The sequence below is a fragment of the Cnephaeus nilssonii genome (assembly GCF_951640355.1).
Source record: "Cnephaeus nilssonii genome assembly, chromosome: 18".
Taxonomy (NCBI): domain Eukaryota; kingdom Metazoa; phylum Chordata; class Mammalia; order Chiroptera; family Vespertilionidae; genus Cnephaeus; species Cnephaeus nilssonii.
Window position 1 is genome coordinate 17230530 of NC_137089.1, and position 72089 is coordinate 17302618.

Here is a 72089-nt window from a genome sequence, read left to right on the forward strand (position 1 = left end):
TGCTCATCTCTCTTGGCTGCTGGCAAGTCTAGCTATGTTTGGATGTTGATTTCAACTTTTTTTTTTCTAAGGGATGAAGGTGCCTCATCAAAGGCAAGTCTGGTCATTGGCCCTTCTTGAGTTGTGTTTGTAGTAAACATATCATTCAAACTGGGACATGTTTGAGTAAAAGAGGTGCTATTAATAATTATGCTGGTATAAAGTAAGTCTCTTGTGGGAAAACTAGGATGAAAGTTCACCCAAGCTGAAGGAAATAGAGGTGGTGTCATCCAGTGAATGTATAGTTCGCGTGACTGACAAGAGGAGAATGAGCTCTGTCATAATGAGGCAGGATAGTAAGAAGCTAGGGAAAGTCCTGGGCAAGTGGAATGGGGAAACTGAGACAAGAAAACTAAAACATGGTCAAACAGTTTGAACAACTTACAGCCAGCTAGTGAATTGTAAGACTTTGGTTATCTCCCTAACCAAGGACACTTGAGAGTAAATGATTTATACCTCTCCTCCCTAACCAGAGAATACATAACTTAAAATATCCTGGTAGGAAAATGGAGAACAGAAACCAAATTAAGGCCATTTTTGCCAGCCAAACCCAAGGACAGATGAAGTTGGGGGAACAAATAACAAAAACTCCGTTAAAGTCTGACAAAACCAAGTTTAAAAGTAAAACAGTAAAGCAGACCAAAGAATAATCCCAAATTCCCCTGTAAGCTCATTTTGATGCATCAACATATTAAAAATGCACTGGGAAAGCTAATGAATATTCTACTGAAAACTTCCCCCAACATTCTTGCCTACAGAAAAAAAGATGAAAACCCTCAGGACAAAGTATCTTGTGTGCACTCACTCTAGACAGAGCACACCCATTCCTCTTCCTAGACATAAACTTTTTAATTCCACCTAAACTGTTCAGAGTCCCCCAAGAGACTTGCAACAAGGGGAGCAGCAGGCAGTGACAGCTCATCCTGGGCTCACCCCCTAATCCTGTTTTCAAGGCCCCCTTTTCTCTGTCTTCCCAAGTGAGCTAAAAGCAGCCCCACCTTAGATGTATTTAAATACCAGTAGACAGTTTGAAAGACGGTGAGCTAGGTACAGAAAGGTGGAAAGCCCTGGGTGCCTAGCAACGGACAATTGTAGGGTAGAAGCTCATCTCCAGGGTGACCATCACTGGGGCTTCCCAGTCAGCTAACAGAAGCCCTGCCCTGCTCATTTCCTATAATGACTCCAGGGAGCCAAAGCAGACCACTGCCTAGGTTCTCCCCTGTTGCTTCTTGTACCCTAAGTTCTTCCTTTGTTTCACTGGCCCCTGCTTTAATAAACATACCCTCAAAATCACCTGGACTGGGGTTGTGAAATCTCCTCTACATGAAGTCAAGAACCCATGCGCTACAAGCTGGCCTGAGGCAGACCCACTCAGGGCTGGTCCCTGTCTGCTAACAATAGAATGAACTGTGTAGATGAGGAATCAATGCTATACACATGCAAAGACCTTATAAATCACAGGCCACCAACACTAACACAGGAGGAAACATTAGATCACTGTTTAGTTTAGGATTTGTTCATTTTTGGTTCACAGATAGTTTTTGAAATACAATGAAGGCAAACAGTAAAACTCTCCATGAGGATACACATATATGTCAAATCTTGCATGTAATTCCACAGAACTCTCAGTTTCCACGAGGCCACCTATGAAAATATGAACCCTAGATTTATCAGTCCTATAAACAGTATATTTTTATTATTTTTATTAAAGGTGTTAAAATAAGTTAAGGAGCATATAACTTGTAGGATCTATTTAAAATACCAGTGGACATGATCAAAAACCACCTCATAGTGATAACTAGAACAGTGAGCTGAGGTTTGTTCCCCAGGGTCATGTCTCTGGACACCAAAGAATGAGCTCCTCAGACCAGAAGATTCAGGCAAAAGTGTGGAAAATTTATTACAAGCAGATTCAGACTTCCCCGAGGGGAGGGGGCCCAAATAATGAGTTACCAGTGAAGCTAGTTAGTCTAGGGATAAATGCCAGTGTATATGTGCTACAGGTCTGCTCTATTTCTACCTGTGTCGCCACATGATTGATTCCCTGATTGTTCTTGCCGAGCAACACACCTGAACTTTCTCCGTTCCTTTGTGTAAGTACACCTTGTTGTTGCAGGCCCTCCCTTGGCTTCACATGCCTTCCACTTTGTGTCCAAAACTTCTTATTTCAGCATGACTGGTTCCTGTGGTTAGGCTTGCTCAAAGGGCCATGTCTGCCCCTGCCGATGTCCCACCTGCCTTAGTTTTCCAGTGGACCCCTGCCCTGTCTGCCTGTGTCAAGCTAACTCCTCTCAGTAGACAGTTTGAAAGACTGTGAGCTAGGTACAGAATGGGGGAAAGCCCCAGGTGCCTAGCAACGGATAATTTTAGGGTAGAACCTCATCTCCAGGGAGACCGCTCCTTCCCTAGCAAATTGCTGGTCATATGGTTTGTACCCCTGACCTTTTCCTCCCTAGATATAACATCTAGGCCTCAGTTGTATTTCAGTTTCAGGCCCAGAAAAACAGCAAAACCAGTCAAGCAAAGGCTCAGTTGACCTCAGGACCAGCTGCATTAACTAATGATCCCCTGCCCTAGTGCCAACCAATCAGTGGAGACCCAGAACCTTAAAGGACATATTTGGGAAGCTGGTGAATTGGGGTCCTCCTCTGGCATCACCCCTAAAATATCCACCCCTGAAATCCTTAGGACTAAGAACCTAGCACTCTTCCCTTCCTGGGAGCACGCTCACACCTGACAGTCACCTTTACCTTCCTCACTTCTAAGCTCCAAGGTCCCTTCCTTTACTTCTATAACTTGTTTCCTAAGGCCATTTCCTCTATGATTGCTTCCTCTACTTCTGTGATTTTCCAAATAAATGGTCTCTTATAGTTTGAGTCTTGGCTCTGAATTCTTTCCTAGCCAGAACTCAAGTACTGAGGCTGGTGAACCCAGGTCTGGTCTGAACCCACCTGTCTGACAGCTAGTGTGGACTTTCCCCCACTGCCAACAAATATAATTGATGAGTGATCTCCTCAGGTTCACTTCTGAGTGAATACACATAACTAGCCGATTTTTGTATCAATTGGGGGACCATTAAAACAATTTATTCAGAATTTAGCATTCCTGATCTCAAGAAGATCACTACATTAGAGATGTTAATTTATGACAATAATAATAACTTGGGTAATATATTTTTTAATCCAGATAGGTTTTGATTTTGTAATAATAAAAAGCTTGTTTAATAAACTACATACTTAACAAAAAATAATTAAGGCTAGAAGTTAAAAGAACATTGAGGGAGAGTCCTTTTTTAATGCACTCTAAATAAATTAATTTCATATACTAAAAAAACAATTCAAGAAAATTATTTCATCAACCTCTTTTATTACTAACAAATTCAAATAAATCAGGCAAACGTTGGCATAAATGCCAGGTGCTGGTCTGGGAATCTTTGGGGGCACCTGGCTGCTGGTTAGGCCCTTGATGGGCATTGGTGTCATGGGTGGTACTATAGCGGTAAGTGGCCCTGTGGTCCTTGATGGTGATTTGGACACACAGGGCCTATCCCCGGTGGCACTGGGCCTGACTCCTTGTGCGCTTGCAGTGAAGCACGTGGGCTTCTCCAGGCCGGGTGTCAGCAGGTACTTGCCCACCACGCTGAGCTCACTGTCCTCTTCCCAGGAGCAGCCTTGCCTCTCATGTTGCCAGCTCTCCACTGCTGGTCCAGTTTGGTTCCCTGCTTGCCAGCTCCCTACCGCAGTCGTGGTGGGTTGGTTTCTGCACTGCCATGTCCCCATAAAGGTTTGTGTTGGCTCACTGGGTGCCAGGTCTCTGAACTGGCTGTCTCCCTTGGGGCCAAAAACCTGCCTCCTGTCAGGGTTGGTTCTCAGGACAGGCTGGCATGGAATGTTGTCTCTGCTTCTTTGTGCTCTCCATACTCACACAATCACTCTCCACACAACAGTCTTCACAAAAACAAATCACACTCCACTCCCACCAAAGCTCGCTCTCCACTCTTCCACCAAAGCTCACCCTCTGCTCCCACACACGCTTGTCCTACAATCACAGAAATCGCTCCCCATTCACACACAACACCCCTTATACACTCAAACAAAGGGCTCTCCACTCTTCCTCCAATGCTGTCTATTAGCTTTCATCCCAGTGAGTGCATGAGTATTGGGATGGGGGCCAGGCTGTATCAGTTGTTTCCCTTCAACAATGAAGTGCTGACACCACTGATGTTGCTCCTGTGGTGGCCTCTGGAGTCGAAAGCAGATTCTGTTGGCCTGAAGCTCCCTGATCCCCTGGGACTTCCCTACCAGGTCCTGGCCTGTGGTGCCTCCCACAGGGCTTTAAGTAGGCACGTCTGAGGGAAGATCAGCATCAGGCTCCACCCAAGCCACCTCCGGGCCTTGTGGCCTCATCTTCTCCGCAGGCCTTTCTCTCTCTCAATGTCTTTGGCAACCTTGGCTCTTGAGGCTGCCTCCTCCTGAGCTTTCCTGAGTGGCTCCTGGATGATGTGGGTTTCTTGGGAGTTTTTCTTCTTTTCGATGGATTCTCTGCTAAATGCCTCCAAATGCCCCTCATGTTCTTCTCCATTACCTGGATTTGACATAATGAAGGTAGTATTGCATAGTGAGATCCTAACCTTCGTCTAAGTCTAGCATTTCACCAAATCGTGGTCCTGAGTTGGTCCCAGTATTTACATATGCCCTTCTATAGAGTGTAGTAGGGTAGATGTGGTTTGCCACCTTGCTTTTGGGGTCAGGATGGATGGGAAACTCTGACCTGAGCAGCGTGTGGCGGCGTCAGTTATTGCCCCTCTTTCCTGGTCTTGAGTGGTTTGGATGTCAGCAACCACAGTGATCTTTTTCGTCTCGAGGTGTCCTTTATTGGATGCGCTGGCTTGAGGGCGGCTATGGAAGGCAGACATGATGTGGGGGAAATGACAGAGTCCATTCCTTCCTTGCCCAGTTCCCTGGGCACCACAAGCAAGAAGGAGCTGGTGACCGGCACCCAGCATTGGTGCTGCTGTGAGCTCTTGATAGAGAGCGTCCCTGATGACAACGGCTGTGGTTTGAGCTCAGTTGCACCCGTCTGATGGTCTTTGAAGAGCCAGGACGTGTCCGCGGAAACCTCAGCAGCACCTGGGTGCTGGCTAAGCCCTTGATGAGCACCTCACTCATGGGTGGTCCTCTGGTGGGAAGTGTCCCTGTGGTCCTTGATGGTGTTTTGGACACACAAGGCTTATCCCCGGTGGCACTGTGCCCGGCACCCTGGGAGTTTGCAGTGAAGCACGTGTTCTTCTGTAGCCCTGGTGTCAGCAGGCCCTTGACCACCACGCTGAGCTCACTGACCTCTGCCCAGGAGCCGTGTTGCCTCCAGCGTTGCCAACTCTCCACTCCAGTCCCAGGTAGGCTTCCTGCTTGCCAGCTTCCTACCGCAGTCGTGGTGTGTTGTTGTCCGCCCTGCCATGTCCCCATAGAGGTTTGGATTGGCTCCCTCAGTGCCAGGTGTCAGCTGTTTGACCTGGCTGTCTCCCTCAGTGCCAGGGACCTACCACCTGTCAGGGTTGGTTCTCAGGACAAGCTGGCACGGAAAGTTGCCTCTGCTTCTTTGTGCTCTCCACACTCACACAATCACTCTCCACACAGTAATCTACACAACAACTAATCACACTCCACTCACACCAACTCTTGTTCTGCACTCGCACCAACGCTTGCTCTCCACTCCCAACAATGCTTGTTCTCAAGTCAAAGAAATCGTTCCCCACTCAAACACAATATACCCTATTAACTCAAACAAAGGTTTCTCCAGTCTTCCAATAATGCTGTCTATTTGCGTTCACCCATTTAGTGCATGAGTGTTGGGATGGAGGCCGGGACTGTGTCAGTTGTTTCCCTTCAACAATGAAATGTTGACACCACTGCTGCTGCCACTATGATGGCCTCTGATGTCGAAATCTCATTCTGTTGGCCTGAAGCTCCCTGATCCCCTGAGAGTGCGCTTCCAATTCCTGGTGGGGCCTCCTGCTGTGGCTGTCAGTGGGCAGGTCTGAGGGAAGATCCCCATCTGGTGCCTCCCAAGCCAACTTCCAGTCCCGGGGCCTCCTCTTCTCCCTGGGTCTTTTCTCTTTCAAATGCTTTAGCACCCTGGGCTCCTGATGTTGCCTCTTCCTGACCTTCCCTGGGCGCCTCTTGGGTCATTTGGGTGTCTTGGTAGTAGTTATTTTCGATGGATTCTCCCCTCAATGCCTCCACGTGCGGCTCCATCTTCTCCTTCTCCAGGAGCTGGGTTTTCAGTAATGAAGCTGGTCATGTTCAATCGTAGCATCTCACCACACCTTGGTTCACAGTTGGTCCCAACCTTCCCTTTTGTTGTCTGTTTTGGGGCCAGTGTGGTTTGCAACCTTTGATTTGGTGTCAGTCTGGATGGGAAACTCTGTCCTGAGCAGCGTGTGGAGGCGTCAGGTATTGCCCCTCTTGCCTGGTCCTGAGTGGTTGGGATGTCAGCCACCTCTGTGATCTTTTCCGTCTCCAAGTGTTCTTTGTTGGCTGTTCTGTCTTTATGACTGCTAGGGAAGGCAGACGTGATGTGGGGGAAATGCCAGAGTTCATGACCTCCTTGCCAGATTCGCTGGGCACTCAAGCAAGTTTGCGCTGTTGACAAGCACCCAGCATTGGTTCTGCTGACAACTCTTTATGGAGAGCTTCTCTGATGGCACCAGCTGGGGTTTGAGCTTGGCTTCACTTGTATGGTGGTCTCTGAAGAGCGAGGTCGTGTCCGGGGAAGCCTCAGCAGCACCTGGCCGTTGGCTAGGCACTTGATGGGCACCGCCTTCATGGGTGGTACTCTGGTGGGAAGTGGCCCTGTTGTCCTTGATGTTGATTTGGACACACAGGGCCTATGCTCAGTGGCACTGTGCCCGGCTCCCTGGGAGTTTGCATTGAAGCGCGTGTTATTCTCTAGCCTAGGTGTCAGCAGGCCCTTGCCCACCACGCTGAGCTCACTGTCCTCCGCCCAGGAGCAGCCTTGCCTCTTGTGTTGCCAGCTCCTCACTCCTGGCCCAGGTTGGCTTCCTACTTGCCAGTTCCCTACTGCAGTCGGGGTGTTTTGGTGTCTGACCTGCCATATCCTCATAGAGGTTTGGGTTGGCTCACTCGGTGCCAGGTGTCAGCTGTCTGACCTGACACACTTCCTGAGTGCCAGGGACCTACCACCTGTCAGGTTGGTTCTCCGGACAAGCTGGCACGGAAAGTTGCCTCTGCTTCTTTGTGCTGTCCACACTCACACAATCACTCTTCACAGTAATCTCCACAACAGCTAATCACACTCCACTCACACCACCTCTCGTTCTGCACTCGCACCAACGCTCGCTGTCCACTCCCACCAATGCTTGTTCTCCAGTCACAGAAATCGTTCCCCACTCAAACACAATATACCCTGTTAACTCAAAAAAAGGGCTCTCCACTATTCCACCAATGCTATCTATTTGCTTTCACCCCAGTGAGTGCATGAGTATTGGGATGGGGGCCAGGCTGTATCAGTTGTTTCCCTTCAACAATGAAGTGCTGATACCACTGATGCTGCTCCTGTGGTGGCTTCTGGAGTCCCAAGCAGATTCTGTTGGCCTGAAGCTCCCTGATCCACTGGGACTTCCCTACCAGGTCCTGGCCTGCGGTGCCTCCCACAGCGCTTTCAGTAGGCACTTCTGAGGGAAGATCAGCATCAGGCGCCACCCAAGCCACCTCCGGGGCTTGTGGCCTCATCTTCTCCGCAGGCCTTTCTCTCTCTCAATGTCTTTGGCACACTTGGCTCTTGAGGCTGCCTCCTCCTGAGCTTTCCTGAGTGGCTCCTGGATCATGTGGGTTTCTAGGGTGTTTTTCTTCTTTTTGATGGATTCTCTGCTGAATGCCTCCAAATGCCCCTCATGTTCTTCTCCATTACCTGGGTTTGCCATAATGAAGGTAGTATTGCATAGTGAGATGCTAACCTTCGTCTAAGTCTAGCATTTCACCAAATCGTGGTCCTGAGTTGGTCCCAGTATTTCCACATGCCCTCCTGTAGAATGTAGTGGTGTAGGTGTGGTTTGCCACCTTGGTTTTGGGGTCAGAACGGATGGGGAGCTCTGACCTGAGTAGCTGTGGAAGGCGTTCAGTATTGCCCCTCTTGCCTGATCTAGAGTGGTTTGGATGTCTGAAACCACAGTGATCTTTTTCGTCTCCAGGTGTCCTTTGTTGGCTGCTCTGGCTTGAGGGCGGCTATGGAAGGCAGACATGATGTGGGCGAAATGCCAGAGTCCATTCCCTCCTTGCCCAGTTCCCTGGGCACCACAAGCAAGAAGGCGCTGGTGACAGGCACCCAGCATTGGCGCTGCTGACAGCTCTTGATCGAGAGCGTCCATGATGACAAGGGCTGTGGTTTGTGCTCAGTTGCACCCGTCTGATGGTCTTTGAAGAGCCAGGATGTGTCCGCGGAAACCTAAGCAGCACCTAGGTGCTGGCTAAGCCCTTGATTGCCACCTCACTCATGGGTGGTCCTCTTGTGGGAAGTGGCCCTGTGGTGCTTGATGGTGATTTGGATACACAAGACTTATCCCCGGTGGCACTGTGCCCGGCACCCTGAGAGTTTGCAGTGAAGCGCGTGTTCTTCTGTAACCCTGGTGTCAGCAGGCCCTTGCCCACCACGCTGAGCTCACTGTCCTCTGTCCAGGAGCCGTGTTGCCTCCAGCGTTGCCAACTCTCCACTCCAACCCAGGTAGGCTTCCTGCTTGCCAGCTTCCTACCGCAGTCGTGGTATGTTGCTGTCCGCCCTGCCATGTCCCCATAGAGGTTTGGATTGGCTCACTCGGTGCCAGGTGTCAGCTGTTTGACCTGGCTGTTTCCCTTAGTGCCAGGGACCTACAACCTGTCAGGGTTGGTTCTCAGGACAAGCTGGCACGGAAAGTTGCCTCTGCTTCTTTGTGCTGTCCACACTCACACAATCACTCTCCACACAGTAATCTACACAACAACAAATCACACTCCACTCACACCAACTCTCGTTCTGCACTCGCACCAAAGCTCGCTCTCCACTCCCATCAATGCTTGCTCTCTACTCCCACCAATGCTTGTTCTCCAGTCAAAGAAATCGTTCCCCACTCAAACACAATATACCCTGTTAACTCAAAAAAATGGTTCTCCAGTCTTCCACCAATGCTGTCTGTTTTCTTCCACCCCATTGAGTGCATGAGTGTTGGGATGGAGGCCGAGGCTGTATCAGTTGTTTCCCTTCAACAATGAAGTGCTGACACCACTGATGCTGCTCCTGTGGTGGCCTCTGATGTCGAAATCTCATTCTGTTTGCCTGAAGCTCCCTGGGACTGCGCTTCCAATTCCTGGTGGGGCCTCCTGCTGTGGCTGTCAGTGGGCAGGTCTGAGGGAAGATCCCCATCTGGTGCCTCCCAAGCCACCTTCCATTCCCGGGGCCTCCTCTTCTCCCTGGGTCTTTTCTCTTTCAAATGCTGTAGCACCCTGGGCTCCTGATGTTGCCTCTTCCTGACCTTCCCTGGGCGCCTCTTGGGTCATTTGGGTGTCTTGGTAGTAGTTATTTTCGATGGATTCTCCCCTCAATGCCTCCACGTGCGGCTCCATCTTCTCCTTCTCCAGGAGCTGGGTTTTCAGTAATGAAGCTGGTCATGTTCAATCGTAGCATCTCACCACACCTTGGTTCACAGTTGGTCCCAACCTACCCTTTTGTTGTCTGTTTTGGGGCCAGTGTGGTTTGCAACCTTTGATTTGGTGTCAGTCTGGATGGGAAACTCTGTCCTGAGCAGCGTGTGGAGGCATCAGGTATTGCCCCTCTTGCCTGGTCCTGAGTGGTTGGGATGTCAGCCACCTCTGTGATCTTTTCCGTCTCCAAGTGTTCTTTGTTGGCTGTTCTGTCTTTATGACTGCTAGGGAAGGCAGACGTGATGTGGGGGAAATGCCAGAGTTCATGACCTCCTTGCCAGATTCGCTGGGCACTCAAGCAAGATGGCGCTGGTGACAAGCACCCGGCATTGGTTCTGCCAACAACTCTTTATGGAGAGCGTCTCTGATGGCACCAGCTGGGGTTTGAGCTTGGCTTCACTTGTATGGTGGTCTCTGAAGAGCCAGGTCGTGTCCGGGGAAGGCTCAGCAACACCTGGCTGCTGGCTAGGCACTTGATGGGCACTGCCTTCATGGGTGGTACTCCGGTGGGAAGTGGCCCTATTGTCCTTGATGTTGATTTGGACACACAGGGCCTATGCCCAGTGGCACTGTGCCCCGCTCCCTGGGAGTTTGCATTGAAGCGCGTGTTATTCTCCAGCCTAGGTGTCAGCAGGCCCTTGCCCACCACACTGAGCTCACTGTCCTCCGCCCAGGAGCAGCCTTGCCTCTTGTGTTGCCAGCTCCTCACTCCTGGCCCAGGTTGGCTTCCTACTTGGCAGTTCCCTACTGCAGTCGGGGTGTTTTGGTGTCTGACCTGCCATATCCTCATAGAGGTTTGGGTTGGCTCACTCGGTGACAGGTGTCAGCTGTCTGACCTGGCTCACTTCCTGAGTGCAAGGGACCTACCACCTGTCAGGTTGGTTCTCAGGACAAGCTGGCATGGAAAGTTGCCTCTGCTTCTTTGTGCTGTCCACACTCACACAATCACTCTCCACACAGTAATCTCCACAACAGCAAATCACACTCCACTCACACCAACTCTTGTTCTGCACTCGCACCAACGCTCGCTGTCCACTCCCACCAATGCTTGTTCTCCAGTCACAGAAATCGTTCCCCACTCAAACACAATATACCCTGTTAACTCAAATAAAGGGCTCTCCACTCTTCCACCAATGCTATGTATTTGCTTTCACCCCAGTGAGTGCTTGAGTGTTGGGATGGGGGCCAGGCTGTATCAGTTGTTTCCCTTCAACAATGAAGTGCTGACACCACTGATGCTGCTCCTGTGGTGGCTTCTGGAGTCCCAAGCAGATTCTGTTGGCCTGAAGCTCCCTGATCCACTGGGACTTCCCTACCAGGTCCTGGCCTGCGGTGCCTCCCACAGCGCTTTCAGTAGGCACTTCTGAGGGAAGATCAGCATCAGGCGCCACCCAAGCCACCTCTGGGGCTTGTGGCCTCATCTTCTCCGCAGGCCTTTCTCTCTCTCAATGTCTTTGGCACTCTTGGCTCTTGAGGCTGCCTCCTCCTGAGCTTTCCTGAGTGGCTCCTGGATCATGTGGGTTTCTAGGGTGTTTTTCTTCTTTTTGATGGATTCTCTGATGAATGCCTCCAAATGCCCCTCATGTTCTTCTCCATTACCTGGGTTTGCCATAATGAAGGTAGTATTGCATAGTGAGATGCTAACCTTTGTCTAAGTCTAGCATTTCACCAAATCGTGGTCCTGAGATGGTCCCAGTATTTCCATATGCCCTCCTGTAGAGTGTAGTGGTGTAGGTGTGGTTTGCCACCTTGGTTTTGGGGTCATAATGGATGGGGAGCTCTGACCTGAGTAGCTGTGGAAGGCGTTCAGTATTGCCCCTCTTGCCTGATCTAGAGTGGTTTGGATGTCTGAAACCACAGTGATCTTTTTCGTCTCCAGGTGTCCTTTGTTGGCTGCTCTGGCTTGAGGGCGGCTATGGAAGGCAGACATGATGTGGGCGAAATGCCAGAGTCCATTCCCTCCTTGCCCAGTTCCCTGGGCACCACAAGCAAGAAGGCGCTGGTGACAGGCACCCAGCATTGGCGCTGCTGACAGCTCTTGATCGAGAGCGTCCATGATGACAAGGGCTGTGGTTTGTGCTCAGTTGCACCCGTCTGATGGTCTTTGAAGAGCCAGGATGTGTCCGCGGAAACCTAAGCAGCACCTAGGTGCTGGCTAAGCCCTTGATTGCCACCTCACTCATGGGTGGTCCTCTTGTGGGAAGTGGCCCTGTGGTGCTTGATGGTGATTTGGACACACAAGACTTATCCCCGGTGGCACTGTGCCCGGCACCTTGGGAGTTTGCAGTGAAGCGCGTGTTCTTCTGTAGCCCTGGTGTCAGCAGGCCCTTGCCCACCACGCTGAGCTCACTGTCCTCTGCCCAGGAGCCGTGTTGCCTCCAGCGTTGCCAACTCTCCACTCCTGTCCCAGGTAGGCTTCCTGCTTGCCAGCTTCCTACCGCAGTCGTGGTATGTTGCTGTCCGCCCTGCCATGTCCCCATAGAGGTTTGGATTGGCTCACTCGGTGCCAGGTGTCAGCTGTTTGACCTGGCTGTTTCACTCAGTGCCAGGGACCTACAACCTGTCAGGGTTGGTTCTCAGGACAAGCTGGCACGGAAAGTTGCCTCTGCTTCTTTGTGCTCTCCACACTCACACAATCACTCTCCACACAGTAATCTACACAACAGCAAATCACACTCCACTCACACCAACTCTCGTTCTGCACTCGCACCAAAGCTCGCTCTCCACTCCCACCAATGCTTGCTCTCCACTCCCACCAATGCTTGTTCTCCAGTCAAAGAAATCGTTCCCCACTCAAACACAATATACCCTGTTAACTCAAAAAAAGGGTTCTCCAGTCTTCCACCAATGCTGTCTGTTTTCTTCCACCCCATTGAGTGCATGAGTGTTGGGATGGAGGCCGGGGCTGTATCAGTTGTTTCCCTTCAACAATGAAGTGCTGACACCACTGATGCTGCTCCTGTGGTGGCCTCTGATGTCGAAATCTCATTCTGTTTGCCTGAAGCTCCCTGGGACTGCGCTTCCAATTCCTGGTGGGGCCTCCTGCTGTGGCTGTCAGTGGGCAGGTCTGAGGGAAGATCCCCATCTGGCGCCTCCCAAGCCACCTTCCAGTCCCTGGGCCTCCTCTTCTCCCTGGGTCTTTTCTCTTTCAAATGCTGTAGCACCCTGGGCTCCTGATGTTGCTTCTTCCTGACCTTCCCTGGGCGCCTCTTGGGTCATTTGGGTTTTCTTGGTAGTAGTTATTTTCGATGGATTCTCCCTTCAATGCTTCCACGTGCGGCTCTATCTTCTCCTTCTCCAGGAGCTGGGTTTTCAGTAATGAAGCTGGTCATGTTCAATCGTAGCATCTCACCACACCTTGGTTCACAGTTGGTCCCAACCTTCCCTTTTGTTGTCTGTTTTGGGGCCAGTGTGGTTTGCAACCTTTGATTTGGTGTCAGTCTGGATGGGAAACTCTGTCCTGAGCAGCGTGTGGAGGCGTCAGGTATTGCCCCTCTTGCCTGGTCCTGAGTGGTTGGGATGTCAGCCACCTCTGTGATCTTTTCCGTCTCCAAGTGTTCTTTGTTGGCTGTTCTGTCTTTATGACTGCTAGGGAAGGCAGACGTGATGTGGGGGAAATGCCAGAGTTCATGACCTCCTTGCCAGATTCGCTGGGCACTCAAGCAAGTTTGCGCTGTTGACAAGCACCCGGCATTGGTTCTGCTGACAACTCTTTATGGAGAGCTTCTCTGATGGCACCAGCTGGGGTTTGAGCTTGGCTTCACTTGTATGGTGGTCTCTGAAGAGCGAGGTCGTGTCCGGGGAAGCCTCAGCAGCACCTGGCCGTTGGCTAGGCACTTGATGGGCACCGCCTTCATGGGTGGTACTCTGGTGGGAAGTGGCCCTGTTGTCCTTGATGTTGATTTGGACACACAGGGCCTATGCCCAGTGGCACTGTGCCCCGCTCCCTGGGAGTTTGCATTGAAGCGCGTGTTATTCTCTAGCCTAGGTGTCAGCAGGCCCTTGCCCACCACGCTGAGCTCACTGTCCTCCGCCCAGGAGCAGCCTTGCCTCTTGTGTTGCCAGCTCCTCACTCCTGGCCCAGGTTGGCTTCCTACTTGCCAGTTCCCTACTGCAGTCGGGGTGTTTTGGTGTCTGACCTGCCATATCCTCATAGAGGTTTGGGTTGGCTCACTCGGTGACAGGTGTCAGCTGTCTGACCTGACACACTTCCTGAGTGCCAGGGACCTACCACCTGTCAGGTTGGTTCTCCGGACAAGCTGGCACGGAAAGTTGCCTCTGCTTCTTTGTGCTGTCCACACTCACACAATCACTCTTCACAGTAATCTCCACAACAGCTAATCACACTCCATTCACACCACCTCTCGTTCTGCACTCGCACCAACGCTCGCTGTCCACTCCCACCAATGCTTGTTCTCCAGTCACAGAAATCGTTCCCCACTCAAACACAATATACCCTGTTAACTCAAAAAAAGGGCTCTCCACTCTTCCACCAATGCTATCTATTTGCTTTCACCCCAGTGAGTGCATGAGTATTGGGATGGGGGCCAGGCTGTATCAGTTGTTTCCCTTCAACAATGAAGTGCTGATACCACTGATGCTGCTCCTGTGGTGGCTTCTGGAGTCCCAAGCAGATTCTGTTGGCCTGAAGCTCCCTGATCCACTGGGACTTCCCTACCAGGTCCTGGCCTGCGGTGCCTCCCACAGCGCTTTCAGTAGGCACTTCTGAGGGAAGATCAGCATCAGGCGCCACCCAAGCCACCTCCGGGGCTTGTGGCCTCATCTTCTCCGCAGGCCTTTCTCTCTCTCAATGTCTTTGGCACTCTTGGCTCTTGAAGCTGCCTCCTCCTGAGCTTTCCTGAGTGGCTCCTGGATCATGTGGGTTTCTAGGGTGTTTTTCTTCTTTTTGATGGATTCTCTGCTGAATGCCTCCAAATGCCCCTCATGTTCTTCTCCATTACCTGGGTTTGCCATAATGAAGGTAGTATTGCATAGTGAGATGCTAACCTTCGTCTAAGTCTAGCATTTCACCAAATCGTGGTCCTGAGTTGGTCCCAGTATTTCCATATGCCCTCCTGTAGAGTGTAGTGGTGTAGGTGTGGTTTGCCACCTTGGTTTTGGGGTCAGAATGGATGGGGAGCTCTGACCTGAGTAGCTGTGGAAGGCGTTCAGTATTGCCCCTCTTGCCTGATCTAGAGTGGTTTGGATGTCTGAAACCACAGTGATCTTTTTCGTCTCCAGGTGTCCTTTGTTGGCTGCTCTGGTTTGAGGGCGGCTATGGAAGGCAGACATGATGTGGGCGAAATGCCAGAGTCCATTCCCTCCTTGCCCAGTTCCCTGGGCACCACAAGCAAGAAGGCGCTGGTGACAGGCACCCAGCATTGGCGCTGCTGACAGCTCTTGATCGAGAGCGTCCATGATGACAAGGGCTGTGGTTTGTGCTCAGTTGCACCCGTCTGATGGTCTTTGAAGAGCCAGGACGTGTCCGTGGAAACCTCAGCAGCACCTGGGTGCTGGCTAAGCCCTTGATTGCCACCGCACTCATGGGTGGTCCTCTTGTGGGAAGTGGCCCTGTGGTGCTTGATGGTGATTTGGACACACAAGACTTATCCCGGTGGCACTGTGCCCGGCACCCTGGGAGTTTGCAGTGAAGCGCGTGTTCTTCTGTAGCCCTGGTGTCAGCAGGCCCTTGCCCACCACGCTGAGCTCACTGTCCTCAGCCCAGGAGCCGTGTTGCCTCCAGCGTTGCCAACTCTCCACTCCTGTCCCAGGTTGGCTTCCTGCTTGCCAGCTTCCTACCGCAGTCGTGGTGTGTTGCTGTCCGCCCTGCCATGTCCCCATAGAGGTTTGGATTGGCTCACTCGGTGCCAGGTGTCAGCTGTTTGACCTGGCTGTCTCCCTCAGTGCCAGGGACCTACCACCTGTCAGGGTTGGTTCTCAGGACAAGCTGGCACGGAAAGTTGCCTCTGCTTCTTTGTGCTCTCCACACTCACAGAATCACTCTCCGCACAGTAATCTACACAACAACTAATCACACTCCACTCACACCAACTCTCGTTCTGCACTGGCACCAACGCTCGCTCTCCACTCCCACCAATGCTGGCTCTCTACTCCCACCAATGCTTGTTCTCCAGTCAAAGAAATCGTTCCCCACTCAAACACAATATACCTTGTTAACTCAAAAAAAGGGTTCTCCGGTCTTCCACCAATGCTGTCTGTTTTCTTCCACCCCATTGAGTGCATGAGTGTTGGGATGGAGGCCAGGGCTGTATCAGTTGTTTCCCTTCAACAATGAACTGTTGACACCACTCCTACTGCTCCTGTGGTGGCCTCTGATGTCAAAATCTCATTCTGTTTGCCTGAAGCTCCCTGGGACTGTGCTTCCAATTCCTGGTGGGGCTTCCTGCTGTGGCTGTCAGTGGGCTGGTCTGAGGGAATATCCCCATCTGGCGCCTCCCAAGCCACCTTCCAGTCCCTGGGCCTCCTCTTCTCCCTCGGTCTTTTCTCTTTCAAATGCTGTGGCACCCTGGGCTCTTGAAGTTGCCTCCTCCTGATCTTCCCTGGGCGCCTCCTGGGTCAGTTGGGTTTCTTGGTAGTAGTTATTTTCGATGGTTTCTCCCCTCACTGTCTCCAAGTGAGGCTCCATCTTCTCCTTCTCCAGGAGCTGGGTTTTCAGTAATGAAGCTGTTCATGTTCAGTGGTAGCATCTCACCACACTTTGGTTGTTAGTTAGTCCCAACGTTCCCTTCTGTTGTCTATACTGGGGCAGGTGTGGTTTGCCATCTTAGTTGGGGTCAAGTTGGATGGGAAACTCTGACCTGGGCAGCGTTTGGAGGCGTCAGGTATTGCACCTCTTGACTTGTCCTGAGTGGTGGGGATGTCAGCGAGCCACTGTGATCTTTTCCATCTCCAGGTGTTCTTTGTTGGCTGTTCTGGCTTAATGACCGCTAGAGAAGACAGACTTCAGTTGGGGAAAATTCTAGAGTCCATGCACTGCTTGCCAATTTCGCTGGCACTTCAAGCAAGAACGCACTGGTCACAGGCACTTGGCATTGGTGATACTGACAGCTCTTTATGGAGAGCGTCCCTTGATGACACTGGCTGTGGTTTGATCTCAGTTGCACCGGTCTGGTGGTCTTTGAAGAATCAGTTTGTGTCCGGGAAGCTTCAGCGGCACCTGGCTGCTGGCTAGGTCCTTGATGGGCACCGAGCTGTGTGTCCAAATAACCATCAAGGAACACAGGGCCACTTCCCACTGCTCCTGTGGTGGCCTCTCATGTGGAAATCTCATTCTGTTTGCCTGAAGCTCCCTGATCCCCTGGCACTGCCCTTCCAATTCCTGGTGGAGCCTCCTGCCGTGGCTGTCGGTGGGCAGGTCTGAAGGAACATCCCCATCTGGCACCTCCCAAGCCACCTTCCAGTTCTCGGGCCTCCTTTATTCCCTGGGCCTTTTCTCTTTCAAATGCTGTTGCACCCTGGGCTCTTGAAGTTGCCTCCTCCTGATCTTCCCTGGGCGCCTCCTGGGTCATTTGGGTTTATTGGTAGTAGTTCGTTTCGATGGTTTCTCCCCTCACTGGCTCCACGTGAGGCTCCATCTTCTCCTTCTCCAGGAGCTGGCTTTTCAGTAATGAAGCTGGTCATGTTCAGTGGTAGCATCTCACCACACCTTGGTTGTTAGTTGATCCCAACGTTCCCTTCTGTTGTCTATACTGGGGCAGGTGTGGTTTGCCATCTTGGTTTTGGGGTCAGGCTGGATGGGAAACTCTGATCTGAGCATCAGGAGGAGGTGTCAGGTATTGCCCCTCTTGCCTGGTCCTGAGTGGTTGGGATGTCAACAACCACTGTGGTCTTTTCCGTCTCCACGTGTCCTTTGTTGGCTGCTCTGGCTTGAGGGCAGATATGGAAGGCAGACATGATGTGGGGCAAATGCCAGAGTTCATTCCCTCCTTGCCCAGTTCCATAGGCACCACAAGCAAGAAGGCGCTGGTGACCGGCACCCAGCATTGGCACTGCTAACAGCTCTTGATAGAGAGCTTCCCTAATGACAACGGCTGTCGTTTTAGCTCAGTTGCACCCATCTGATGGTCTTTGAAGAGTCAGTTTGTGTCCGGGACGCCTCAGCGGCACCTGGCTGCTGGCTAGGCCCTTGATGGGCACTGCGATGTGTGTCCAAATCACCATCAAGGACCACAGGGCCACTTCCCAGTGCTCCTGTGATGGCCTCTCATGTCGAAATCTCATTCTGTTATCCTGAAGCTCACTGATCCCCTGGCACTGCCCTTCCAATTCCTGGTGGAGCCTCCTGCTGTGGCTGTCAGTGGGCATGACTGAAGGAAAATCCCTATCTGGTGCCTCCCAAGCCACCTTCCAGGTCTGGGGCCTCCTCTTCTCCCTGGGCCTTTTCTCTTTAAAATGCTGAGGCACCCTGGGCTCTTGAAGTTGCCTCCTCCTGATCTTCCCTGAGTGCCTCCTGTTTCATTTGGGTTTCTTGGTAGTAGTTTGTTTCGATGGCTTCTCCCCTCACTGGCTCCACGTGAGGCTCCATATTCTCCTTCTCCAGGAGCTGGGTTTTCAGTAATGAAGCTGGTCATGTTCATTCGTAGCATCTCACCATACCTTGGTTGTTAGTTGATCCCAACGTTCCCTTCTGTTGTCTATACTGTGGCAGGTGTGGTTTGCCATCTTGGTTGGGTACAGGCTGGATGGGCAACTCTGACGTGAGCAGCATGTGGAGGCGTCAGGTATTGCACCTCTTGACTCCTCCTGAGTGGTGGGGATGTCAGCCACCACTGTGATCTTTTCTGTATCCACGTGTTCTTTGTTGGTTGTTCTGGTTTTGTGATCGCTAGGGAAGACAGACGTCAGTTGGGGAAAATTCCAGAGTCCATGCCCTCCCTGCCAAAATCGCTGGCACTTCAAGCAAGAATGCGCTTGTCACAGGCACTTGGCATTGGTGAAACTGATAGCTCTTTATGGAGGGCATTCCTGATGGCACCCGCTGGGGTTTGAGCTCAGCTGCACGCATCTGGTGGTCTAGGAAGAGCCAGGTTGGGTCCGGGAAACCTCAGCGGCACCTTGCTGCTGTCTAGACCCTGGATGGGCAACGCGCTCCTGGGTGGTACTCTGATGGGAAGTGGCCCTGTGGTTCTTGATGGTGATTTGGACACACAGGTCCTATCCCCGGTGGCACTGGAGCTGGCCCCTTGTGCGCTGGCAGTGAAGCACGTGGGCTTCTCTAGCCCTGGTGTCAGCAGGCCCTTGCCCACCACGCTGAGCTCACTGTCCTCTTCCTAGGAGCAGCCTTGCCTCCCATGTTGCCAGCTACCCCACTGCTGGTCCAGGTTGGCTTCCTGCTTGCCAACTCCCTACCGTAGTCGGGGTGGGTTGGTGTCTGCCCTGCCATGTCCCCATAGAGTTTTGGGTTGGCTCACTTGGTGCCAGGTGTCAGCTCTCTGACCTGGTTGTCTCCCTCAGTTCCGGGGACCTACCACCTGTCAGGGTTGGCTCTCATTGTAGGCTGGCACGGAAAGTTGACTCCTCATCTTTGTGCTCTTTGCAATCACAAAATCACCCTGCACACAGTAATCTACACAACAACAAATCACACGCCCCTCACACCCACTCTCATTCTGCACTACCACCACGCCCGCTCTCCACTCCCACCAATGCTTGTTCTCCAGTCACAGAAATCGCTCCCTATTCACACACAACACCCCCTATGAACTCAAACAAAGGACTCTCCCCTCTTCCACCAATGCTGTCTCTTTGCTTTCCCCCCAGTGAGTGCATGAGTGTTGGGATGGAGGCCGAGGCTCTATCAGTTGTTTCCCTTCAACAATGAAGTGCTGACTCCACTGCTGCTGTTTCTGTGGTGACCGCTGGTGTTCCAAGTGGATTCTGTTTGCCTGAAGCTCCCTGATCCCCTGGGACTGCGCTTCCAAGACCTGGTGGGGCCTCTTGCTGTGGCTGTCAGTGGGCAGGTCTGAGGGAAAATCCCCATCGGGCCCCTCCGAAGCAACCTTCCAGGCCAGGGGCCTCCTCTTCTGCCTGGGCCTTTTCTCTTTGAAATGCTGTGGCACCTTGGGCTCCTGAAGTTGCCTCCTCCTGAGCTTCCCTGGGTGCCTCCTGAGCCTTTTGGGTTTCTTTGTAGCAGTTCTTTTCATGGTTTCTCCCCTCACTGCCTCCATGTGCAGCTCCATCTCTCCTTCTCCAGGAGCTGGGTTTTGAGTATAGAAGCTGGTCATGTTCAGTCATAGCATCTCACCACACCTGGGTTCAGAGTTGGTCCCAACGTTCCCTTCTGTTGTCTATACTGGGGCAGGTATGGTTTGCCATCTTGGTTTTGGGGTCAGGCTGGATTAGAAAATCTGATCTGAGCATCAGGAGGAGGTGTCAGGTATTGCCCCTCTTGCCTGGTCCTGAGTGGTTGGGATGTCAGCAACCACTGTGGTCTTTTCCGTCTCCATGTGTCCTTTGTTGGCTGCTCTGGCTTGAGGGCAGATATGGAAGACAGACATGATGTGGGGCAAATGCCAGAGTCCATTCCCTCCTTGCCCAGTTCCCTGGGTACCACAAGCAAGAAGGCGCTGGTGACAGGTACCCAGCATTGGTGCTGCTGAGAGCTCTTGATAGAGAGCGTCCCTGATGACACCGGCTGTCCTTTTAGCTCAGTTGCACCGACTGGTGGCCTTTGAAGAGTCAGTTTGTGTCCGGGAAGCTTCAGCGGCACCTGGCTGCTGGCTAGGCCCTTGATGGGCACCGCGCTGTGTGTCCAAATCACCATCAAGGAACACAGGGCCACTTCCCACTGCTCCTGTGGTGGCCTCTCATGTCGAAATCTCATTCTGGTCGCCTGAAGCTCCCTGATCCCCTGGAACTGCCCTTCCAATTCTTGGTGGAGCCTCCTGCTGTGGCTGTCAGTGCGCAGGTCTGAAGGAAAATCCCCATGTGGCGCCTCCCAAGCCACCTTCCAGGTCTGGAGCCTCCTCTTCTCCCTGGGCCTTTTCTCTTTCCAATGCTGTGGCACCCTGGGCTCTTGAAGTTGCCTCCTCCTGATCTTCCCTGAGCGCCTCCTGGGTCATTTGGGTTTCTTGGTAGTAGTTCGTTTCGATAGTTTCTCCCCCCTGGCTCCACGTGAGGCTCCATCTTCTCCTTCTCCAGGAGCTGGGTTTTCAGTAATGAAGCTGTTCATGTTCAGTGGTAGCATCTCACCACACCTTGGTTGTTAGTTGGTCCCAACGTTCCCTTCTGTTGTCTATACTGTGGCAGGTGAGGTTTGCCATCTTGGTTGGGGTCAGGCTGGATGGGAAACTCTGACATGAACAGCATGTGGAGGCGTTAGGTATTGCACCTCTTGACTTGTCCTGAGTGGTGGGGATGTCAGCCACCACTGTGATCTTTTCCGTCTCCTCGTGTTCTTTGTTGGCTGTTCTGGCTTTTTGACCGCTAGGGAAGACAGATGTCAGTTGGGGAAATTCTAGAGTCCATGCCCTGCTTGCCAAATTCGCTGGCACTTCAAGCAAGAACGCGCTGGTGACCGGCACCCAGCATTGGTGCTGCTGACAGCTCTTGATAGAGAGCGTCCGTGATGACACCAGCTGTGGTTTTAGCTCAGTTGCACCCGTCTGATGGTCTTTGAAGGGCCAGGACGTGTCCGGGAAACCTCAGCAGCTCCTGGGTGCTGGCTAAGCCCTTGATGGGCACCGCACTCATGGGTTGTCCTCTGTTGGGAAGTGGCCCTGTGGTCCTTGACGGTGATTTGTACACACAGGGCCTATCCCCGGTGGCACGGTGCCCGGCCCCCTTGGAGTTTGCAGTGAAGCGTGTGTTCTTCTCTAGCCCTGGTGTCAGCAGGCCCTTGCCTACCACGTTGAGCTCACTGTCCTCTGTGCAGGAGCAGTCTTGCCTCCAGTGTAGCCAACTCCCCACTCCTGGCCCAGGTTGGCTTCCTGCTTGTCAGCTCCCTACTGCAGTCGGGCCAGTTTGTTGTTAGCCTTGCCATATCCCCTTTGAAGTTTGTGTTGGCTCACTTTGTGCCAGGTGTCAGCTGTCTGACCTGGCTATCTCCCTCACTGCAAGGGCCCTACCACCTGTCAGAGTTGGTTCTCAGGATAGGCTGGCACGGAAAGTTGCCTCTCCTCCTTTGTTCTCTCCACACTCAGAATCACTCTCCACACAGTAATCTACACAACAACAAATCATACTCCACTCACACCAACACATGCTCTCCACTCTCAAACCACTGCCTGCTCTGCACTCCTACCAACGCTTGTTCTCCAGTCACAGAAATCACTCGCCAATCACACACACCATCCCCTATTCACTCAAAGGGCTCTCCACTCTTCCACCAATGCTGTACATTTGCTTTCACCCCAGTGAGTGCATGAGTGTTGGGATGGAGGCCTGGGCTCTATCAGTTGTTTCCCTTCAACAATGAACTCTTGACACCACTGCTGCTGCTCCTGTGGTGGCCTCTGGTGTCACAAGCGGATTCTGTTGGCCTGAAGCTCCCTGATCCCCTGGGACTGCCTTGCCAATTCCTGATGGGTCTTGCTTCTGTGGCTGTCAGTTGGCAGGTCTGAGGGAAGATCCCCATCAGGCGTATCCCAAGCCACCTCCCATGCGTGGGGATCATCTTCTTTCTGGGCCTTTCTCTGTCTCAAATGCTGTGGCGTACAGGGCATATGATGCTGCCTCCTCCTGAGCTTCCCTGGGTGCCTCCTGAGTCATTTCGGTTTCTTGGTAGCTGTTCTTGTCGATGGATTCTCCCCTCACTGCCTCCAAGTGCGGCTCCGTCTTCTCCTTCTCCAGCAGCATGGTTTTCAGTAATGAAGCTGGTCATGGTCAGTCGTAGTATCTCCCCACACCTTGTTTCAGAGTTGGTCCCAACGTTCCCTTCTGTTGTCCGTTTTGGGGCCAGTGTGGTTTGCCACCTCTGTGTTGGTGTCAGTCTGGATGGGAAACTCTGACCTGAGCAGCGTGTGGAGGCGTCAGGTATTGCCCCTCTTGCCTGGTCCTGAGTGGTTTGGATGGATGTCAGCCACCACTGTGATCTTATCCATCTCGAGGTGTCCTTTATTGGCTGCTCTGCCTTGAGGGCGGCTATGGAAGTCAGACTGCTGTGGGGGAAATGCCAGAGTCCATGCCCTCCTTGCCTAATTTGCTGGGTATGACAAGCAAGAAGGCGCTAGTGACAGGCACCCGGCATTGTTGCACCTGACAGGTCTTTACTGAGAGTGACCCTGATGACACTGGCTGTGATTTGAGCTCAGTTGCACCCATCTGGTGGTCTTTGAAGAGCCAGGTCATGTCCGGGGAAACCTCAGCGGCACCTGGCTGCTGGCTAGGCCCTTGATGGGCACCGCACTCTTGGGTGGTCCTCTGGTGGGAAGTGGCCCTGTGGTCCTTGATGGTGATTCGGACACACAGGGCCTATCCCCGGTGGCACTGTGCGCGGTTCCCTTGACGCTGGCAGTGAAGCCACATGGGCTTCTCCAGGCCGGGTACCAGCAGGCCCTTGCCCACCATGCTGAGCTCACTGTCCTCTGCCCAGTAGCAGCCTTGCCTCCCGTGTTGCCAGTTCCCCACTGCTGGCCCAGGTTGGCTCCCCGCTTGCTAGCTCCCTACTACAGTCAGTGCATGTTGGAATCCTCCCTGCCATGTCCGCATAGAGTTTTGGGTTGGCTCACTAGGAGCTAGGTGTCAGCTGTCTCACCTGGCTGTCTCCCTCAGTGCCATGGACCTACCCCCTGTAAGGGTTGGTTCTCAGGACAGGCTGGTAAGCAAAGTTGCCTGTGCTTCTTTGTGCTCTCCACACTCACAGAATCACTCTCCACACTACAATCTAAACAAAAACAAATCACACTCCACTCCCAACAACGCTTGCTCTCCACTCCTAGCAAAGCTAGCTTTCCACTCTCACACCAAAGCTCGCTCTCCACTATCACACCAACGCTCACTCTCTATTCTCATATCAATGCTCACTCTCCACTCCCAGCAATGCCTGTTCTCCAGTCACAGAAATCGCTCCCCATTCACACAGAACACGCCCTATTCACTCAAAGTACGGTCTCTCCACTCTTCCACCAATGCTGTCTATTTGTATTCAACCCAGTGAGTGCATGAGTGTTGGGATGGACGCCGGGGCTGTATCAGTTGTTTCCCTTCAACAATGAAGTGCTGACACCAATTCTGCTTCTCCTGTGGTGACCTCTGTTGTCCAAATTAGATTCTGTTGGCCTGAAGCTCCCTGATCCCCCGGGACTGCCCTGCCAAGTCCTGGTGAGTTCGTGCTGTGGCTGTCAGTGGGCAGGTCTGAGGGAAGATCCCCATCAGGCCCCTCCCAAGTCACCTCCCAGAGCAGGGGTCTCATCTTCTTCCTGGGCCTTTCTCTCTTTCAAATGCTGTGGCACACAGGGCTTATGATCCTGCCTCCTCCTGAGCTAATTTGGGTGCTTCCTGGGTCATTTGGGTTTCTTGGTAGCAGTTCTTTTCGATGGATTCTCCCCTCACTGCCACCACGCGCGTCTCCATCTTCTCCTTCTCCAGGATCTGGGTTTTCAGTATTGAAGCTGGTCATGTTCAATCGTAGTATCTCCCCACACCTTGGTTCAGAGTTGGTCCCAATGTTCCCCTTCTGTTGTCCATAGTAGGGCCGGTGTGGTTTGCCACCTTGGTTTTGGGGTCAGGCTGTATGGGAAGCTGTGACCTGAGCAGCTGGTGGAGGCGTCACATATTTGCCCTTCTTGCCTGATCCTGAGTGGTTTGGATGTCAGCCACCACTGTGATCTTTTCCGTCTTGAGGTGTCCTTTTTTGGCTGCTCGGCTTGAGGGCGGCTATGGAAGGCTGATGTCATGTGGGGGAAATGCCACAGTCCATGCCCTCATTGCCCAGTTCGCTGGTCTCCACAAGCAAGAAGCTGGTACGGAAAGTTGCCTCTACATCTTTGTGTTCTCCACACTCACACAGTCACTCTCCACACAACAATCTGCACAACAACAAATCACACTCCACTCAAAGCAACACTTGCTCTCTACTCTCACACCAAAGCTTGCTCTCCACTCTGATAGCAAAGCTCGCTCTCCACTCTTTCACCAACGCTTGCTCTCCACTCTCATACCAATGCTGGCTCTCCATTCTCACAGGAATCTTCGCTCTCTACTCTCACACCAATCCTCGCACTCCACTCTCACACCAATCCTCGCTCTCCACCCAAACAAATCATTCCCTACTCACAACCCTCGCTTTTCACTCACGCTGAGGGCTCTCCACTCTTACACCAATGCTCTCTATTTGCTTTCCCTGCAGTTGAGTGCATGAGCCTGGCCAGTGCACCTTCTATTTTCTTTTATTTTTAAAATACATTTTACTGATTTTTTTACAAAGGTGAAAGGAGAGGGAGAGAGAGTTCGACACATAGATGAAAGAGAATTATCAATCAGCGGCCTACTGTACACCCTTTACTGTGGATGTGCTGCAACCAATGTACATGCACTTGACTGGAATCAAATCTGGGACCCTTGAGGCCGCAGGCCAATGCTGTATCCACTGAGGTAACCGGTTAGGGCAGTGGGCCTCCTATCATAGTTGCACCCCCATTGTGTCCAGCTGGAGGGGTGGAGCCAACTGACATCATAAGTGGGCTGTGGCTGTTGTTATGGGAACATTTTACTTGAAATAATTTTCTGAAGTTCCTGTGGGGGCTTGGCCACCCTAACATTTAGCCCCATAGATGGTCTTTGAGTTCCAGGTTCCTCTTCAGCTTAAAACATGTCTAGGTGATGCTGCACTAGGACTCCAACCCGCCATTGGGCCTCAAGGTCTTGTTGCTGGATCTTAGCTTTCTTCTTCTCTCCTACAGTGCCACATTCAGTGATTTTCCACACCACCCTGTTTTCTCTTTCTTGTATATTTATAAGTTGTTTGGGGCATCTCTAAGTCTTCTAACCACCTCCTTAGAAAAGTGGAACCTCCTCAAAGGCAAAAACTCGACACTAAAATGGATAAACTATAGCATATGCATAAAATTGAAATCTAAATGAATTAGAATTAATTATTAATGAGAATAACTTACAAACACAAACATAAAGGAAGAAGAATATATGGTGTGATATAATTCAACATTATCAATAGGGACACATATACATGTGTAGTAAATGGTTAAAGAAATACACGGGCAAAACACCTAATCCAAGTTATTGGTTATCTTTGGAGCAAGGAATTGAGACATGTGACTACCAGGCAGTGACAGGGAATTCAATTCTAGAGTCTTTTAAAGGACTAGGGAAAATCCCACAAAAGTTATCATCTGAGAACTCTCAGCTGCCAATACTTCCAGCATCTGGGGGAATGGGTGTTCCTATCCCCAGTGGGGATAGGGAGGGGCACCACAGAACCCAATAAATCCTTGGTTCCCAGACCATATCCTATGCCAGACCAAATAAGTCATACTCTCCATGAAGCTCTTTTCCACCTTGTATCCTTCAGTATGGACATATTTTCTTAATTTTCACATATTACCTAGTAGAGTCCCGGTGCATGAAATTCATGCATGCGGCGTGGGGTGTGTCCCTCAGCCCAGCTGCACCCTATCCAATGTAGGACCCCTCAAGGGATGTCCAATAGCCCATTTAGGCCTGATCCCACTGGATCCGCCCTCAATGGGCAGTTAGCCATCCCTCTCATAATCCAGGACTGCTGCTTCCCAACCCCTTGCCTATTTGCCTGCCTACCTGATTGCCCCTAACCTCTCCCCTGTCAGTCCTATTGCCCCTAACTGCCCTCCCCTGCTGGCCTGTTCACTCCTAACTGCCCTCCCCTGCTGCCCTGGTTGCCTCCAACTACCCCCCCCCCTGCTGGCTCAATCACCCCTAACTTCCCTCCCTTGCCAGCCTGGTTTCCTCTAACTGACCTCCCTTGTCGGCCTGATCACCCCCAACTGCCCTCCCTCCCCTGCTGGCCTGGTTTCCCCTAACTGTCCTTCTCTGGAGGTCTGGTGCCCCCCAACTGCCCTCCCATGCAGTCCTAGGTCTCCCCAACTGCTCTCCTTTGCAGGCCTGGTCCCTCCCAACTGCACTCCCCTACTGGCCTGATTGGTCCCAACTGCTCTCTCCTGGGTCCATCATGTGGCGGCCATCTTGTGAGTTGGAGTGATGGTCATACTCTATTAGGATGTTCTCTTGTGTTGTACCAATTTGGGAATGATTAAAGCAATTTATTCAGAATTTAGCCTGCCTGGTCTCAAGAATCATCTTCATTAGAGATGTTCATTTGTGACAATATATCCAAGTACGTTTTCATTTTTTAATAATAAAAAATGTGTCTAATAAACTGGATACTTAACAAAAAATAAAACTAGAAGTTAAAAGAACATTGAGAGTCCTTTTTAAATGCACTCTGTTAATTTCATATACCATTAAAACAATTCAAGAAAATAATTTCAAAAGTTTTTTATTACAATTTCAAATAAATCAGGCAAACAATGGAATAAATGCAAAATAAAATAAAATAGAATAGGATACAATGAAATAAAGTCTATTCTAAATTACTAATTCTATAAAAACGTCTATAAAAACAACTGGAACAAACAACTGGAACAAACAACTGGAACAAACAACTGGAACAAACTAATTAAAACATCAAAGGAAAAGAAAATACCTAATCTATAGTGAAACAAAAGAAGTTTTCCTAAGCAAGTGTATGCAACACCTAGAAATGGTTGCACTAGTCCTGGAATTACTGTGCATCAGTGTTGGGGTTGGGAGAAGAGGTTCCAGGAGTCTTTGGAGGACTGCGTTGTCCTGGAGGTCTTGGTTGTACCAGAAATCGGGGTTGTATGGCAGGTCTGGGTTGTGCAGGAGGTCTGGGTTGTAGCAGAGGTCGAAGTTTTGCGGGCGGTCGAGGTTGGGCTGGTGGTCGAGGTTGAATTAGAGGTCGAGGGTGTGCAGGGGGTCGAGGTTGGGCTGGAGGTCGGGGTTGGGACAGAGGGCGAAGTTGTACAGGAGGTCGAGGTTGGGTAGGTGGATGAGGTTGTGCCCTAGGATGAGGTTGTGATGGAGGGGGAGGTTGTGATGGAGGTTGAGGTTGTAGTGGTGGTCGAGGCTGTGCAGTAGGGCGAGGTTGTGATGGAGGCTGGGGCGGTATTAGCTGTTGGCCTTCCACCAGAAAATGGTGACACCACTGATGTTGTTGTTCTGGTGGCCTCTGGTGGCGAAATCTTGCCCGATCTTGCCGAAGCTCCCTGGCCCCCCGTGAGTGTGCTGCCAAGGCCTGGCGGGGCCTTGCGGTCTCGGTGGGCACCTCTGAGTCTGCGGAAAGCTCACCATCAGGCACCTCCCCAGCCACCCCCGGGGCCCGGGGTCTTCTCCCTGGGCCTTTCTTTCCAAACCCGGTGGCACCCAGGGCTCTTGAGGCTGCCTCCTCCTTACCTTTCCTGATCGCCTCCTGCACCTCCTGGGCTTCTTTGGAGCAGTTCTTTATGGCCTCGCCCCTCACTCCCTCCACCTGTGGCTCCGTCTTCTTTTCTATCCCCTGAGTTTGGTAAGATGAAAGTGGTCGGGCAAACTGGGATGCAATTTTCTGCCTGAGCCTTAACATTGCTCCACATCTTGGCCCATCATTAGTCCCCGGGTTGTCAGGTTCCCTGCGGTGGTACATCGTGGGGCGGGTGTGGCTCCCCAACTGGGTTTGGGGGTCAGTATGGGTGGGTATCGCTGACCTGAGAGGATGCTGGGAGGCATCCTCTATTTCCCCACTTCCCTGGTCCTCAGGGGCGTGGTTGTCAGCCACCACTCCGTTGTCCGTCTGCATGGCTTCCTGTGGTGGGTTTTTGGTGGCTGGGGAGGGCAGCAGGGATGTGGGGGTGCTGGGCACCACCTTCAGGAATTTGCTGGCATCGGGAACCCGGCTTTGGTGCAGCTGACAAGTTTTGATTGAAAAAGTCCCTGGTGATAAGGGCTGGGGTGTGAGGTCAGCTGCACCCAGTTGTCGGTCTTGGTAGAGCCAGTGCCTGGCCCGGAAAGCCTTCAGCGGCACCTGGCTGATGGCCAGCCCCGTGATGGGCTGCGGCGTCATGGGGGGGACTCTGGCGGGAAGTGGCCCTGTGGTCCTTGAATGACATTTGGACACACAGGGCCTCTCCCCGGTGGTGCTGGACTCGGCTCCCTGGGCAGCGAAGCGGGTGGGCTCCTCGGGGCCGGGTGTCAGCAGGCCCTTGCCCACCACGCTGATGTCACAGTCCTGTGCCCAGGGGCAGCCTTGCCTCCCACCTTGCCAGCTCCCCACTCCGGGCCCAGGCTGGCTCCCGACTTGGCAGGTTCCTACCCCATTCGGGGCGAGTTGGTATCCGCCCTGCCAGGTCCCTGCGAGCTGTCCATGCTGGCTCCCCCGCAGCCAGGTCCCCACCAGCGGTCCAGCTTGGCTCCCTCGGTGGCTGGTGCCAAGGGCCTGTCCTGGATGTCTCCTTTGGTGCCATGGACCTGCAGCCTGTCCGAGTTGGTTCTCCGGACAGGCCGGCATGGACAGTTGTCTTCGCATGTTGGTGAATTTCGCAATCACACACACAATCACACAAACAGTCTCACACTCCACTCACACTTCACTGACACACAACACAACTCACACACACACACACACACACACACACACACACCCCACTCGCTCTTCACTCAAATATCTCTCCACTCAAATAGCTCTCACTCTTTCTCTAACACAGTCTAGTCGCATTCACCGCAGTGAATGCCAGAGCAGGGCCAGTGCGCCTCCTTTTATAGGTGCACCCCACTGTGACGAGGCGGAGGGGCGGAGCCCTCTGGCATCATAAGTGGGCTTTGGGGCGGAGCCCACTGGCATCATAAGTGGGCTTTGGGGCAGAGCTCACTGGCATCATAAGTGGGCTTTGGGGCGGAGCCCACTGGCATCATAAGTGGGCTTGGGCCCCAGTGTGCCCCTTGGAGTGAGTCTGTTGGTGCATGTCTGTTGGTGTAGGGAACATTTTTCTTGAAACAATTTTTTTTAGTTCCTAATGCCGGCTTGGCCGCTCTTAGAGTTATCCCCGTAGATGGGCCCTGAGGTCCGAGTTCCTGTGAGCTCAAGGAGCGCCTAGGTGATGCCTCACTAGCACTCCAACCCGCCATTGGGCCTCAAGGTCCTGGACCTTAGCTTTCTTCTTCTTGCTTTTTTCTACCCTCCTATAGTGCCACATTCACTGACTTTCCACACCACCCTGTCCTTCTCTTTCTTGTATATTTATAAGTTGTTTGGGGCATCCCTAAATCTTCCAACCACCTCCTTAGAAAAGTGGAACCTCCTCAAAGGCAAGGACTCAACATAAAAATGGATAAACTATAGCATATGCATAACATTGAATAGAATTAGTTATTAATGAGAATAACTCTTTAAAAAAGGAACAAATAAAGCAAGAAGAATATATGGTGTGATATAATTCAACATTATCATTAGGGACATGTATACACGTGTAGTAAATGGTTAAAGAAATACACGGGAATGCAAAACACCTAATCCATGTAAGTGGTTATCTTTGGAGCAAGGAATTGAGACATGTGACTACCAGGCAGTGACAGGGAATTGAATTCTAGAGTCTTTTAAAGGACTAGGGAAAATCCCAGAAAAGTAATCATCTGAGAACTCTCAGCTGCCCATACTTCCCGCATCGGGAATGGGTGTTCCTATCCTGCAGTGGGGATGGGGAGAGGCACCACAGAACCCAATAAATCCTTGGTTCTCAAACATGCCTGCACATTAGAATCACCTGAGAGAGTAGCCAACTCCCAGAGCCGTCTGTGTGCCAGACCAAATGAGTCATACTGTCCTTGAAGCTCTTAAATTTTTTTCCCTTTTGATTCCTTAAGATGCTGTTTTATTTTCTATTTGTTGCTAGAGTGAACATCTAAGAACAATTACAAAAATATCCACCTTGTGTTTTTCAATTTTGACTTATTACTTTTCACACATTGCCTATGTTTTCTTGTGAGATATCTATGTAAATAATTGTAACTTACTGGTAATGATTGTTTAATTTTCTTTAAAATTCCTTTATTCCTTTAAAATTTACTTTTTTTTGTCTTATGTGGTGTCTAGACCTCCGGAGTTATATGGGTTAAAGTGATGCTGGCAGGAATGATCTGTTGTTGAATTTCGAAAGCATGGTTTTAAACGATCACTACTGTGATATTCGTTGTAGATTATATGTAGATCCTTTATTGAGTAATGAAGTTCCTATCTCTTCCTGATTTTATTAAAGTTTTATCATTAATTGGCATAGAATTTTACTGAATTCTTTTTCTGCCTGCGTGATAACCTATATATTCTTTAATCTGTTATTGTGGTGAATAATATTTTCTATTGTTAACTTTTTCTTGCATTAATGGAAACAATCCAATACATATTATTTTTGTTTGTTTGTTTTAATTCTGGTCATAAGTGAATTTAGCCTAAAGTTTTCTTTTCATACAATTGTATTGGTATTAAGGTTATTTAAATACTAAAATATATGTTATAGCATGTATTGTCTTTTCCTTCTTCCTCTGGTAGAGTTTGTGAAATTTATAACAATTTCTCCCTTTATTATTTTGACTTTTTAATTTTTTAAAAATATGTTTTTATTCATTTTTAGAGAGGAAGGGAGAGAGATAACGAGACAGAAACATGGATGAGAGAGAAACATTGACTGGCTACCTCCTACATGCCCCCTACTGGGGATTGAGATCACAATCCGGTCATGTGCCCTGACTGGGTATCAACTGGTTACTTCTTGGTTCATGGGTTGACACTCAACCACTGAGCCACACCATCCATGTTTCCCTTTTATTATTCAGTATAGTTCATCCGTAATATATAGTCTTTTTTTAAAAAAACACACGTTTTTATTGATTTCAGAGAGAGGAAGGGAGAGGGAGGGAGAAATAGAAACATCGATTGGATGTCTTCTTCATGCCCGTACTGAGGATTGAGCCTGCAATTGGGGTATTGAGGCTTCTATCCCGGCCTGTGCCCTGACTAGAAATCAAACCAGTGACCACCTGATGCATGAGACAACACTCAAACAACTGAGCCACACCTGCCAGACTATATATAGTCTTAACATGCTTTGGATTACCTGGGTAGTAATGGTATTACCAGGTAATATAATTTCTTTAATGGTTTAAGGACTACTTTTTAAATTTATTTTTGAGGGAGCTACACTAAGTACTATTTGTATAAAATTGTCTATTTTATTTAGGTTATTAAGTATATTTGGCATAATGTTAATATGACATGGTTATTTAATCCTATGCCAAATTTATGGCTTCATCGTTATTGTAAATATAATTTTTGTCACTTTTGTTTCCTTCTTGGTCATTCCTAAGGAAATACATAAATTCATTCCTTTTCATGTTAAGGGCTGTAAGTATATTTATATTCAAATACTGGATCCATGCATTTGACTTGGTGCTCTTCAAATTCAGAGTGATTCTAATGACAGATATACTAGTATTAGGCGTATTTTGGGAGAGTTATGAGCTAAGCTCAAGACTTATTACAAGCTGGCCATTCTGCTTGTAAATAGGATTGCTTTGCTCTCATACACTGCTCATATTTTGTATTTTTTTGTTGTTGTTAATTAAAAAATTTAAGAGCATATGCAAAATAAAGAAATAAGTTCAAAGTGTACAGACAAGCAATAGACTCATTGATTAGTTAATCAGTTTATTCAACAAGTATTTATCAGATACATACCATGTGACTAGGCACTGCCATCCTCCTGGCCTAGAATGCACAATGCCCTTGTAATTTGAAATGTGTTATTTCTAGAAATCCTAAGAAAAACAGCAGAGTGTTCATAAGGGCCAAAATCAGCAATAGAGTGAAATCATTGTATCAAACAGTTGATAGAAACTAAAACATTGGGCTTTTCTCTCGCCTCTCTTTAACTTCAGTCCTTGTCACATGAGTATATTAGGTATGTTTCTCTACTGGTGCTATTGTTTATGTCAGATTGATGTCACCCAGTGAGAGGATTATTTGCTCCATACCCTTTAAATTGCAGGTGGAATCTGAGTAGCATACATATTTCTTTAAGTGAGTTATTTTTTGTTTAATCGCTGTCATTTCTAATATATTCTGAGAGATTTGGTTACATAGTTATATCCGTTCACATGAAGCAAAACATTTTGGTTTTTGAGAATACATAGTGTACAATGGTATTGCCAAGATCTAGAAGTCAGTTGGCTAGTTCGATGACAGTTATAATTTTCAGTTTTAACCTGTTGCAAATTACTTTTCTAGGGAATAATATTTGGTGGAATATAGATATTAGTTGTTATTCTCCATTATCAATGTAAATAAAATTTATCTAAATATGCTTTCAAGACAGTTCCTATTTCAGTGCCCATTTAAACTTGCCTTTGGTATTTTTCTTATGGGGCTTGAGTAAAGGATTTCAGGCGCTTTAGAATTGAGTAGTTTTCAATTCAATATCCATCCCAACACAAGTGAGTAATGCAATGCTTTCATCAGTAAGAGAGATACCTCATCAGTGATCTGTTTGGGGGTGATATGAAGTTTATAAAAATCCTCAAAGCAGTTTATTCACAGAGTGACTATTGTGAATATTTGTTGAGTGTCTGCTGTGCATTAAACACAAGATACTGAAGATACAGGATTGAGCAGGATAGTTATTGCCCACTTGGGATTACATTATATTGGTAGACTTTTTATTAGGCAGTTTCACTGCATAGAGATAAGGGTTATGATACTTTTAATATAAGTGCTTATAGAGCATGGAGGACATGAACAGAACCCAGACTTGGAGATTAGAGAAGACTTCCTGCAATAAAGTATCCCTGTGCTGAGACCTGCATAGCAACACTTAGCTAGGTGAACATTTATCAAGGTTATAGACTGGGGGTTGGGAGTTCTTAGCAGCATCAACACAACGAAAAAATACATGTGGAATGGGCTGAGGTTATATGGACCAAGGCATGTTTAAGGAATTCAATTTTCAAAATTTGAATTGCAGTGTGTACTAGATGAATTGCAGCATGTCAATTTAGGACATGGGTCTGTCCCTCTTTGTGTCATTTCCTTCTTATATGCTGTAACACTTTCAGTGCATGCATAAAATTTGCATTCCACCCTTTATGGTTCTTTCCTACTTAGCACCAACAATTCAATACATAAAAATGGCAAAATGAAGTGTTGGGAGAAGAGTGGTGATTATTAGTGGACTGTCTAGTATAAAGGGCACCAAATTTAGCATACGAAAATGCCATTTAGACTTTTTTGGCGCCAAGTTATAAAAACTTCACACACTAACTCCAGGCCAAACAGAGTTTATTATAAAGATACTGATGTACCCCATAGAACCCAAAGAGGATTTTGGAGAAACTGGATCTCATGAATAAATGGACAGGGACTCTCTTACTCTTTCATCTTCTGTTTTTTATTTCATTTAATTCATTCTTTTTTTCTGGCTCAGAATAATCCTCATTTTTACAGAAGTCATAGATGCCAAAAGCTCCAACATTGAACATATTAAAACTCTGTCATCAGAGAGGAACTTTCTTGGCTGACGAGACAAGAGTCTTGAGAAGGGATCCCTTGGCTTAGATTGAATCAGATGTCTACTCTCACACCAATCAGTTGTGGCCACTGTGAATGTGGGCTGCTGCTGTTGGCTTCATTTGAGTCCTGTTTCCACTCTTGGACCAATCCACTGTAGCCAGGAGTATGGATTCATGTAAGACTAGGTTCTCACAGGAACCCTACCAATTAAGTGAAGAAAAATCCTGGGCAATGAAAATACATCAGCTACATTAAAAGTTATTGAAAAGTCACTTAATTTCTCTAAATTGCAATTGGCTTTATTCTGAAGGAGTATGGATTAGCTATTGCTATGAATTTATCTCTCTATATAAAAAGCCAGTGACCAGAATGCTGTAAAGATGCCCACTTCGGCCAGCGAACCAGCTGGATCACGGGGTGGGGTGGGCAGGCCAACTTCTGTTGGCCCCACCCCCCAGCCGGCTCCACCCCTGATTGCTGCCCCTTACCTCAATAAGGGGCGGGGCTGGTAGCCAACCTCCTGCAGCCCCTCCCCCAGTCCAGCCTTGCACTGATGGGCCCCTACTACCCCAATCAGGGGCAGGGCCAGCTGGCCAACTGCCTGTGGCCTCTCCCCCAGGCCAGCCCCACCCACGATGGGCCCCTACCACCGTGATTGGCCTGCAGCCCCTCCCCCTAGCCAGCTCGCCCCCAATCAGCCCCTCCACTTCAATCAGGGCCAAGGCCCCTCCCCCAAACCACTGGCCCCCGATCCACCCCACACACACACCATTCGGGAGCGGCAGCTGGCCCACCGCCCACAGTCCCTGCCCACGACTGTCCCCATCCCTGATCAGCCCCAGATTGGCCTGCGGCCCCTCACTGCAGCCAGTTCTGCCCCCCCCCACACACACACACCAACCATGGTTCAGGCTGGCCAGCCAACTTCCCACAGCCCCTCCCCTAGCCACTGATCCCCGTTCAGTGCCCCCCCCCCCCACCGCCTAACTCGGAGGCGGGGCCAGCTAGTCCACCACCTCCCCCCACAGCCAGCCCCCCCCCAACCGCCACCCCCCACTCCAATGGGGGGGTCTCACCCCGGTGGCCCCTTCCCCCAGCTGGCCTGGCCCTGATGGGGCCCTGATCAGGGTAGGCAAGCTGGCCAACTCCCACTGTCTCTTCCTCCTGATAGGCCCTGCCCTGATCTGCCCATTTGGGCTGGGCCAGCCAGACCCCACCCATGCACAAATTTGTGTACTGGGCCTCTAATATCAAATATGATATTTATAAATTGTTTAAAATGATAAAGTTCTATGCAATTATAAAATGTTGCTCTGATTATTTCAATGACTTTGCTGAAGTAAACAATATAATCTAGCTCTCAAGATTTTACTCAGTGTGTGAAAGTAGAATGCTTTTTCTCTATTTCCTATGGTTATGGGCCAATCAGAGTACCTTTCATTTATTGATGCTTTATTATTACCAAGAATTACATTAGAAACTTTTCACCTTCATGGCAGCTAGATAAAGTAGATATTACCAAGTGCACTATAAACAAGAGGGTAAGTAGGTTAAATTTCTATAATGAATGAATACAGAGAAAATATTCAAATCCAGGTCTCAGTGATTACAAAGATAAGGAATAGATGGCAAAGATTTTAAAGACTCATTTTAACTCAGTGTATAAATGTATTATATTTTTATGGTTCACCCTTACAATTCAGTTATTATAGTTGTATTATTTAACTAGTATTCTTAAAATGTTTAAATAGTATTTTGCTATTCCATTTATATTTCATCTGGTTATTACATTTAAGTTCCTATCTTTTATGAAGACATAGGATTTCATATTGTGGATTTTCTAAGAGCTGCTCTACTACTTGCTTTAAGAAATTAAAATTTTAATTTTGAATGGAAAAGCTCAATGTTTATAAATAACTGTAAAAAGAGAGGGATAAATAATCACAATTTGTCCAGAAACAGCATGCTAGCCTCCAGAGTCGTTTCCAGAAAGTTCTCAACAGTGGGTCAATATTTTTGGTCTCAATAGTCAAAAGTACAAGTGATGAACAATTATAAGATTTTCTGGATTTTGACCCAGCTGAACAGAACATACCATCTTTTTTTTTTTTTAATTTGCGTCAAAAGAAAGATACCTGGCCCGTTTGAGCATGCATGATTAATTTAGTGGAATTGTATTCAATACATGAATGTTAGTCTTCTAATCATATTTGTAAGGCAAAGCTTTTCAACCAGATAGAAAATACATTTTAAAAAGTCTTCTACCTTTGTTTTTTAACATAATTAAGTGCTACACATTCCAAATTCCATTCAAGGGGATGTATAATATTTCTCATCTGTGGGATTTTTTATGATTCAGGTATTTCTGAAAACATGGAAGAGAGTCTACTCTTCATGAAGTAACGCGTGGCAGTCCTCTCCAGTGTCTCAGTGTTCATCTCCCAACTTCCAGAAAGTTTCTGTGCAGTGCCTCTCTTTTTTGGCTTGATAAGGGGTCTCTCCTCTGTTAGTCTCATGGATATGGTTATATTTCAAGGAGTATATTTCTTCTAAAGTTTAAGCACCTTTGGAAGTTTATCCAAACTTGTGGCTTTACATAGGGGTCTAGGGATAGTATTACTTGACATATCTGGGAGAACAATTCCATCCACAATACATTATCACATCATTTACTCAGAAAGGTACTTAGATTTCTTTGGACATGGCTTTCTGAGAGTGGGCTATCCCTTTTATGTACCAAAAAAGTCTCAATTATATATAGTTTTCTTATTTGAAAATACTTGCAAAGATGGTATCTTGTAAAGTTCGAAGGGAATGTTATATTATTTCTACTTCACAGATGGTAGAACTAACGTTTTGAGGAATAAAATGGCTTATTTTACAATGTCACATGGCAGATTGAAAAGGAACAGTTCTTCTGGCTCCTTGTCCAGAATACCTTCTGTGATCCCTTTACACATCGCTTTCATCTCTACTTTGCCATTTGGTTCTTAAAATAACATGGCATTCAGGCAGGAACAGATTTGCCCGTCCACTAGTTCACAGATGAAAATATTGAGCCTTAGAGGGATTTTTTCCCCCCAAGGCTACACAATAAGAAATCATTTGCTTCCAAGTCCAAGTTCATTTTTGTTACAATTTGCTGGCTTTTCAATTTTAATAAGTCCTATATGGGCTATTTAAAGATTATACAATCTCTTGGTTTTGAAAAAAAAAATTCCCTTTATATCTTTTGATTTCTTATAAATTTTAAAATATATATTTTATTAAACTATTAAAGCAATACTTTATGTAGAGTTCCAGCCTGAACTCTCTAGGGAACCTGACCTGCTTCTCTCAAAATACTAACAAAAATACTAACAATGCAGCAAAAAGCTTGTTTAAAAGGATTATAGTTGGCATACAGTATTGTATTAGTTTCAGGTATACAACATAGTGATTCAACATTTATATATCTTACAAAGTCCAGTAACCATTTGTCACTGTACATAGTAATTATATAATTAATGACTGCATTTCCTATGCTGTATATTCCATCCCCAAGACTTGTTTTATAATTAGACATTTGTACTTCTTAATCCCCTTCCCCTTTTCTGCCCATCCCCCTTATTCCCCTCACCTCTGGGAACCATCAGTTTGTTCTCTGTATCTGAGTTTGTTTCTGTTTTCTTTATGATTTTTAGATTCCACATATAAATGAATATGGTATTTGTCTTTCTCTGATGTATTTCACTTTGCATATTACTCTGTAGGTCCACCCATATTGTCGCAAATGGCAAGATTTCATTTTTTTTATGGCCGAATGATATTCTCTTGTGTGTATATACTGCATCTTCTTTATCCGCTCACCTATCAATGGACCTGGTTTCCTTCCATATCTTAGCTATTGTGAGCAATGCTGCAGTGAACACAGGAGTGCATGTATCTTTTTAAATTATTGTTTTCATTTTCTTTGCATAAATACCCAAAGTGGAATTTCTGGGTCATGTGATAGTTCTATTTTTAATTTTTGAGAAGTTAAATATTGTTTCTAATTTACAACCCCACCAATAGTGTATATCAGGGTTTCCTTTTCTCCATATCTTTGCCAACATTTATTTGTTATATTTTTTATTATGGCCATTCTGACAGCTGTGAATTGATATTTCATTGTGGGTTTGGTTTGCATTTCCCTGAGCTATATCTGTTCTGTTGCCAATAAAATGAACATTTCTTAAGTGACATGTGTGAAACAAAACTTCTAAAAATGTGTAAATTCTTTTCATCTCTCCAAGCCAAAATAAAAAAGTTGTTTTCCTTGAAAAAAAATTGGAATTAATTCAATACCACCATTATTATTGGTATCTTTCAGAGCATCTGATAATTTGCTGACTGTCCATTAGGAAGCAGTTCAATTTTTGCTAAAAGGAAAATATAGGTACATTCCAATTTCACTAAGAGTAAATCAATAGAAAATAGAACCATTGTTCTAGCCCCAAAAGTTTTACCTTGACTTTAATCAAGTTGTTTCTATATCCTAAGGTCTTATATTTTCTATTGCTGTAATTATAAATTGCCACAAACTCAATGGTTTAAGCACATTATCAACACATTATTGTTTATTTGTCTAGGTCATAAGTCTATTTTAGGCCTCACTGGGTTAAAATTAAAGTGTTCATGAAGCTATTTCCTTTATGGAGACTCCAGGCAAGACTCTGGTTCTCTCACTCATCCAACTTGTTCAGTGAATTCATTTCCTTGCAGCTGCAGAACTGAGATCCCCATTTCTTTGCGGGCTGTCCACTGGTGGTCCTTCTCAGGGTCTAGAGCTCACCTGCATTCATTAGTTTGTAGGCCATTTTGTCTTCAAAGCCAGCAATGGTAGGAGGCTCTTTCTTTTCCTGCCTTTGTTCTCCTGCCTCTTTGTCATCAAATCTCTGACCACAGTTGGGAGAAGTTGAATAATTTTAAGAGTTTATGTGAGTAGATGAGGCACACCTTGATAATCTCAAATAATCTTCTCATCTAAAAATCCATAACCTTAATCACATCTGCAAAGCCCCTTTTGTAAAACCTTTGTTGCTACATAAAGTAACATTCACAGGTTTTGGGAACTTGGGCACAGACATATTGGGGGTTCGCTATTCTGCCTACCCTTTCCCCTTTTCTGCACATCCCCCCAGACCCTTCAACTCTGGGAACCATCAATTTGTTCTCTGGTAGGTCCTTTTTAGATGCTGTGACTCTTTGATTCAACTTTATATCTGCAGAATTACTGCTTTTGACTCCAGAGAAATAAGAAATATTAGAACTACTGTAGATCTGTATTTCTGGGATAAAATATTTCAGTTTAATCACATTAAAAATAACTTTCTGGCCCTGGCCTGTATGGCTCAGTTGATTGGTTTCATCCTGGGCAACAAAAGGTTGCCAGTTCTATTCCTGGTCAGGGTATATGCTCGGGTTGTCGGCTTGATCCCCAGTATACGGGGTGTGCAGGAGGCAACCTGTTAATGTTACCCTCTCACATTGATGTTTCCCTATTCTTCTCCCTTCCTCTCTGTCTCTCAAAAAAAAAAATCAATAAACTGTTCTTTGAAAACAAAACAAGCTCTCTGGAAAAATTGGACTCTCCCAATTTATGTCAAGTATGCAAAATAAAATGTGATTTTTGTTCAGTCAGTCAGTTAATGCAATGAAAACAATTTACTATTATTTAGTATAAAAATGAGTGAAGGTTTTAGTTCCAAGATGTGAATCAATGCCATGCATAAACACATAATCACAATAAGCATAAGTGGACTAAAATCATCCATTAAAAAACTACATTAGACTTAAAAGAAATGTGATATAATAAAAAGTAAATTGCTGGTCTTTGTCCCGGGTTCTGGCACACAGTTCCTAAAACCCTTAGAATCTCAAGACTTATGAGAGGGCCTTTTGTATGCTAATGAGATGTCAGTTGGCCTGGCCCTTTGTGGACTAGTTGCCAAAACAAACCAAAGTATGATTAGAGGGTGGGAACCTTCAGCCCCATTCCCTGACCTCTATTTTTTCTTTATTACTCTTTCTCTAATTTATTTATTAACATTTATTGAGCCTTTACATTTCAATGTAGACAATATCAATTATTTTTGTAAACTGCATTTTTTTCAGCTCTAGCTTCTTATTTCTCATAGTTTTGCTTTATACTGATTGTAATTGCACTTTTGCAAATTTCATAAATAGCTATTTTTATTATGTCAAAGTTTGAATATCTGCAGTTCTTTCAGATTAAGTCTTTGTTTTTTGGGTGCTGCTTCTCACGCATTATAGTTGTTTTTCTGTGGTAGGTGATCTTCATTGGTAAGCTCCTGCTTGCTTTCAACCTATGGGAGACCTGTGAGCCTACCTGAGGGAAGCTTTCCTCCAAGGAGAGTTTGCTTCAGCCTGGACTGCCTCACCCTGTCCCCTGCAAGTCCTGGGATCAGCTCTCCTGTGTTAGTTTGTCTGGATTTTTTTGGGGGGTGGGCGGGGGAGGAGGGATGAGGAGGTATATGACTTTAGGAACTTTTGTGACACCAGTGGTGTCTCCAAGAATGTGCAGTATATGGTTCTAATTGTAACTAAATTGATTATGCATACCTCTTAGATGCTAGTCATCCTGAAGGTAAAAGCAAGTCTTGGCTTCTTGGCACTGCAATGGACAAGTGGGAATCCCAAGAAGACAGCTAGATAAGTTTGTATACCAGGGAGTGAGGGAGTTATATTTGGGGAATTATATTTTGAGAAGAAAATGTTGGCAATGACTATTTCACTTATATTTGTGGCCTAATATTTAGTAAAAATAAGCAGCCAGAAATTGAAGCAAGTTGCGAGGGTAGGATGTACTGTGAAATTTATGTTTGCTTTGTGGAAAGAAAGGGGTGAGAGTTTATATGCTGTTAAGGGATATTCTAATTATGAAGGTATTAATTGCTTTAAATATGAACTATTTTCTCTTCTTTCTAGAAAGCATACAAAGCTGGGTGATTGTATGAATGATGTAGATGAGCGAGAATTTGTTTTCTGTATACGGCTCTGATATGTATGTGTACTAGTATAACTTTGGAGGTGTTAATGTCACATTGTCCAACATATATAGGTAACATGTGAAAAGCTTCTGAGAATTATGTAATTTTATAATTATAAAGGTCCATCTTCTTTTAGCCTCTGCAGGAAACTAAGTCCAAATAAGGGGAATACGTTTTGTTTAAACTTAAAGAACCAGCGACAGACACAGCCATTTCAGGACAGTGTTTCATTGTGACCTGCTGCCACTCTAGAGATCGGTGAATATGGCCTTTGGGGACAAACTGAAGGGAAGGCAAAGGTCTTTGAATTAAAAAAAAAAAAAAATAAATCTAAAACTGTAGTTGGTTTTATTTAATCCTTTAACAAAGCACTAATTTGTGAAGAGACATTAGTAATAGCAATTCTTTCTTGAATTATTACTGATTGAAATGTTATGGTGTCTGTTTATTAAAACAGTGTGTGTAAGGAAAGGAAAACTTGTAGCTTCATTTCTTCCTAATGTGGTCGAATTTGGCATTCTTCTAAAAATTAAAAATAGGTTTTCATTTTCATGGTGCCTGTTTTTATCATTTTATGCTATCGACTATTTGGTGAAAAAAAATAGGGAATAAGAATTTTTTTCAAGAATAATAATTACAGAAGGTACATTATAATGTGATTTTTCTCCTTTGAGCTAATTTCTCAATTTGTTTTTGGCTCTGTTGTGGTGTCTGTAAGCAACTCCAAGTCATTTTTGAAAGCATGTAGGGTTACGGGTATAATTACCTGAACAAATGCTCTGTATTTTCTTATCGACACTTATAAGTGTTGTAAATAGTGATAAGGTATGAATATCAACTATGCAAAAATGACATACCAGAAAACCACATGCCATTATTTTCTGAGTATGGATTTCCAAAATATGTAGAAGATAAAAAACAAAGAAATTTTAATGTTATTTCAGCAGTGGCCAGGGGGAAAGAAGCAGGCACACAATTCAGATATTGAACAAATACTATATAGGTGTTATTGGAAGGAATTAGGGTACCGAAGTCACTTATGGTTTGAAACTTAAAACATGGCTAGGTACTGGAAAAACTTTTGAGATGTATGAGCTTTGTAATCTATTTCACTTAATGTAAACCAATGATAAATTATCCTACTTGTTTTTCTATATTAGCCAGGGAGAGTATTCAAAGGACCAAATTTAATTTGTTGTACATTCACTTTGGCTTAGATTTTTGGGAACTAAATTTTAATAACATAAATAACAGTGGTGGACTTGTGATTTGAGGTGAAGAAGTTGGTTTTCTTAATTACTGTTCCATTGTTTGTGTCTGTTGGGGGAGACAATAATAATGTGCAATAACAACCTCCTGAACATAGGCGCTTTAAACCATCCAGTGGATTTCTCATTCATCCTATATAATAAAAGCCTAATATGCTAAGTGTCTAATCATCCAGTAGTTGGTTCAACCAATCAAAATGTAATATGCTAATGATATGCTAAGGCCGCTCAATTGCTCGCTATAATGTGCACTGACCACCAGGGGGCAGATGCTCTGACCTGTAGGTTAGCTTGATGCTGGGGTCCAGCTGATCAGGACTGAGTGAGACAAGTCGGACATACCCTGGAGCCCTCCCATGGTCCTTCCTCTGCTGGCCAACCTCCTGCGTCCCTCCCTGGCTCGAGTCGTGCACCGGTGGGGTCCCTCAGCCTGGTCTGCACCCTCTCGCAATCCAGAACCCCTCGGGGGGATGTCAGAGAGCTGGCTTCAGCCCAATCCCGCAGGCCTGGCCGAGGGACCCCACTGGTGCACGAATTCGTGCACCGGGTCTCTAGTATTTACATGATCACCTTGGGCTGGCTGGAGCTTTGCCACATGTGGTCTTCAGTCGTGGACCTGGGATGATGGAGAAGCTCCTCTCCGGCATTTGCTGGGCTCCTAATAGAGGGAAAATGGAAACATGGTGATTTGTGTGCTGGATCTGAAAGCTTCTGCTGAGAAGTGACATGTGTCATCTTCTGTTCACATTTCATTGTCCATACCAAGTCCTGTGGCTAAACCATTGCCGGCAGAATAAGGATATATAGTCTTCCCATGAGGAGCAGTGAATTTTTGAGTTATAATACAATACAAAATACCGCTGCAAGCATTCTTACCTCTTGTGCTCTTTGTTTTGCTCTTTGTTTGCTGGTACAGTGTGTAGTATTTAAACTATATGACTATCTAGTACCCACACTACCAGACTATCTGGTCTTAATCCTGACACAAAGAGATGGCATTTCCTTCTTTGTGTCTGGCCTAGGATGATTGCTCTTTGAAATGATGAAGCCTGAAACAATCTTTTCTAAACTGCTTCATAGATGATAAATAGAATGTGTGAATGTGACCTTGGGAAAGGCATGAGGTGCGGTATACGTTTACCTCATGGAATTGTGTTGAGGAGCCAATTATCTCACTAACATTTTTCTGTAGATTTAGCTGACCTTATTGGTCAACATCAAGAAGTTCACTTAAGCCAAGTTCAAAAGGAATCAAACTCTCCTGCATTAAATTTTTCATTAAGCACACATGGTTTTAAAATTGAAGAGCCAAAATATTTTATAAAAATATGTTTTGAATTTAATGAACCCAAGACTATTAGCAATAATTTGAATCCCAATGAAATCAACATGTGTGGCAAAATTTTATCTACTCTGGTAACCAGCAATACATTTGTGTCCCAATTTTGACTTTTTTATAGAACCATAACAAATGAGAATACTTCAGTTCTTTAAATCGTTTTCTGAATAAAACGAAGAAAGCTTTGTAATGAAATAAATGAATGATGTCATAGAATACTATACATATAATTAGGTTGACTTTTCTACAAAATAACTATATATATATTCATGTTAGTAGTGTGCTTGGCATTTTCTTGATCTTCTCTAAAGAAATATTTTCCTTATGGTGAAAATCCAATCCTCTCTTCCCTTATAATTGAGATCTTTCTATTTGCATGGGGCCAAAGCAGAGCACATAAGATATCAGTGGATGGGCTGAGAAAGAAATATTTGGGTTAGGATAGGGAGAGAAGAGTGAGGGAGCTCCTTCCTTGTGTTTAGGGGGCATAAGCACAGATGAATGTGCTGGAATAGTGTTACTTGACTAGAAACAAACCTTACCACTGAAGCATTGTGCGAATAAATGTTTTAGAAAAGGATAATTTATTCCATCAATTGATAACTATAGAGATATTCGGTTTTAAACTCTGATCAGTTTTTAATAATGTGATGCAATTCTCCAACCTTGAAATTGTCTTTCTTCTATGAATACATAAAAATTGGAAGGTAAGAGGATGCTATACATTTTATATTACCTTGAGATAAGTGAGGTTTTTTTTTTTTGTAAAACAAAATACACTATTTTAATGGGAGAACCCTCAATTCAGCTCTTTTCCAAGTTGGTCTTTTAACTTTTTAAAATCCTTACCTGAGGTTATGTTTATTGATTTGAGGGAGAGAGAGAAAGAGAGAGAGAGAGAGAAATATTGATGTCAGAAAGAAACATCCTTTAGTTGTCTCCTGTACAAGCCCTGACCAGAAATCAAACCTGCAATCTAGGTATGGACCCTGACCGGGAATCAAACCTGCAACCTTTTGATATAGGGGATGATGCTCCAACCAGCTGAGCCACCTGGCCAGGGCTCCAAGGTGGTCTATTAATATTTTGTCATAGGCTATGTTTTTTGAAAGTGAATGTATAATGAAGAATCTATTTATAATGTGAATGATTATCCAGTAATTTTGCTCTTTTGGAGGTATAGACCAATTATGTGTTTCATGAAATTCAGGATGGACCAATACGTCTCTGAGATTAATGATGGTCTGACTCTGAGGAATTTTACCAAAAGGACATGCCCCATGATGCCAGTGGGGCATAGGGCTCCACAGAAGTCCCACCCACCTTGTGTAAGGGAGGACTTTCACCTTCTCATGCCCTGGTTCCCCTGGTAACTTGATATAGCATTTGCCTTTGGCATTAATAGTGGCATAGCGGCCTATCATGTTCAATTAGAGCCAGGGGACTCAGCCACAATGCTTTTGGTTTCTGATTTATAAGCGATAGCATGATTGAGAGAAAAGAATTTGTAAGTAGCAATTAGAGGAGCAGAGGTAAAGAGTTGAACTGAAATTTATTTTTTCACTGAAGGGCAGTTAATGGTGCATGTAAATGGAAAAGACTTTCCATTCTTTGGCTAGTTGGTACATTCCCCAATTTAATCAAATGAAACTGAAGTGTGCCTTTTACTTTCTCTACAGTCTGACAGAGGTAATTTAGGATGGAGCTTTCAGATGAGTGTCAGCTGCTGCCGCCAGGACTTATGTCTTTATGAAGAAAGTGCAATTGCAGAGGTCTTTTTGAGTGATTGATAGGCATAAGAAAGTGAAACAAGAGCTCAATCTCCAGGATACGGGAAAAAGTTGTGTTTGTTAAATGGGGCAGAAAGATATCTGCTGTCCTCTTGTGATTTGGGGGATTAATTTAGTGCCTATGCAGAGCCAATCCACATTACCAGTGTAACATGCTTCATTTGAGTCATAACATTTTCACTGAACTGTGTATGCCCTAATGCTCCAGAGCCAGTCTAAAATGTTTGGCTGATTAGAATTATTCACATTTAAGGTGCGTGTTACATGTCGTTGAGCCAGCTCCGACTCCTGGCCACCTTATAAATGAGTGATGACCACAATGTCCTGTCCTCAACAGCCCTGTTCAGCTCCTGTAGACTCCATGACATAACATTTCCAGGGTGAGAGGGATTAGTTCAGGAAGGGGCAAAGACCCAGTTCAATTTAATTATACATGATGGGAAATTTGTAGGTTTCTGGGCAAAAGCTCCTGAAAGACATTCTTCTCATTCTGAAACGTATGGTGTATTAATGTGAAATTTGGAACTTATTAAAAAAAGAAAATTTAACAGAGTAAATGTGAGATCTGATTGGCTTTGTTAAACAGTTCATTAATCAGGCAGCATTTCATCTAGCAAATTGAAAGATCCTCTGAGGAGTTGTACAAATGGAAGGTTTTTTTTGTTTGTTTGTGTTTTTTTTTGTTTTTTTTTTTAGGGTAGGGCACGGGAGCTACTGACAAAAAATAAAAATAAAAAAGGATTAATTTTGGACAGGGACATCTTTTCTTGGGGGGAAGAAAAGAGAAAATGTTTTTTGTCAAGTAGACTGCCTCCTCTTTGTATGGGGGATGAAGAGAGTTCATGTGATGGGTTAGATTATTCGTGTTTGACGAGAAAATTCCAGACTGGTTGACTATGATTTGTTTCTTGGAGAGGTTAAAATGCAATCAGGTCAGGTATGAAATCTAGGTTTTGTATCATGGGCTTTCAGCACAAATGATGCCATTTTGGGCCTGTGGTTTTGTCTTTAATAAACTGTTACAGCATAGGATGAAACTGACCCCAGAGAATTAGAATAGAAGGAAAGCAGCCAAGTTCTTGATTCAGTTGGGTAAAAAACTGGCTCTAAAACCTGCCTTACTGAAATGTTCACTTATGTTAATTTATATATTGCTATTATTTAGACCAATTTTAGTTGAGTTTTCCAATTCTTGCAATGGAATTCATCTAAACTGATAACATCGCATCACACAATCAAGAAGACATTGAACGAAGTGTCAGGTATCACAGGTTGCTGCTAATTACAGTTCATTCCCAGTCTTTGCTAGAGCAGCCATGAGTGGAGGCAGATTTTAGTGGTAGAAGAATGAATGGGAGATGAGAAAATGAAAAGAGCAAGTTCAATAATGATCAGCATTTTTGTCTCTTTAAAATGTATTATTGTGCCCCCCACCTCTAAAAGAGTTCATGATACTCAGTATGCACCAGAGATACTCAGTATATACCAGAGATAAGGCTATGAAAGAATTTATTCACTCAACATTTACCAGTGAATTCAGAAATCTAATAAAAATGTATTCTCATTCCATTGGAAATTAAGAATATATTTTAATTTTTGTTGAAATATTTATTTTTATCTGCTGCTAATTTTTTGTTGAAATATTAAATGGATTGCAATGTTACTTGCTTTTACAGGCTTATTAAGGTATAATTGTAGTAAACTGCATATATTTAAAATGACTGATTTCATGAGTTTTCACATATGAATCTATAAAATAATCCCATATGTAAGATTATGAGAATATCCATTGTTCCCAAAGGATATGAGAACACATTCAAATCTTTCCATAATTGATATTAAGAGTCCTTTTGCTGTGGAACTCATGAAATAAAATTAAACAATTTACTTTATTTTCCCTTAAATGAATATAAGGGAATCTTCCTAAAAAGTTATTCTTCACAATAGCCTATTTGAGAAAAGAGAAAGTATGTACTGGTAGAATGGAAAAGTACAGAATTTCAAATTAATGCAGGGAAAGGGAATATCTAAGAGCAAAAGCAAAAAAGAAAAGAGTAAGAGTATGCAATAACACAGTAAAAATAAATGAGTAAATAGAGTAAGGAATAAAAGTATATAAATTGTTACATTAAATGTGATTTGGTTGAATTCTCTTATTGAAAGATAGAAATGAAAGCCTGAGTTTAAAGAAAGATACATTAAGTTTAATGAAATACTCTTAAATTGGTAGCATTTAGAAAAAGAAGGATGGACAAGGCAAACAAGGCAAATAAAAAAAGAAGAAAGTGTCACCGTTACTAGATGAGGTAGAATTTAAGATTAAAACTTCAAATATGTGTGTGACCAAAGCATGAGTTAGAGCTATGTCAACTTTCTGGGGGATATTTCCATGTATAAGAATGAAGTGCTTAGACTATAATATGAAACCATTTGTGTAAAACAGTCCCCCAATCCTATGTGTGTGTGTATCTGTCTTTCTGTGTATGTTTAATTCTATGATCAAGGGGTGAAGTATGCATATATGGTATTTAATATTAGTTACCTAGAAAGGGGTTAGATCAGGTAAAGATGAGGTTGGAGGAAGAAAAATCATGATTCAGCAGCATCTGAGCTTGAGCAAATGCACTGATAAAAACACCAGCACCACCAGGTCCCTTCTAAGAACCCCAGAGTATAGGACTTGGATCTAGAAGTGTTGTGACGAATGACCTAGGAAAATGGCAGCCAGCACCCAGAGGAATCAGGAAAGTAAAACCTTTATTACTCAGCGCTGCTAGTCCAGGGGACTTTGATCCAAAGCCTGAACTGCCGATGTGGGGAGGTTTTGATATATATATATCTTCTTGTGGTGGGCCCCTGGAGTGAGTTTTGTAGCTCCGCCCAAGTCAGTCAGCTTCTTGTGTGGGCCTCTCGGAGTGGGCTTGGTAGTTCCGCCCAAGTCAGTTAGAATGGGGCTTGTAAGATTACTGTTTAGAGACTGAACTAGGCTGTAAGCCCCCAAAGTTGCCCCCCTATTTTCCTTCTCAGAAGATGACCTTGGCCAGAATGGGATCAGCAAGTACAGAGGGGTTCTATAGAAAAGGTGCCAGAACTGAGCCCTAATTACCTGCTTTGGAAGGGAACAAACTCTTCTTATTTGGTTGTACATAAGTACACAATAAAAACCTGCAGAGACTTGGCATTTAAAAGAATAAAAGCACAAAAACAAATGCTTGAGTCTAATAAAATTTGCTAAGTGTTGTTTGTTGTGGCTGCTTAGGCAAATACACATTAATGTATTCCTGCATTACTGTCCTAGGACCTAGGTCAGTGGTCGGCAAACTGCGGCTCGCGAGCCACATGCGGCTCTTTGGCCCCTTGAGTGTGGCTCTTCCACAAAATAGCATGGCCTGGGCGAGTCTATTTTGAAGAAGTGGCATTAGAAGAAGAAGTTTAAGTTTAAAAAATTTGACTCTCAAAAGAAATTTCAATCGTTGTACTGTTGATATTTGGCTCTGTTGACTAGTGAGTTTGCTGACCACTGACCTAGGTGATTACATATTAAGGACTATTTTCCACAGTCCTGATGTCACAGGGCTAATTTATGTCACAATGGTTAAGCCTTGCTTCTTTGGATCTGTGCTTCATTCCTTCACTGACATTTCCTATAGGCAGAGTAGTTTTGAAGAGAAACATATACATAAAGATTTTGTTGTTATTCCCCATTTCCAAGTGTACTTCTTTTGACTATCTTGCAAAGATCTGGAGTCTCCTTTATTTGAGTGACTTGAGTTTTAAGTAAAAGAAAATTTAGTGTCTAAAATATTGATAATTGAGAATTTTTCTACATGTTTCAAGGACCAAGAAGTGTAACCATGACTTATATAAATACCAAAGGACAAGGGTTCTTCAAACAGAGCATAAAAGAATTATCTTGTATGAACAAGCAAAGTAACTTTGTGTTAAGTTTAGATAAATTTGTCAGAGGTGAGGTTAGTTTTTCTTTCTACAGCTACAAGAGGAAGCCAGCCAAAATGCTTTGCGCTTAAAAGAAAATCCCCATGATGAATCCATGACTAAAAGAAGGATGAGTTCATTCACAGAGGGCTGGATTGATTATAAGGTTGTTGGTGGTGAGCACATTTATAACAAGAGTAAATGTAACTTCTGATGAACATTTTTTATTTCAGTGGATGAGTATGATTATAACAAATGTTTCATAAGGTTTGCGGTCATCAAAAGTTTTATTGTTAAGAGTTACATTCCTTTGTAATTAAACCAAAGGTTAGTTAAGCTGTTGAATATTAAAGAGAGGAGCTTTAATCATGCTAATAAGAAACAGCTTGCCTAGATTTGAACTTAAATAAGACAATTGCTGCTTCTGGCTAATCTCTGTATCACAGGCTACCCTAGTTTTCTGTCTTCCATTTAGGTTCCACCAGCGAGAGGCAGAGGAGGGGTATGCGGGGTGGGAGGAGAGTGGGAGGAGAGTGGGTTGAAGTATTTATTTTCCTACTTCCTTCCATGTCCTGTTGCTCCTCGTTGGCCCTGTTTGCTCTGGAAGTCAAGGCTGTCCAGCAGCCCCTTGATACACTAGCCTCTCTGGGTTCCAGTAACCACCCTTTCCCTTTGCACCCTTGGCCTGGGTGTGGCAATGGCACCCTCTGTGACTCTAGGCTACTGGAGGCTGCTCAGAGCTGTGCATAGGACCCACTATTGAGCACTCCTCAGTCCCTGCTATGACTGTGGCAAATGTTTGCTATTAGGCTGTTTTTCACAACCTCCTTGGGAGCTTCCGTGGTGTAATGTGAAACCAGGCCCCCATGAGGAGGGCAGGGAGAGAATGGAAGAAACAGTCAGTACACTGCACATTAGTAGGGGGCAAATTTAAAAAGCAAGGGAATGGCTAGGCTTGTCTTGGGCGGCTGTAGCCTGAGTAGTTTTGTGCATCTGGCCACCAAAACTTCGAAGTTTATATAGGGGCCTTACTGGGTACAGTCAAATACATGGCCGTGTGTGTGTGTGTGTGGGGGGGGGGGGGCGGGGGGCGCGTTAACCAGATTTGGTCATGTACATGGGGGTTCTTAACTGGGTTCAGTCATGTATACAGGGGTTCTTAACTGGGTTTAGTCATGTACATGAGGGAACTTAACCAGGTTCAGTCATGTACACGGGGTGGAAGTTTAAGTAGGTTCAGTCATGTACACAGTGGAGTTTAACTAGTTTCTGTTATGACACGTGGGGCCTTAACCAGGTTCAGTTATGTTCACAGGGTGGGGGCTGAACTGAGTTCAGTCATGTACTCAATCCAGATAATCTAATATTACTGTCTCAAGGCTCTATCCTTGGAGCAGTTCCTGGGAGTGAGAAAGGCAAATGAACACACATTCTGAAGACTTGAGAGGGGGTGGGGAGCCTCTAATTGCATGTGTGGCTTTCAGGTCAAACAAGAGGTCATATCTTCTTGATGACCTTATCCAACATAGGCTCCTGAGCTTGTACTCTCACCTTCTCTTCTGCATCTTAATCAGAAGTACAATTTCACCCTAGTAGGCGTGGCTCAGTGGATAGAGCGTCGGCCTGTGGACTGAAGGATCACAGGTTCAATTCCAGTCAAGAACATATGCCTGGGTTGTGGGCTTGATCCCTAGGTGGGGCTGTGCAGGAGGCAACCTATCAATGATTCTCTCTCATCATTGATGTTTTTCTCTCTCTCTCTCCCTCTCCCTTCCTCTCTGAAATCAATAAAAAAATATATATTTTTAAAAAGTAAAATTTCAACACAAGACTTTTATGTCATCAAGATAATTCTCCTCAAAAAAATTCTCAGTAAATACAAGTGTACTTAACATTTTTACAATCAAGGCCAGAAAGGGAAATGAAAGTGTACTAGTGCCAATTTTCATAGTTATATCCTGTTTTATAAGTTTCTAATCAGGGCCATCCAATTATGATGTGGGTGTTATAATCTATGCACTTCATTACTGTATATGGTCCCACGTTTACTCCTATGTCTCTTTAGACTGGAATTAACATGTTGACATTTTCTGGCAGAGATATGTCTTTAAGAGAATCCTGAGCAGATCTAAGTGACAGTGATTCATCATTTTGTCCTTGTTTCTGAGCTGACAGGCTCAGCGGTGCCTCTCAGGGTACATAATGAATCTGAATCTCTCTGGGAGAGGGCTGTCTGAACCTGTGTGCTGTGGGTGGTGGTGGAGAGTGACTCTCTCGTCCATTCATTCATCCAATTAAGAATTCATGAGCATGTGTAAGTTTGAATTCCTACATAGTGAACTCGAGAGACTTTTTCTCACTCCAAATGCTTCAGCCTAGCTGATGACAGTGAGGTATTTCTCAAACTGAGAAAATCCTAAGGAGCTTGATGGAAGATAACCAACTAGTTAATGATGAGCCACCCTGACAGCTCAACATGCACATTGCTGAAGAGTTTTTGTGAATCTCACTCCTCCAGTTTGGCTGACGCTCAGGACAAACTGCTGCCAAGACGACACACTATCTGAGCTGTGATTGTGATGCAGCCTCTTTCTGACATGAAGCAGATGTTGGGAGGTCTCTGGATAGGGTTTCTGACCACTTGGTTAGGGCTGCACTGGTCAAGCTGGCATCTTTTCCTAGGGGCCCTGCCCAGAGATCAGGAGACAGGGATATCCCAGTCCAAGGCCTGGTTCTTTTCAGGGGCATCCTGTAGAGGTGATGGTGCAAATGAATAGAAGAATTTGGAGTCCTGAGGCAATTTCCCTCGGCGGGGGGGGGGGGGGGGGGGGGGAGAAAAAATTAGGGCCACTTTGGAAGATAATTCAGTGGTTTCTTACAAAACTTAGCCGATTCTTTCCATATGATCCAGCAATCATACTCCTTGGCATTACCCAAGTGAATGTGAAAACTTACGTTCACACAAAAACCACACAAATGTTTATAGCAGCTTTAGTCATAATTGTCCCAAACTTGGAAGCAATCAAGAGTCCCTCAGTAAGTAAATAGATAAACAAACTGTGGTACATTCAGATAATGGACTATTACTCAACACTGGAGAAATTAGCTATTAAGCTATGAAAAGACATAGAAGAACCTTAAATAGATATTATTAAGAGAGAAAAGTCAATCTGAAAAAAAGCTTCCATATAGCGTGATTCCAACTATAGAACATTCTTGAAAAGGCAAAAAACTATGCAGGCAGTACAAAGACTAGTGGTTGCTGGGTGTTTTTCTTTTTGGGGGGTGGCAAGGAGGGAAGAATAGATGGAACATAGAAGATTTTTAGGACAGTGAAACTATTCTGTGGTGTTCTAAATGATAGATAGATACATGTCATTATACATCTGTTAAAACCCATAGATTGACCTGTAATAAACCTGTGGACTTTGGATGATAATGATTTGTCATTGTAGACTTATCAATTATCACACAGGTACCACTCTGGTGCAGTGTGTTGATAGTAGGGGAGGCTGTGCATATGGGGCAGGGGATGGATATATGGGAAATCTCTATACATTCTGCTCAATTTTTTTTGTCAACCTAAAGCTACTTTAAAAAATAGGTTTATTTATAAAAGAAACGAGGATCAGATTTAAATGTGAATTGAGTAAGTTTGTCTAATAAAGTCTCTGGCTCCCTGGTCCCATGTAAAGTGTTGGAACAGCCTCTCTTTAAGCCCTAGGATCCTTTCACGCTGTCTGTCTTGCTGATAGAATTGTCATTCAGCAGTCATGGGGTATACCCCTGTCTTCTCCTGAAGCATTCTATGTCAATGGGGATCTAAGCTTCCTGATGGTGGAAAGTTTAATAAACACCCTCAATCTGTTAAAAAAAAATTTTGCTGTTGATGGCATTGGCCTTCTTTAACTTCTAAAAATACTTCCTACATTATTGCTTGTGGCCTGGAAGCATTTGGGGCTGTCCTGTTTGCAAAAATAGAGAATCTACTCAGCACAAGGTTGATTTGTTTTTTCGTTTTTTTGTTTTGTTTTTTAAAGAAGAAAGCGAGAGTGAATTCCCATCAAAAGATCCAAAGGAAATATTCTGGGCTGTGATTCACACCTTCGGAATACTGCAGTCTTTGGCCAGTGTTTTCTGAAGCCCTTAATTTTTTAGTAGTTGCCAATTTGCAAAGAAGAAAAACAGTGGGTAGGCGCACATTATCATTCACAAAGGCTTTGGATATTTCCCCAGAGAAATTGATGATCCTTTGGCAGATAGTGGATACTTAATCCATCATCACATCCCTGCAGAGAAGTAAGAGTTTTCCCATTTAACAGATGAGGGGATGCGATTACCAGTGGAGGAGACACTGGCCAAGGTCAGGGCCTGAGGGGAAGGATTAGAGACCTTGTTTCATGGTCAAGTTAAACAGCTTGGACTACTGCACACTCATGGCGTTGTTGGCTACCGCTGCAGTTTCCAAAAAAGATTGGCTTGTCTTGACATCCTCATTTCAGAAGTAGATGAATATATAGGCAGCATAAATTTGGGGCGGCAGTGTTCCAACATATCTCATGCTGTGCATTCTTTCATCTCTCTTGGAAATCCAGCACATGCATTTATCCCATTAGTGGTAGGAGAAAAAGTCCTAATTACCTTCCAAGTCATATGATGTATGTCAGTGGGTGGGAGCAGTGGTGGTGATGAATTATTCTCTGCTTAGGCTGTACATGTATTAAGGGTTCTTTAAATCTAAAAATGACCACACTATAAGTAGTTACTGCTCAGATATAGATTTCTAATTTAAACAAATATCTTCCTTCAAGCTGAAGAACTCTAAAGAAGGAGATTAAGGCAAAATGTACTTCCAAGTTCAGTTCTTTGTGGTGGTTTGCCTTGATTTTACAAGTTTAAATTTAGGTTGAAAAAAGAAAAGACAATCTGTATAACACACACACACATACATACATACATACATACGTACATATGTACATACGTACATACATATGGGCATAATAACTTCAACAGACCTAGCTAGTTTGAGCTTCAGAACTTTTGTCCCAGTGTTTTATGTTACTGCTAGAAAGATAGTATGAGAAATGTGGACAAATGTCAGCAGCCTACTGGCAGGGGAGCACTGGGGTAATTTTTCATGTAGGGTCTGTTTCCCTACTGCAGAATGACATTGGGAGAAAAGTTCAATAGGCTCTAGATTTAATGTCCTTTGTCTCTAGTCTAGGCCAGCTGTATTTGGAGAAATGGTTGAGCAGGGCCCTCTGCAGAATTGTTTCTGACTCCAAAGAACCTACTACGACTGAATTTTGTACCTCCCCCACAACCCCCAATTCATAGTTTGAAATTGAATCCCTAGTATGATGGCATTTGCAGGTGGAGCCTTTGGGAAGTAATTAGGTCTTAAAGGTGGAGCCTTCATAATGGAATTAGTGTTCTTGTGAGAGGCCCCAGAGAGCTCCCTCATCTTTCCCCCATGTGAGGACACAGCCAGGAGACAGCTGTGAACAGGAAGTGGGTCCTCACTAGATATTGAATTTGTTAACACCTTGATCTTAGACTTCCTAGCTACAAGAACTGTGAGAAATAATTTTCTATTTTTCTGTCACCCACCCCCAGTCTATAGCATCCTTTATAGAAGCCAGCTTGAACTAAGACGAGTCCCAAAGAGTAGGTTGTGTTTATGGCAACAGTAGCAAGAGGCAGAATACTGAAAAAGCAATACAGAGTGTGAATTGTTTGGATCCATAGATAGTGAACTCTAGAGACTTTTTTTTTTTTTTTTTGCTCCAGATGCTTCCACATCGCCTAGTGCCTAAGACATAGAGGAGTCAATAAATGTGTATTAAGAGTGAGCCAGTGAATGGTATCTATTGACCATTTAACTCCTTTACTTTCTGCAACAGATTTATGACTGCATTCAAATCATTCCCTTTGTACAACTGTTGTGTATTATTTAAAAGATAATTACATTTACTCTCAAACATTTGAATCCAATCATCTTCTAATATTTGTGTTATTTTAAGGCATTCTCAAAAAAAGTTGGAAATGAAAGAAAAACAAAAACACTTTGACCTGGAAAAGGAACTCAAAGTGTTTTGAATTAAACTCATTAAATTGTGCATATCTATATTTCCACAAGTAGAAGCTTGCAAAATCTTGAAAGAGACTCAATATAAAAATATTTCTTTTGTCTTTAGGAAACCAATATTAGTATGTTATTCTCTATTAATTACAAATAGCTTAAATCTTCTAGTCTTGATCTCTGAAGGCAGTTGCATTAATTATCTATTTCTGTTATAACAAATTACCCCAAAACTAACCAACCTAAAATAATGTTTATTATCTCTGTTTCTGTGGGTCAGGAACTTGAGGACAGCTCAGCTGGGTGGTTCTAGGTCAGCATCTCATAATTTTACAGTCAGAAGGTCAACCTGGGCTGCTGTCATCTGAAAGCTTGTCTGGAGCTGCAGGATTTACTCCCAAGCTCTATCACGTGTTGATAGGAAGCCTGTGTGTATCACTGTTGGTTGGTTGGAGACCTCAGTTCTTGCCAAGTGAACCTCTCCACAGAACAGCTCGCAACATGGCAGCTGGGCCCCTTCATAGTGAAAAGTTCAAGAAAAAGAATAAGATAAAAGCCTACCTTTTATGACCTAGACCCTGAAATCTCACACCAACACTTTCACGGTATTCTATTTATTAGAAATGAATTACTGAGTCCATCCTGCCCTCAATAGAGGGTATCAAAGAGGGAGGAGAAGCAAGGAATTTGTGCAGATTTGTTTAAAACCTCCACAGCCACATACATATTTATGTGTCTCTACACATTGTCACCCTGCTTCAGGATTTAAGAAACTTAAAAGAATGGTATATATTTTGATATATAGGGTGTCCCCCCAAAATATATACACACAGTTTGAATAATTATAAAGGCAGTGCTTATTAAAATACATTTCATTTTCAAAATTGAGCTATCAGCTATTAAAGTGTGTATACATTTTTTGGGGGGACACCCTGTATAACACCTCTGTACTACAAATGGATTGGCATGATGGCACTGGATTGTTTTGAAGGGGATTTTAAGACATTGAATGGACTTGTGCAAAACTAATTGTTCTGTTGACTATGCATGTTTATCATGCTAAGTAAAGAATAGTTTTGCTTCATCTGAACAACTGATTTTTATTTTTTGGTTCCTGATAATCTTTATCTGGTTTCCTCTTCAAGCTACCTGTGAGAAGACTCAAAATTTCTGGCCCAAGTTTAACCCTTTGCACTCACTTGCTTTTTTTCTCGATTCCTTTATTCTAATGCTAACCGTGTCGAGTCACACTCGACATCCGAGTGCAATTTGTATGCATTTTGAGGACTAATTTTATACCCGACTTCCTTTTTTATTCTTACCTTAATTTGCCCTTATCCCAAATTTTTCACTTTTTGTTTTAGTTTTGTAAATTTATATTACTGCTAAGTGTGGAGTTTTAAAAATGTCCTCTTATCCTTTTTGGAACACGATAGGCTATAAATAAGTGTGTGTGTCTGAGAGTGCATGCGTGTGTGTGTGTGTGTGTGTGTGTGTGTGTGCACGCATGAGTATCTATATTATTCTAAAATACAGCTATCATTCATATTATTTGTAAATTATTTTATGGATATTATTTAATTTAATGTTCACATAAATTATTTATTGTAGGGATGATTAAGCACATTTATTTATAAATGATACAGCCAGGTTTAAAAATAGGTAGTAATTGATGGGATCAGGATTCAAACCCATGTCTCTCTGACTCCAAAGCCTCCCACAAAACTCAGAGCACACATAAGTAAACCAGCGAGATGCCTGGTCCCTCTGCCCCTGACCCTCCACTGCATCTGTCTTGACAGCCAATACTGGTCAATCCTGCTTGCTCAGAAGACATGCAGTTGCTGTCTCTGGACCACATGCTTGAACTGAAGCCTTCCTTTCTGTGGTACGAGGGGTATACTTCCCAAATATTTTCTCTTTTGTACATCCCTCATGCCCAAAGAGTATAAAACCAAACAAGATAACCCTAGTGGAATATGGACTAAGAGTTATTGGGGGGAGGGGGAAGGGCACAAACAGCTTTGTGGACTTAGAATATGAGATAGTTATCTTTGAGGGCTCAGTTTAACTCTATAAAGCCACTTTTCCCATTTATGTGTTTGGACTTTGGGATTAAGGTCAGTATATCACTTGATAGTCACTCCTGCCAAAATGAAACTGTGGCCTACTTCTGGACTTTAAATCCATCTGTACAAATTACTAAACCATCCAGAGTTTCTACCTGTGCTAATAAGCTGTTGACCTACAATCAATGAGAAGGGAGGTATGGTATATACTTCATATAATTCATTGGTTGATGAAGGCAGAGAATCAAGTTTATAAGATTTAAATTTCCATTTTGCTTTCAATCTATCTTTTAAAAAATATTTTTATTGTTGATAATATTACAGATGTCTCCTGTTTCAATCTATTTTTTTTTTTTGCAGTCTAGAGGAATATTGTTTTCACTCTCAAATTTTCCACATGGGCATATTTTGGAGTAATCTGTTCAATCATTCTATGAAAGGTTGACAGTGATGGAAGCCCTTGATAGACATGAGTTCTCTGAGCCACATGTGGTCTGTAATATTCACCTATTGACTTGGCCCAGGGGAACTCAATTTATTCAGTATCAGGACAAGAGTATTGGGTGACTGTAGTGTTTTTCATTTACTTCATGTAGATGGTGTTCTAATTTAGACCTAGGAATATAACTGAAGATTTGAAACTATCACAAAAATATATTACTATAGCAATCGTTTTTATGTCTTTGGGATTGAATTATTTTAGAAAATAGATTTAGTAGAATACCAAACTATCTTACAAGTTGAATACAGCAGGAGAAAATGAATCTTGGGGATTAAGGTAGTATAATTATTAGACTTTATCTAAAATAAAACACTGTCCTCAGATCTCTAAAAGTGTAAAAAAAATAGTCTCCTCAGCAAACGAGTAAAAATCTCTAAAAAAATTCTTAGGGAAGATTTAGGAAAAGCATTGGCTGGGATGTTGGTTTGCTGTACTTTTTTCAGACCTAATCCTCTGTTTATATTAGTAATTTCTGAAAAATGAGCCCAAAAGGATTTTACCTGGCATAGCTAAATAATTGAAGTCAAATTAGAATCTTTAATTAGATTAATTAAATACTCCCTTAAATTTCTCTTGCCATGCTAAAATGAAACATTAGAAGACTTTGAATTTAATATAAAAAAATTTCCCAGCCAGCATGGCTCAGTGGTTGAGCATCAACCCATGAACCAGGAGGCACATGCCTGGGCTGCAGACTTGATCCCCAGTTTGGGATGTGCAAGAGGAAGCGATCAATGATTCTTTCTCATCATTGATGTTTCTATCTCTCTCCCTTCCCCTCTGAAATCAATAAAAATATATTTTTAACAAAATTTAAAGCTTTCCTATTGCAAAACAGGGCTATAAATATAGTCATATAAGGCAATTTATAAACATTATTTTGTGTATGTTTGTAACAAAAAGTTATACTTATATTTCATATACAGATTTGTATATATTTGAATAATATTTATATATATCATATATTATACACAGGGTTAATATCTGATTGATGGAAATGTGCCATGTCTTATTTAACTGATTTTGAAGTGAAGTAAGCCATTATGGCATTTTGCAAGGCCTATACCCTGCCTGGTAAGGAAGGTAAAAGTTGTATTAAATGACTTAAGAGCCCAGTATTGTGTATTCTGAGAAGAAAAATGAGTGCCTTAGTCACTATTAATAATGTCTGAAACTCTAAACAGGAGGAGAAATGTCTTGGTGAGGCCTGGTATTCTGGCTTTAGTATGTGTAGGGACATGTGTGACCTTGATTTATACTTTGGGTATCTGTGAGGCAATAAGCGCAAACTTGAATAAGGAATTGCTATTACCATTGATTAGAACAGATAGCCAGACCATTGTCAGTGGCCCAAGAGTCTGTAAAAATGTGCATAAAGAGCTGATTATTCTGTAGGTCATCCTCCAGTGCTAAGACAATTGGCTCAAGTTGGTCAGCAATGCTGACCTTTGGATGCCATCTTTGATCACTGATGTGCCATTTGGAGGATGATTGCTATGGGCTTCCCAAGTGGCCATTGGGTCTGAGGAGGGGAGACCTCCTCTGATGCCATTGCTTCTGACAAGGGAATGAGAAGAGGGGAAGCCACTTCCTCGTAAAGTTGGAATGTACCAAAAGGTCCAGGTGTGGCTCTATCTGCAAGTACTGTTTCCATTTTAATAAGAAGGCCTCTGTGGCCACACTGACTCAAGGTATCGCATTCAACTGGGTGTAGGGAGTCACAGGGTTAAGGCTTGTGAGAACCTCTATTTCCAGAAGGGTTTAGTATGGGGCCAGAGGTTGCTGCTCTAAGAATGGGGCATGGGCTAGAGGAGGGCAGTTTCTTGTACCAGAAGCATGAGGGCAACTATAGCCATTGTGGATGGTCCTGCAACTCAAGTGGCATGAGAGGAGATTGCTAAAGCCTCAACAGTGATGGAGTCTCCGGGGACCTCAATTAGAGTGCCTGTTGTATAGAAGTTTGGATAGATTCTAGGGCCTTTTTTTTTTTTTTTTTGGCAGAAGACACAATTCCAAGTGGGATAGTTTACAAGTAACAACATGACTGATGCATCCTTTACAGATTGTGCTGGAACTGAGACACGTGATCCAATCTGAGTCACAAGGCTAGGTCTTGGTCAAGACACACAACCCCACTCTACTTTAAGGGAAGCCCCAATCCCATACTCCTGTTCCTAATGTCATTTATTGAAACTTGTGGCTTAGGTAGGCTGACTCTGTAGCAGAGGCTGGGTTGGGCTCTACAAATGCAGCAGAGTGCAGGGCCACTCAGAATGCAAGCTTGCCAGCAGGCCACAACACAACTCAAAGCTCACACTAGTTGGTAGACAGCAGTTCAAAGTGTGTGCTTGCTGCTGGCAGATGATCCAGTTAGGAAGGCAAATGCAAGAGAACAAAGATTCCTAGGGGCTACAGTCATCACCTACTAGACCACCCTGCTTCTAGCACCAACTCTATGGTGGTACCCTGTGATGGGCGGGATCAACCCCTCAACTCAAATTTGGTCCAGGTGTTGAGAATGATGATGCCACACATGCATCAAGAAGATAGGAAGAGATGTGTTAGTCAGCTGATGAGACCATCCAGAATGAAGTGAACAGAGTGGTTTTTAATGTGGCTGGGCTGAAGATCCCTGTGGGATTTATGGGATTTGAACTTCTACTCTGGTTCCAGAGGTTTTCTTATAAGTTTGCCCGGATATGGGCCAAGGGGGAGAAGAGGAGAGGTGGGGTTTGAAAGCAGTCAGGGTTCAAACATCAAAAATGAAGTGAGACGACCCTTCATAATAGTGTGTTCATCATCATTTCATTATATTGTAAGAATTAGAACTAACCTAAATACCCAAGAAAAGGATTGGGTGAATAATTTTGTAGATCCATTATTCACAGTGGAATATTGTGATAATACACTGTCCACTTATGAGGGAGGGTTACGATGGCTTTCATTCAAATTTTATTTTTTTCCTTTAATGTATATTATATGTGTAATTTTTTAAAACAAGTTGTTTTTTTTCCCCTTAAAACCTTTGGGTTAACGTCATTTCTAGCCATGGGGCCACACATAAAGTTGAGATGAGAGTTGGCTTTGCTGCGTGTGACTTTGGTCCTTCTGCCTGTGTGTTTCATCATTTTGTTGGTCTAGTTTAAAGATGATTCAGGTACTAAACCTGCTGTGTTGTGTACGGATTTTTGCTGCAGCATCTGCTTAATTTGGACTTACCAGGGTTCAGAACATCTTGAGTTACTTTTGTATTTATTTTGTAACTTTATAAAATGCCAAAATTTTAGAAGTAGAAAGATAAGATTATTCAGAGTTATTCTGGTAAATTATCTTCCCCTCCATTTTTTCAGCGCCTTGCTTAGAAAATGATAACATCTTATAATAAGATTATTGGATTCTGATGATTGAATAGGGTGAGAATTTGGTCCATGATAATGATTACTTCATTAGCAAAACAAATAATTTGTGGAAGACATGAGCATTTCATAGCACAAATGAAGGATAATAAATGAGCTAATTAAAAACTACTTTGCATGTTTGAAAATAGCATTGCTTTCTATTGAAAATGAAATACTATTTTTTAAAAAAATGAAAGTTCATGAAACATTTATGTTAATGCTTTTTAGAGTGTTACTGCTAAATTTTTAATCATAATTACTGAAAAAAGTATATGTTTAAAAGTTGTAGCAGGTAATCTAAAATTAAGAGGTATTTATTATGTGGCATTTACTTTTATTCTCAAAATAATAAAGATATAACAAATGTCTAATCAGTAATACTGTAGAGCCTCTAAATCTGAAAATAAGAGTTCATTGGATTCAAAACTCCTTGACAATAACTGCATGTATTACATTCTAATTATTTTAAAATAGATAATTTATATCACGAACACTTACCATTTAAGCATACTAGTCCACAAGTCAGAAAATGTATTCTTCCATTGCCAAATATAAGAATTTATATAATATGGTTTCCAGAGAAGTGAGTGTCATAAAACTGGGAGAAGAAAGTACTTCATTATTTATATACTAAAAGCCCGATGCATGAAATTCGTGCAAGAGTAGGCCTTCCTTTCCCCGGCTGCCGGCACCAGCTTCCCTCTGGCACCCGGGACCCAGGCTTCCCTCGCAGCCCCAGCTTTGTCCTGAAGGACCTCTGTCTGGAAGGTTGTTCGGCTGTCCGGTCTAATTAGCATGTTATACTTTTATTATAGATTATGTGCCTCATAGCATAAGTCTTAACCCATATTGTCCATCCATTCCTTGCTTTTTAAAAATGTATTACTTTAATAACTCCTATTGGGAATCCATCATATGCTAGCCTTGCATTAGAGGTCAGGGTCCCTTCCTTGATAGAATTTATAGCTGTCTGTATAATTTCAGCCTCATTACAAGTCTTCAAAAGAAGTATTTGTAGTTGATCAGTGAGCAGAGGCCATCTTCCACTTTAATTTCTCAGCCTCCCTCATAGTTAAGATGTGGACACATGGACCCCAGACCTTGAAGGTGTCCTGATGAAGCAGAGGCAATAAAAAAACACCACCACCTATTCTTGATCATAGTTGTCTGGTCTTCCCTGAGATCCTAAGCAGCACCCATTATCCTTTAAGTAAAGCCCCCCCCCCCCAAAAAAAAAATCAGCTAGCCTGTGTCTGTTGCTTGCATCTAAGAATCTTTTAAAAAAATGTATTTTATTGATTTTTTACAGAGAGGAAGGGAGAGGGATAGAGAGTTAGAAATATCGATCAGCTGCCTCCTGCACACCCCCTACTGGAGATATGCCAGCAACCAAGGTACGTGCCCTTGACCGGAATTGAACTTGGGACCCTTGAGTCTACAAGCTTATGCTCTATCCACTGAGCCAAACCGGTTAGGGTGCATCTAAGAACCTTAGTCCTTTAATATTATTAATCTTACTTCACCAAGGAGGGGGCAAAATCAGAAAAGTGTAAGATCAGCTTGTCAGCAAAGCCGATCCTTTTTTTTTTTTTTTTTTAATGTCACGCTTCTCTTGCCAGTACAGCTGCCTCTGGGTCCAACTTGACCACCTGCTGGATAATCAGTGGCGACTTACAGCCTGTATGCCCTTCGGCAGGGACACCTCTGAGGGCAGGAGCAAGCTTTCTCATCTTAACTCGGGCTTTGTCTCTGGTGCTGAAACCGTCTTCAGTTCATTCAATGCAGTGAGAAAAACAGTGCAAAAGAACGACCGTACAGACAAGGCTCAGCCTTGGGGAACTGGCTGGTTGACTTACCGCATATTTTAATTTTCAGGTCATTGTTTTGCCATCAAGATGCAATAACAGCTTTCGAGTAGAAGCTGGCCACCCCCATTAGAGAGGGCAAGGCTGACGGGTTCCAGAGCTGGCGCGGGGGCTGTGGCGACACGGGGCATTCCGCACGCCCTGCTGTTATGGAGAACATGCTCTTAAGATTAATGTTTGTTTGGAAGCTAATTAGCCCAATGTTAACCTTATGTGTTTCTGATGAATTGGTTTCACACTGGCGGACTCCAAGATGAATGCATGATCTATGCGGGCAGAAATGGGACAGCGTGGGCGCGTGGAGGGGAAGGGCCGGCCGTGGGAGGAGGGAGAGTGGGAGGTCTTTGCATAAGATGGCTCTCCGATCTCTTCATGCTCAATTGTCTCCAGACAAAAACCTGAGTGCCTTTCACACTCTCAGAGGAAAAGTCTGTGTTTTACAACCCACATCGTGATTTCACCATCTATCGCATTTCATGTTTGAACTCATTTCTGACCGTTACAGTGTGTGTGTGTGTTTTAACCTTCTCGGTGTATATTTTGTGAAAATGTGATGGTGGTTATGTTTCTTTGTGTGTGTGTGTGTGTGTGTGTGTGTGTGTGTACCAGAGCCCTTTGTGAGGAAATGCTCAGTGTTTTCAGATGCTGTGCTCTCTCCTTTTCCTTCCCAAATTGACGACGTGGCCTTTGGGACAGTGTGTCTGGGGCAGGAGTAGGGGAATGGTGGGGAAGCTTCTAGATCTGCATGGAAATCCCAAGTTTGTTTTCTGAGTCCTTGTTGGGCTCTGCTTCTTGGTGACTCTTGCCCATGAGGGCACTGTTGGACCTGCTGGCCCTACTGCTAAAGCCTATGGCCGGAGACTGTATTAAAAGACGGGTCACTGCTCTTCCCTTTCCTCTCCCTTTCTCTGAGGTCCTTCTGGCCCTGCCCACTCTTCTCCAGTTCTCCCCCAGAAGTCCTGCTTCCCAGAAGGAACCACTCAGATCCTGTCCTCCCTCAGGGTACATGAAGACCTTTGGATACCCTTTATCTCATACAAGGGCAGCCAGCAGGAATTCTAGAAAGATAAACTCAGGCCCTCCTCCACTGCTCCATCCCTTGTGTTTACTGTGTGGTGGCCACTCCACGTGGTCTCTTCCCACAGGAAAAAAGGAAAACCAGGCAGAAGCCCTCTCACTTTGTTTTCCCTTCAATCTGTCACGTAGGCCTCCTGCCCCAGCCTCAGATGTTGGCTTAAACTGGAAAGGAGACTTGTGACCACTCATCACCACTGAACCTTTTCCTCTTTCTGCAGTCTTCCAGGCTTGTAAGAAGCTTCCTTCTCCTTCCCTAGGTGGCATCTGCCCTGCTACCATCTCTGGATCATAGCAGGTGGTGAAATGCAACAAAAGAAATTGGCTTATTTTAAAAGAAGTTTGAAAAATGTCATGCTCTGTGTGTTTATGTATTTAGCTCTATGGAAATTAGGTAGGTAGTATTTTCTGCACCTTGTAGTTGCAACTTAATAACATGTCTTGCACACCGTTCTGTTGGTGCAGTCTGTGCTTCAAAGAATAAAAGACAAGGAGATAGGCTTCCATAAGTGAGGCCATAGTTACTTGACTTTCTCTTCCCGATTTCCCCTCCTGTTCCACTGAGGGAACCCTTGTTATCTTTTCATACAATTTCTGCTTACATTTTTCTGATAATTATCTCCATATCACTAGACAGTACAGTATCATCGTGAGGAGGGAAGCTTTTAGCCTAAGGGAAATTCTCACTCCACCTGGAGATGAACTTAAAGGTGAGTCTAGGGGTTATGAGTTGATGCATCAGTTGCATCTGCTATGCCGTCTCTATGCAGACTTATAACCATCCATTTCTTATCGAGAACTCATTTCATACTAAATGTATGGGTATGATTAAACTTACTATAGCATTTAAATTAAGCATGCCCAATTATTTGCAGATGTCTTAAAATGTGAAAACCACAACATTTATAATAAAGATTACATATATATATTAGGTATGTGTAACTGATAAAAATGAATGCATGACTCATGGGATGTGATCAAAGCTTTGTCTCCCAATGCCCCTTTCAACTTTATTCAGTGGGGGAAGACTTTCCTGGGCTACTCAATAGAGTTGTTGAAGTAATAGGTTGTCCTCGAGTCAGTTTATGTCACAGAACAGTCACAATGCAAAAATTAAAAGCATCTGGTCCAAGCTACTAATTAACACTTCAGTCTTTACTCTGAGACATGTCTTCTCACCTCCCAGCTAGGGCCTGAGGAGTAATGATCACCTCCACTCTGTCTTTCCTATCCCATCCTCCATGGGTGTCCTCCACCCCACCAGTGATGAGGCCTGGAGGGAGAGAGGTAATTGGATGCAAGTGTTGGCTGGATGGCTTTGTGCCCTCTGGGCTTGGCACAGTTAAAGCCCACTTGTTCTATTGTGTTCTTTACATTGGCTCTTTTGAAAATCCCAAATTGGGGGCTTTTTTCTTGCTGTTCCCCTGACCCAGAATATTGATTGTCTGTCTTATCTGACTAGTGACTTGAGCCTCCTTCTAGCTTCTTGCAGCAAAATCTCTGCCCTTTCTAGAATAAGACCCAAGGTGCCCCCTCACTAGCTCTCAGTTTATTGAAGCTACAGGAGCTTACCAAATATCTGTTAAATGGACTCATAGGTGGAAGTACATATCAAACAGATCTTGAGAATGTGTGTTCTTGGAAGTTGATGTGATTTCTGATGGAGCAGAAAGCTAATCAGATAAAGGGAGGATAAAGAAAATGAATTTTAGAAGGAGCATTCTTATTTTTGAGAAAGGAGACATTGGTTGTATGGTGACAAGGCAAAGTAGCGCCTTGGAAATCAATGAAAATGATACTTGAAATTGTGTGTTTTTCCTAAAGTTAGTTAATAAAGGAACCAATAAAAGTATCGTTAATAATTTTAGCTATGAATAAAATCAGAAAGTCAAATTAATAATCATGTATTTTTATATGATCAGTACAAAATGAAAATAGTGGCTATCATTTATTGAAAACTTAGTATGTGACAGACATTGTTTAAATTCCTTGTATATAATCATGATAATTTTTCTGTCAACCTAGACACTATCATTATTCCCCCTTGTACCTGGGAGACTGAGAATTAGCAAGATTATGTGAGTTTTCCAAAGTCACACCAGTCAGAAGAACTTGGATTTTAACCCATGTAATTCAGTTATACTTTACAGCATCTTTATTACATCATAGGGGGAGTCAAAACCCCTTCTAACAGTGCCCCCTCACCCAATTTACTCTCCCTACAAACATACAGACGAAGATGTCAAGACATGGAGAGATGAAGAGACTTTCCCATGACCACCCAGTTCATAACAGAGCTAGAACTAGAGTCCAAGTCCTCTGCTACCCATTCCAGGGATGCTACATCTTGGGCATCAGCAGGAGAAAAAATAAAATAAAATAAAAATATGGCAAAAATCTAAAGTAATTAAGGTAGAGAATAAAACTTTAAAAGGTATTCACGTGGGCAGTGGTAGATGTTGCTATGTTTTCCTGCTACCTACCTAGCGTACTTACATCTATTCAGCTGAACAAATTATTCCTGAGCTCCTAGTGGCGTCTATTCTTTCCCAATGGGCTGTTGTTTTGTATGCTCGTGAGCCACATTGATAATGACCAAGTTGTATGGTCAGGCCCGGGGGTCATTTAAGATTAGATTATTAAGGGCACACTCACAAGGCATATCCCCTATAGAAATAAATTTGGATGCTCTTTTCCATTGGATGGCACTTGATAATTACTCTGATTACAAGAGTTAACCTCATCTTTGCTTTGAAGCCACCCTTTTCTGTTTCTGGGGACACCTTTGGTGTGACCCCAGGAAGGATGGGGAGTTAAAGGAATAACTTTTTCTCCTTTTGCAATTTATATATGGGTAGGTAATACCAAATTGCTTCTTAGAACTGTTGCAGGAAGTGAAAGCTTGTCAATAATGTTGGAAAAATTGTACGTCCCCTTGATAGGAAGGCAAATTTAATGAGCCTCTGTAATCAGAGTATAGACTAAGGAGAGACAAGCCTGCATCTCTTCCAGGTGATCTCTCTCACAAGCTAAAAGTGATTCAACAGGTCTCTCACATGAAACCTCTGCAGGCAGTTGGCATTACAGAATCGAAGATTTCTCTTGTCACCAATTCCAGATAGGATGGTGATCTCAGCTCCTCTTCAGTTCCTTTATAAATGAGTGAGGTGGCGGGAATCTAGGTCCCATCCCAGGAGCACAGTCTTCTGTGTGTTTAGCCATGGCTGATTCTAGCTCACTTCTCCATGGGTGGTGGGAGTGAGACAATACAAGCTTAGTCCTATGACTTCTAAGTTTTTATGGAGTTTTCCCCATTCCTTGTTTGATGATGATGGTCTTGTGATCCTTCAGAGTCTTTATCTGGAATGTGAGGAGTAGGCCATTTTTAGATTCTGATTCCACAAATCTATCTGGAGTCCATTTGAAAGTTTTCCCATTTAGCTCATCTCTAGCCAGATCCATCTCCCTAAAATCTAAAGAGTATATGGGATGGTTCAGTGAAAGTCAATATTTTGACTCATGACACATACTCTAAATCCATGCCAGAGATTCTCAGGTGCAAACATGGGAGCTAAATATCTGCTATTATTAAAAAACTAGAGGCCTGGTGCACGAAATTCGTGCACGGAGGGGGGTTGTCTCTCAGCCCAGCCTGTACCCTCTCCAATCTGGGACCCCTCGAGGGATGTCCGACTGCCCGTTTAGGCCCGATTCCCAGGATCTTTGACCACTGGGATCGGGCCTAAATGGGCAGTCGGACATCCCTCTCACAATCCAGGACTGCTGGCTCCCAACTGCTTGCCTGCCTGCCTTCCTGATTGCCCCTAACCGCTTCTGCCTGCCAGCCTGATCACCCCCTAACTACTTTGCTGCCAGCCTGTTTGCCCCCAACTTCCCTCCTCTGCCAGCCTGGTCACTCCTAACTGCCTTCTCCTGCAGGGTTGATCACCTCCAACTGCCTTTTCTTGCAGGCCTGGTCCTTCTCAACTGCCCTCCCTTGCAGGCCGGGTGCCTCCCAACTGCCCTCTCCTGCTGGCCATCTGTGACCACATGGGGGCAGGATCTTTGACCACATGGGGGCAGCTATATTGTGTGTTGCAGTGATGATCAATCTGCATATTACTCTTTTATTAGATAGGATAGAGGCCTGGTACAGGGGTGGGGGCCAGCTGGTTTGCCCTGAAGGGCGTCCCGGATCAGGTGGGGTTTCCCTTGGGGTGTGGGGCAGCCTGAGCAAGGGGCCTGTGGTGGTTTGCAGGCTGGCCACGCCCCCTGGTAACCCAAGTGGAGGCCCTGGTATCTGGAATTTATTTTCCTTCTACAATTGAAACTTTGTAGCCTGGAGCGGAGCCAAGCCAAGCCTGGGGCTCCCTCCGAGGGCAGCAGCCATTTGTGTTGGGGTTATAATTGAAACTATGTTGCCTTAAGCGGGTGAGCCTGGCCAGGGTGTGCGGAAAGCTTTGCTTCCTCTGTTGCCAGCAGCAACCCTGGCCTGCTCTCTCAAGCTCCATTCTGACGCCATTTGTTTGAATTTGTTTACCTTCTATAATTGAAACTTTGTAGCTTGAGTGTAGGCTTAGGCCTGGAAAGGGCAGGTGGAAAGCTTGGCTTCCTCTGTTACCTAGGAAACCTTGCTCTCTGTGGCTGTAGCCATCTTGGTTTGAGTTAATTTGCATACTCGCTCTGATTGGATGGTGGGCGTGGCTTGTGGACGTGTCGGAGGTATGGTCAATTTGCATATTTGTCTATTATTAGATAGGATGAGTATATAGCATACATAAATCTGGATATCTATTTTTGAGTGTTGTCCTTAAAAAAAAAAACCATGATTGGCAATAATTAATTGAAGCCAAGTAGCAGCTGATTATTTGATGGAACATTGTCCTCTCTAGATAATTATAGGCCCCACTATTTTCTATTGTCCTTTCAGCATGCCACTGGGTGTCATGTTTGCCTCCATTTTGATTGATAATCTAAACAGTTTCCAAAGTAGACTTTTCTAAGTTTTGAAAGGTGTTAATTATTCAAAAACAAATTAAATCAGTTATTTGCTTTGTTATTTTTTTTGTTATAGTCCTTTGCATTGTTTAAGATGAAACAGGTTATAAAATATTTTTGTGTTTCTGTTGTATTTTTAATGTAGAATTTTTCCAGAAGAGCATGAATATTCCTTTTCTGATCAGAAAATAAATCACAAATGTGTTGTAGTGATTTTTAATGTTTGGAATTTGTAATATTTGGACTAAGGATATATCCTCAAGGTTGTTAACAAATGGGCATTAATTTTACTAATTCAGAATCTCAATATTCCTTATTAATTTCATGCTTCTTTGCTATGTATTTACCAGGGCCAAAGAGTAACAATGCTAAATTCAGAAAGCATCTGCACCCTAGGATAATACTGTATATAGTCTCAAAGATTATTATAAGCAAAAGTAAGCTAGTCAGAATGAAAAGGAAATGGGACATTTCAACTTTTATTCCTTTGTACTTAATCCAGAACTTTGGTTGTTTTTCTATCAAAATTGATTTTTGGCACACATTTATTTTGTTTTCATCTGTGCTTAATATTGCTAAGAAGATTGCTTAAGGTTTGTTCTGATTTTTATGACTTTCTTCTACTATATTTACTTTGTTAAAGCAAGAGAATGTTTAACATAACACATAAAATAATTCATACAAAGCCTCTTTAAAAGAAATTCTAAGGTGTTTTATCAAAATTGTTGTAACAATTTTATGAGATAGTTTTGGAGTAAATAGTTCATTATTCTAGCTGATGCATTTAACCCTTTGCACTTGCTTTTTTCTCGATTCCTTTATTCTAATGCTAACCGTATCGAGTCACACTCGACATCCGAGTGCAAAAGGTTAAGTTGAACTTATCTCCATCAGATGATGTATTTTAGATCTTTCCTACATATTTTCTGTTACCCATATTTCATTAAAGTAGCTGGGGAAATTTATGGAATGTGGTAATTTAGGCATAGACTCTTCATAAATAGATGGCAAAAAGCAGAAAAGAGCTCACATTTCTCAGTTGTTAGATGAATGACTTTAGGTTTGAGTTCAGTAGTAAAAGCTTGAGGAAGATTCTGTTGCTTTATGGCTTTTATATTATGAATATAGAGTGATAAAGAACTCTGGCTCTGAAGTCATAAAAAATGCTTCCATTAGACTAGTCAATCACAATTTTGTATCATTTTAACTGTAGGCTTAGCTTCTCTAAGCCTCAGTTTCCTCACCTGTAAAATGGGTGCCATGTGACATATGTAATATACATACATTATACTACCTGTTTGTCTGTACATGATGTCTATAAATTACATATTTATTCTTTACAAATCAGAGGTCCAGTCACCCTAAGACCTCAGAACTAGTAAGTGGCAGAGTTTCGTGAAGCCTTCCAATATTGCATTCTTTTCATTATGTCTTATGGTAATCAGTTTGCACCTGTCTTTTACAACCTGTGACATCCAAGAGATAAAGAAATAGAATTAGAAATTATATAAGAGATCAAGAGACAATGAAAATAAAAGGGAGAACAAATGAGAGAGAAGTAATAGGTCAGGATCTAACAATATTTTATTAAAAATTATATTGCAATATCATTGACATATAACATTATATTAGTTTTAGGTAGACAACAGAATGATTTGATATTCATATATATTACAAAATGGTCATCACAATAAGTCTAGTTAACACCGATCACCATACAGAGTTACAATTATTTTCTTGTCATAAGAACTTTTAAGATGTACACTCTTGGCATTTTCAAATACAGCATATTATTAACTACAGTCACTTCGCTGTACATTTCATTCCAATGACTTTTTTATTTTAAAAGTGGAAGTACGTACCTTTGACAACCTTTTCTCATTTTGCCCACTCCTACCTCCTGCCTTTGGCAACCACCAATCTGTTCTGTGTATCTGTTTTATTGTTTTTGTGTGTTTTTAAGATTCCACATGTAAGTGAGATCATATGGTATTTGTCTGTTTTGTCTGACTTATTTCACATAGCATAATGCCCTCAAGGTCCATCCATGTTGTTGCAAATGGCAGGATTTCCATCTTTATTATGACTAATGACTGAATAATAGTCCATTGCATATATACACGTACAAAAACTTGTTTATCCATTGATGGCCACTCAGGTTGCTTCCATGTCTTGGCTACTGTAAATAACGCTGCAATGAATACAGTGGCGCATGTAAGTTTTTGAGTTAGTGTTTTCATTTCTTTTAGATAATACCCAGAAGTAGAATAGGTAGAGCATCTGATAGTTCTATTTTCAGTTTTTGAGGAACCCCATACTGCTTTCCATAGTGGTTACATCAATTTACATTCCCACCATCAGTGCACAAGGGTTCCCTTTTCTCCACATTCTTGCCAACATTAGTTATTGGTTGTTGTTTTTTATGATAGTCATTCTAAAATGGT